At 26.7% G+C, this 72,089-nt stretch overlaps 2 protein-coding genes, 3 long non-coding RNA genes and 1 pseudogene across 7 annotated transcripts; 3 read left to right on the top strand and 3 right to left on the bottom strand.

The window, feature by feature from the left end:
* Positions 1-21,274: 21,274 nt before the first annotated feature.
* On the bottom strand, positions 21,275-21,830 carry LOC132924319 (uncharacterized). Its single transcript, XR_009661309.1, has 3 exons — positions 21,727-21,830; positions 21,496-21,577; positions 21,275-21,365 (listed from the first exon to the last, which is right to left on the bottom strand). It is a non-coding gene; the product is annotated as an uncharacterized LOC132924319 (long non-coding RNA).
* Positions 21,831-29,010: 7,180 nt separating this feature from the next.
* LOC132927565 (uncharacterized) lies at positions 29,011-45,852 on the bottom strand. 2 transcript variants are annotated; one of them, XR_009661762.1, is made up of 3 exons: positions 45,400-45,852; positions 35,955-36,102; positions 29,011-29,343 (listed from the first exon to the last, which is right to left on the bottom strand). It is a non-coding gene; the product is annotated as an uncharacterized LOC132927565 (long non-coding RNA). The 2 variants fall into 2 exon arrangements; XR_009661761.1 differs by having other exon boundaries at positions 35,984-36,102.
* Positions 39,606-42,367, top strand: LOC132924568 (uncharacterized). Of its 2 annotated transcripts, none has more exons than XR_009661346.1 (6): positions 39,606-39,863; positions 40,644-40,813; positions 41,103-41,331; positions 41,399-41,602; positions 41,672-41,745; positions 41,824-42,367. It is a non-coding gene; the product is annotated as an uncharacterized LOC132924568 (long non-coding RNA). The 2 variants fall into 2 exon arrangements; XR_009661347.1 differs by having other exon boundaries at positions 41,100-41,331.
* Positions 45,853-46,001: 149 nt separating the features above from the next.
* On the top strand, positions 46,002-50,567 carry LOC132927345 (uncharacterized; annotated as a pseudogene).
* A 1,989-nt stretch (positions 50,568-52,556) lies between these two features.
* On the top strand, positions 52,557-58,737 carry LOC132927052 (putative Dol-P-Glc:Glc(2)Man(9)GlcNAc(2)-PP-Dol alpha-1,2-glucosyltransferase). The gene is given in 8 exon segments (XM_060991502.1): positions 52,557-52,825; positions 52,827-52,907; positions 52,909-52,932; positions 52,934-53,002; positions 55,893-56,027; positions 56,029-56,124; positions 56,343-56,669; positions 56,743-58,737. Coding segments are annotated over 8 exon segments (1,626 nt in total). The 5' UTR covers positions 52,557-52,768; the 3' UTR covers positions 57,580-58,737.
* Positions 58,738-66,249: 7,512 nt separating this feature from the next.
* LOC132926515 (ATP synthase subunit gamma, mitochondrial) lies at positions 66,250-69,392 on the bottom strand. The gene is made up of 6 exons (XM_060990879.1): positions 69,197-69,392; positions 68,815-69,001; positions 68,491-68,702; positions 67,043-67,180; positions 66,570-66,790; positions 66,250-66,482 (listed from the first exon to the last, which is right to left on the bottom strand). The coding sequence occupies exons 1-6, from the start codon at positions 69,235-69,237 to the stop codon at positions 66,379-66,381; spliced, it is 903 nt and encodes a 300-aa protein (XP_060846862.1). The 5' UTR covers positions 69,238-69,392; the 3' UTR covers positions 66,250-66,378.
* Between the last annotated feature and the right edge of the window lie 2,697 nt (positions 69,393-72,089).

Genomic DNA, 72,089 nt, shown 5'->3' with positions numbered 1-72,089 from the left:
TGACTTTAGAATATTTGATTAAAGTTTATAATCATGAACATTTTTAATTTTTTTTCGGTAAAATTATGTCTTTTGTCACTTAATATATGTTTTAACTGTGAAAACACACGTTCTACGTCGACACTTGTTATCGGGCATTGTTTGTAGCAGCTTATAATAGCAGGATCTTCTTTTAAATCTACGTCATTTCCATTTATTGAATCGTTGTATAGTTTTAAAATATTGTATCCGGGATTTTTATCAAATACTGATTTGAATTTTTCATAGATTATTTGTCCCTTTTCATTCTTAATTGTCTTAAGTCCATCTCTTACTGTTTCAACTACATCTATTTGATAACTTAAAGTAGAATTTTGTTTTTCGAGTTTTGCAATTGAATTTGGCAACTGAGACAAATGTGATCGAATAAATGATAAATCAGATATAATAGATGTAGAATTTAAAATGGATTTTACTTTTTTAACAGATTGGGCGTCATAATCAAATATGAGTTGACTACGGCTGCTACGGATAGACTGTAGTACTGTATGTGTGTATGTAATCGATAATCTATTGACTATTGTAGTAGTTAAAATCTTAATTACATCGTATTATATCGATATTCGATATTAGATATAAAAGTCCAATACTTCATATCACAACATAATATAGCAAAAATAAAAATAATACATGTTTTACATGTATGAAATACTTTTTGATAAAGGTTAGTTTGTTGAATTTTATCTAACACCAATAAATTTGTTGCCTAATTTAAACCCTGGTGCAGTGGCGCTACATAGTCAGGGACGGCGCCAAGGGGAGGGCGAGGGTGGACGATCGCCCACCCAGGATAAGTTTTTGCCCCCTCCCCAGATATTTTAACTTCTATTAACTGGTGTGTGACTGTGGAGCACTAGAAAAAGCTAGTTCCCAAACGACCCCAACTATTGTAATATAAACGATTTTTGAACACAAGTAATATTCTGAGATTTCGAATAACCGGACCATGGACAGCTGGTTTCCTCATAAGTCATAATGTTAATCGACGATTATTCACCATCGCTGTAGCGCTGTACTTTATAGTTAGTACAGTTTACGAGTGTATTTATTTTTGATTTATTATTTCGTAATCGTAAATAATAAATAGGATGATTATGTTCATTGTTCCACTCTCCGTAATTGTGCCGTAATCGATAAAAGTGGCACGATTAAATGTTTAAAAATAGCGGCGTTCGCCTATTAGTCGGGTTTCCCACACGACTTGTCATTGCTCGACATATTTTGTTCATTGTATATGTATGTGTGTGTGTGTGTCAGTGTTGCTAGATTCAAGGATTTTTCCTTTTCCGGGGATTTTGGGAATGTGGCAGGAAAAGTGCAGGATTTTAATTTTTCAAGGAATTCTGAGGATTTCTGGTTTGTCGATACTCGATATAATATAATACGTAGAATTTATAAAAAAATTATTATTTTGAAAAAAGATATATTTACGAAAATATATTTTTAGATTTTTGTATTTATTTTTATAGATAAAAACTATTATGTAATATTAATTAAGTAGTAATAAAAAATAATATAGTAACAATGTGTCATATTTGTCTTACATTTTAATGTGAGAATGTGACCATTACAATTGATACAGTATTAATTTTATATTATTATTTTATCAGTAATACGTATACTGGATTTTCAAACTCTATGAACTTATATTTTTCTGATAGATAATTACACGCTGAATCGTTTGACATACAAAAAATAGGAATGTTCTCAATGCCCTTTGAAACATTTCATTATTTGCGTAAAACGATAGTAGTTACTCGTACTTGGAAAATCGTATAAAATCATGCTTTGGACTAAGAGCTTTTAAAGTAATATGAGAGCATTCCTCAGTGCATTTACTATCGTTCTGTAGTGTTTTTAAAGTACAAATAACGGCCGTCCGACAGGTAAGTATAGGAATAGTTCGCTAGGGGAACGCTGAGTGACTGTGGTTTCGCTAGATAGTGCGGATAATTGCATAATTTAATAAAAAAGAAGAAGGTCGTTATCTCAGTCAATATTGGTTTTTCGACCCCAGCCCAAAAGACCAAAAATACTCGTAGGGTGCCGTTCCATAGGATACGTTGGTAAAATCAATGGGTTGTAAGAGGCTAAAATTTTCACATTTCGCTAATTTACGTAATAGTTCCGATTATAGTAATAAATAGTTAAATTATTTAAAATAAATTATTAAAAATCAGAAATTTTGAGTTAGGTTTACAAAATATATTTTTATCAATATTAAAATACCATGGGAACACATAGAAAATATAACAAACAAGTACTTACAATCTTTAAGTTAAATATAATAAAAAATTATTTATAATTTAATAAAAAAATATTTTAAGATTTTTTGAAAATGACAAATCAACAAGCTAAAATGCTGTGTTGGATTGACGATTTATGCCTAACGGAGATTTTAGATCCTTCATTAGGTTTCAATACACATAGAACAGGTATTTTTTTGAAGTGAAAACTTCTTTAGGCACGTTGGGTTCCCCGTATAAGAAAGCATTTGCGAGCGAGGAAAAAAGTATGATCTCGCGACACCGCCACCGCCACCGCGAGTATATATAATATGTACTGTGGTATATACATTAGTCACTAATGATTAGTGTATCAAAGCTGCGCACGCAGCAGACGGCAGTTACGGGAAAACAACAACGCCCGCCTTATTGCACAAATTATATGGATGTGCATGCCAAATACGCCACGATGTTACACTTCTACTTCTGATATCGGCGATATGTGTATAAGTCGTTGCCACTGCGGCGATAATCAATTCATCATTATGGTTGCCGTTTACATTTCTCCTAATAATTCATTGCGTGCTATACGAGACTTCTTTTATGAAAATTTATTTATTTATTCTCATGGCGCATCTGCATTGCTTCACCAAAAAATTGGAAAAAGATTCGATAATTTGCCAATGATTTTGAGTGGGGATTTCAATATAAACTTTTTTTGGAACCATTATTACAATATAAACCATTATTGGAATTTTTCAAAAATGAATTTGGTTTGAACATGTCAAATGATCGCAATCTTAGCACAACAAGATACAAAACTACTATTGATGCGGTATTTACAATATATTTGAATAAATTCGAATCAAAATTGTTTGTATCATACTTTAGCTACCATAAACCGATTGTATCAGTTTTAGAAATTGGCGATGATGCTGGCAGTGATGATGGCGCAAGAGTTGGTGAAATGATGGATGGAAATTGATTTTTCTGAGTGTACTTTAACTCATTTTTGTAAAGCATTTGTAATAATTTTGACATGTAATTTTTTTTCCTTTTATGTAAAATAACTGAAATAATTATGTATAGTATTTTATATTGATAAATAAAACAATTCGTGGTACATTATTTCCTAAGCATTACAAAATTTTTAAAAACGAAGTGAAATTGTTCTAGTATATATACACATACACGCTCACACTTAAGTATAACAGTATATACCACAGTATATATATACATGTACTCTCGGTGGCGGTGTCGCGATTTCATACTTTTTTCCTCACCCGCAAATGCTTTCTTACGGGGTGCCCAACGTGCCTAAAGAAGTTTTCACTTCTACCGGCAGTCCCCCGACTGGTTAGGTTTTTTTTTATAATGTATTGTAACAGAGAGCGGAATTTACCGTTCACAAGGCCATTGAAGACCGAAATATAGATGCGTACATTGTCTGACAGATTTTTCGACGCCAACGAATTTGAAACGACATATTAAATCGATTCATCAAGAACCAAACAGTTCCTTGTCCAAAATGTGACAAATGGTTTTCTGACACATCACTACTAAAATACCACGACAATGCTGTGCACTCGTTCACAACACCACATATGTGTAAATTTTGCAAAAAAGGTTTTCCAAAACCTTATATGTTGTCAAGACATAGAAAAACGTGCCAAGATACAAACTCCGATTAATAATAAATCTTGTAAGTTTTTTCCAAGGGTTTATACAATGTGTTCAAGGGGATGTGACCCATGCGCTCTCTTACGTGTGGGTAGGGTTAGGTATATATAATTTGAATAATTTTTTTAAGTGTGTTGTGTGTACCGCATTTTATCGTGAAATGCATGTTTTATTTTTTAAATCTTTAGAACTAAGAAGTAATAATAAATTAGTGAACAGTGTAAAATGGTACATTTAAATCCACCTCAACCGGTCTATACTTGTGATACATAATTGACGCATTATAAGGTAAGATTTACATTTACTTATTATTTTTTATTTTTATTATATGATTAAGGTACCTTACGGCGTGATGCGTTGGGCTAGGCGTGGCGGTATGTATAATGTTTATGGCACTGGTAATAGCGTACTTTATTACGTATCACGGTTTCCGAATGAATGTGAAGAACCGGACGGGAATATATCTAGGCATATATTTGACGAAAAAAAATCTTACTTATCAAATATAAATACATATGAAAAAAAGTATCAAACAGAGTATTGTTACTTATCGGTACCTACATCAACGGCGTACATTTGGAACGAATTAATATTCTCCCAAATTTTTAATTTCGTATTGTCGTAGTTTTGGATTTAATTTTTGGACTCCAATTTTTAAACTAACGGAGATGAACGTGTTATATGCTGAGCGTAAACTTTGCTATGTTACGCACTTCTAAGACACAGACAACAAATGTCACTGTAACGACATATGTAAATATTAACCTGATAGCTGTTTTTTTTAAGTTTAATAATACTATATCAAATTTGATATCAGATTAACCGTAATTGACAAACTCGACGCACTCAGTTTTTCGTATTTATATACGTATACCACATCATAAACAATCTTCAACTATATTATACTAGGGGTCAGTGCAAGTCCAAAATCTAGTTTTAATATTATCTTCGACTTTTAACTCTTCATGTTTTTAAGTCAGCAGCTACTGTTGATGTTTTTAATTTTAGTCGGTTAGGTTAGTTATTATTATACATTACTATTTATATTATTCAATATTCTAATGCCTATATTAAATAGGCATTTGTTTAGCGTTTGGTTATCCCTTTATTGGGCGTCCTTTATATATAATATATAATTATTTATATCGGCAAGAGCCCCGACCAAACCATATTAGCGCTGCTTGCCGTTCGAATACTGAACAAATTTTATACGACCTGACCAACAGTGAATTGACTTGGTGAACCATGTAATTGAACTTAATAATAATATGTGCAAGGTGTTTAGTAATGAGTTAACACATTAAACTAAATGTTTAAAACTAAAAAACTTTAATACAAAGTGAAAGTGTGAACATTTCCGATTGACCATCAGAAATTGACTGAACGAAAATTCAAAATTGTATTGTGTTTATAATATTATTTTAACGATCGACAATGTTTATCGTTTTATAGTTACGCAATTTTGTGGCCAGATTAAAAAAAAGAAATATTAAGGTTTATAATAAATTGGTCAAGATTTCTTTTATTTTTATTTCAATAAATTAAATTATTGATATCGGCTCCTTACGCAACGGGCGTTGACGAAATTAAAATGTTTGATTAAATTGAATGTTTAAATGAAACACATCGATCAAAACTTTTTAATATTAATAGATAATTATTAAACAATCAAATAAATAAACATATATATATAATACCCCTAGGCGTAAGAGTACCGTTAATAAGTGAAATAACATTATCGATAAATTAATATTTAAAGAGAATAACAGAGTATTAAAATAAAAATAATACATCAAGTATTTAAATTCTAAATATAAAATAAGTACATATGTACAAGTTTTTAGCTTAGAACAGTAATAATAAAATAAAAATAAAAGTTTTGAATTTGATTGCACACTGGACTATTCGTAAATTATTATTTTTTTGAATTAGTTATGTTATAACGAAATATGTATGAAATCTAGCTAGCTGGAGTTGAATGAAGGTGCATTAAAGCCAATTTTTTGTAATACTCCAAGACAATAAATATCACCATTTAATATTTTATACACAAAAAAATATTTAGTCCAACACCAGCCAACCGACTGTTGTAAGTAAGTCACCAACATTTTCAAACGCACATGTAAAATCGGCACAATTCTGATCCATAAGTGTTTTGACTCTAGAAAATAAATATATCAGTGTTTAATATTTTATAGAGGGGAAATTACTTACTCGAATAGTGTTTTGGTTGATTATAATGAGGCTACTGATAGTGGCAAGTTTGAATAGATCAGCAAAGAAATTTGGATAGATCCTTGAGGCTGTTCGTGGAAAGATGCTACTCAATGACAGAATTCTTAGTATGTGCTACACCAAAAGTTGGTGTAATACTGCATCGACATGAAGCTATTCCTATACTTCCTACTGCTGTCTTTCCGCAAGATCCACTTCAAGAGGCACTAGGTTTATTACTACTTCCTGTTAATCAGCATCAGTAACTGAAACTTCAAGCTATTCCTGTGCTCTTGTGATTGTTTCACAACAGGAACCACCTCAAGAAACACCAACTTTAGTATACTGCTCGTTGATCAACATCAGGAACTGTCGCAAAGAAATAAAAATGAAGATCTCTTATTACTTTTAAAGTTATATCAATAATACAGGATTCTTACCTTTAAATAGAATAATAGGTAAATTTACTATAGGTAATTAATATTAAAGCTAACATCACAAGATGTGTTCTGCTGAACGAAAATTTGTTGAAAGACCTTGATAAAAAAAAGATATACAGCAAAAATAATTTTATAGAAAAAATGAATGATTTTTATAGTGTTTTCTTATCTTACGTAAAAAAATGGAGTTGTCATTTTGAACCGTTCAAAATTTTTCGATGGACTCAATTATTAGATATTCCTTCTTGGGTAGACGTTCAAGAAAGTATTCAATATTTATTTAAAAATAAAAAACTCAACCTGGATTCGAACATAGATGAGGATAAATTATTTGATGAATATAATCATGTAGCTCATGTGATACAAGTTAAAATTATAGAATGGAAACATTGTTCAAAAAAAGTCACAGAAAAATGGTGTGATGTATTTAAAATACTAGAAAAAAATCAAATTTCTTTCAACAACTTCTCAGCAATTATTGAATATTCGTTGGCTATTCCTGGAACAAATGCATCTGTAGAAAGAATATTTTCATTAACAAATGTATTGTGGACGGATGAAAAAAATCGTTTTAATGTCGAAACTATTAAATCAATAATTATTGCAAAACAGCACTTTAAAAACATAACTTGTTCACAATTTTATGAATTTCTTTTGAAGCACCCAAAATTGTTAAATTCAATAAGTTCTTCAGAAAAATACGAAAAAATAGTAGAAAGTGTGGAAGAAGGATTATCAAATTCCTGAATAATTAAAAAAGTTAATGTTGTAAATTTCTTAATTCTTGTTAAAAAAATATATTACAGTATTGGTATGTACAATGTATTGTTTAATTGCTTAATACTTTAATTTTAATATTTAAAAGTACATTTTTTAATTGTTTGAAGTATTATAATAGTTATGAAATTTAACATTGTGTTGTTAAATAAAAAAGAAAAAGAAAATATTCCTAAATATTTAAACACTTATTATTTAGGTTATTTACTCAAAAATGGTAAAGTAATAAGATAATAATTGTTTGTGATATGACTCAGATTTATATTTTTACTCTCTACAGTTGTGTGCATATGTGTGAATGTATATATATAGTTTTTATTAGGTTTTATTGGGGGAGGGGAGTTACAAATAATGTCCCGTTTTTTTATTTTCTTAATATGGTCACCCTATCATAGAAACACATCTACCTATATGAAAACGAGTAAAATCCATGTATTTTTGGATATCTGTTCGATATAAAAATTCAATAGATATAGGTACACTCATTAGTACACTACTACACTACAAGCTTTTATACAAAATACACATTTACATATTGTTTTTGTTGTTCATAATAATAATACAATATTATGCTATTTTTGTCAAAGCGTTTATTGAGTATTGACAAATTGTCACAGTAAACATAGCCACAGTTGAACGTCAAAAGTTTACCCACTTCTCATAATTCGTTATAATTTTTTCCAGTAGTGCAGTTCTAATATTTTATTTTTATTTTTGAACCTTTAACGACACTTGTATTCAATTGGCATAGACATCTGAATCATTGTTCAAAAATAAAAACAAAACAATCCGAAAAAATTCAATAAGCGAAAAAAATTAAACTCGACGACGATATTATATCTAGTGAATTTTGTTCAACTTCAAGTGGTAAGTGTGTGTTATAAGTAATTATTAAAATCTTAGAACCATTAGATATTTAAAAAAACATTACAATAATTATAATTTTATTCTGCAATTTATATATTACTAGGATGTTTTAATTAATTACTATGCTATAAATAACTTGGATAAAGTATTAAATAAAGAAATTGTACGTCACTTAATCGACATAACTTTATATCTTGGTAGGCATTGCTTGCCATTTCGTGGTCATAAAGAGGGGTGGAATGAACAACTTATGGGTAATTTTAAAGATTTAGCGGTATTATTAGCTAAGTACTCTCCTGCATTGTCTTCTTATGTCACTCAGATACAATTAAAAGGAAGGACGGTCCATATTTTTTTATTTTGGCAACGCCAACATCAATTGATTTAATTGATTTCAATGCACATCAAAAATACCATACAAAAAGAATTTATATTTTTTAGTGTGTCATTAGACACAACATTTGATGTTTCTAGAAAATAACAGTTATCTATCATATTAAGATGTATTAATAAAAATACTATTAACTGTATAGTAAACGAGTGAGTCGTGGCAGTTAAATAGACTGCGATTACAACAGGACAACATCTTTTTACTATGCTTGAAGAAATATTTAAAAAAATGAATATTGATTGGAAAAATTAAATTGTCAGCCAATCCTATGATGGAGCTGCTGCCATGAGAGATGTGTATAAGGATTTACAGACAATAGTAAAAGAGCACAATCCACAAACCCAAACAAACAATTAAGAAGGCTCAAAAGAGTAGAAACAACACGCTGGTCATCACACTCTGCTGCACTTTATAAACAGTATTTTGCAACATTTAATACGATTTTGGACACATTAGATACTTCAACAGATCGCATGAGTAGTATTAAAGCAAAATGTTTATTTGATTATCTACTATCAGAAAGTTTTTTTTAAACAGCATTGACCTTCAGACAAATTTTTGAAATAACAGGTTCATTAAATTTATATTTATATTTTATATTTATTGCTAGAGGACGAATACGAGCGATCCTTCCACGTTATCCACCAGAAATTTGGAATTAGCACCAAGCAGCTCTGACTGGTTCACATAAAACAAACAATGTAAGCGAGAGGTAGCAAAATCGCTTCCAGCTTGTTATTGGAAAACATCATCCCGTAAGTAGAGTCAAGAGTTACTTAGACTCGTAAGTGGTCCCTATCTCCTCCAACCATCGCGATCGTATTGGCACCGAAACCGTAACTTGCAACTTGCAACGCTGAACTACCGCAATATTTTTTTTGTTTATGGCTGTGGTAGCTGTGGTCGTTACGAAAACAAACGCTCTCATTTCTCGAAAAAGTGGATATATTTCCATCTTGCGCATTAGTTCATCACGCTTTTGTGTTATTACTAATAACACAAAAACTTAATTGTTGTAGTTGATCTTATGCATGAAGATAAATGTTCTAAGTAGTATTTAATGACTTGCAAGGAACTTTCAAAGTGCAATTATCAAATAGTAGGGAAATTATTTCACGATGCTTTAAATATACTTTGGCCCAACGACATTAAATATAATAAAGTTTTTTATTTTTAACTGACGCTGCACCATACATGGTGAAAACGGCTAATACACCAGTGGCGTCATTTGGGGGGGGGGACAAGGTGGGCATTTGCCCCTGTCTAATTTTAAAAGCGCTCGATGGGCTTCGAAAAGCCAATAACACCAAAACGTAAAGGACGTCCGTTATCAACCCCATCAAACGAATCAGTAAATGAACCATCTCAAACGTACAAAATACCAAAAGTAGACTCTCAAAGACCCACAGAAGCAGTTAGAACAGATACTATTGACCATCTACCAGAATTCGATGATAGGAAATATGCCACAAAAAAATGTAAAAACAAAAAGTGTGAAGGACGAAGAACCCACGTGTATTGTTTAAAGTGCAATGTCCATCTTTGTCTCGACAAAAAAAGTAATTGTTTTAAAGATTTTCATGTTAACAAATAAGATATGTTGTTACTTATTATTCTATACCTAAATATTATAATATATTTGAAAAAGGTTATTATTATTATTATTATTATTATACAAAAGAGACTGTAATTTTGTGATTTGGTAAACTATTTTTATTGTTATATTTGATAAAGGATATTATTATTATTTTACAAAAAAGATTGTAATTTTATGATTTGTTATACAATTTTTATTGTTAAAAAGCACAGGAGAATACTGTATTAATTTTATATTTTTCAGAGGTTTTAAAAATAAATTTGATTTGATTTGTTTTACTAAATTTGTTTGTTAACATCGAAAAAGATTAATTTAGATTAATAATTAGTTGACACAATGAAAAATTTATTTATAAATGAATATTGACTCCACGAAGACCCAAGGTACACTATAGTGTACCCACTTAAAACTTCGCAAAAAAAAATGATAAAATTACGAAACTCGGCAAAATTAATTTTAAGACTATAAATATAAATATGATGAAAAAAAAATTTTTTTTTTAATTTTCAAAAAGCTGGGTCTGAAAGGGTTAATCATTAGTTTTAGACTTCAGTAATCAGTTAGCTCGCGACAATCGTAACGCCGTACGGTAAACTATTTAACTATTCTGTAATTCTGTATTATACTATTATATACTATTCTGTATTGTTTTGTTATTGTGTTAATTCAAAAATTTAATTTTTTCGTGACGCGTGTATACATTATTTTTTTTAATATGGACAAAATACGTCTTAAAAAAAAAGAAATGGGTGGTGCGGCAAAAAGCCGTCGTGCTAAGAAAGTTAAATTACTGCAAAACGCTCAGGGATCGAAAACAATTTATGATATGTTCAATAAACAGACGAAATTTGAAACGGTAATTAATTAGAAAGCAATAAAAAATAATAATAATTTAAAATAATATTATTTTGTAAATTTATCGTAGGCTGTTTTTTAGATTGAATGAAATCATTCTTAGTTGTAACATTTTCTTATCCTCAAGTATTGATTATTTTAATTTAAACAGTCCCCATTTAGCTACCTTTATTAATCATTATAGACTTTTTAAATTAATTATGAAAATCTTCAAAGTGAATTTCCATCTGCAAAAAAATTAATAAATCATGCAAATAAAAACCGATATGATGGAATTCATGACCTTTATTCTATTTCCAAAATTTTAAATCAACTTCCAGATGCTTTTCAAGAAACTCTTAAAATTATAAATATTCTTATGACTTTGCCTGTTACTACTGCTGCTAATGAGCGCTTTTTTTCTTCTCTGAAGTTAGTTAAATCCCATCTACGGCGTACAATGGGAAATTAACGGCTGAGTGATTTACTGGTCATTACAGTGGAAAGTGATGTATCAGGTAAAATTGATTTAGATGATGCAGTTGATGTATTTTCAATAATGAAAAAAAGAAGATATCTTCTAATAAACTAATCATATTTTTGTTAATCAATCAAAAGTTTATAGTTTACATAGTTTTATTTGTACTTATTATTTGCAAATCGTGTTGTTTACCTAGGTAATAAAAAGGTTTGTAACAATAAGAATAAAAAATTAAAACATAAGCGAGTTGGAAATGGTAATTTGATAAAAATATAAATATAGATATTTCGTTGCGAGCAAAGCAAGCAGTTTTTTTTACCCATTTATAGGCCGGTCAAAACTTTTGCCCCCTTCTACCGAAAACTGAAATGACGCCACTGTAATACACTAACTGTATTATTTCCAAATATGATACATGTGACATGTGTAGCCTATGGTTTATACAGAGTATATGAAAAAAGTATTTTTAAAAGCTCCGAGTCGTGTGTTGAAATTCCGAGAATTATTTCCAGAATTACCTTTACCTCCACAGCCAATACCCGATGGGGAACTTGGCTAGAAGCCACATCATATTATGCTGATAATTTCAATTCCGTAAAATCGGTGCTTTTGTCTTTTGACAAAAATACTGCAAAATCCATAAAGAATGCTATAGCTTTATTTGAAAATAGAACTATACAAAATGATTTAGCTTATATAAAAAGTAACTTTGGCTTTATCACTCAATCTATTATGAAATTAGAAAATGCATCACTTTTACTCGATGAGAATTTGGAAATCGTTAAAAACACCAAATCTAAACTTGGCCAAAACAAAGGACCGATCGCTGAAAAAATCAACAAAAAATATAAAAATGTGTTAGAAAAAAATACCGGACTGAAATCTATGTCTATGATACGTAATATTTTAAATGGCAACAATGTAGATGAAAATTTTCCAAATCTAACTCCTGGGGAAGTTACAAAATTTAGATATGCAAAAATTACGTCATGTGATGTTGAATGGAGTTTTAGCAAATATAAAAAAATACTAAGGTCAAACAGAAGATCGTTCATTTTTGAAAATTTAAAACATCATGTAATTCATTCGAGTAGCTTTATCAATTTTATATCATTTAATATTTTAGAATTTTTTTAGTGTTTTTATATTTAAGTGTTTAACATAATTATTTTTATTAATTGGTATTTAAAAAAAATTTATAGAAAATGTGTTTTTTAAATAATATTTATTTGGTTTATTTAAGCATATTTTTAATAAACCAAATGCATATTTAATCATTTTTTATTGCATATAAATTCTAGCCCTAGTTATTACTAATCACTCTTTGGTTTTTCCGGTTTTGGACGTTTTGGTCATTGCCAAGATAAATAAGGTTCATCAGTCGTTTCTCGTTAGAACTTATTAGCTTAGCCCACCTAGCATCTATATTCTGTAGCTTAACGTTTAACTGCTTGGAGGTATACTCAATTTTAGTATGACGTTGAGTTTTTGATTGAACTTCCCATAATCGCAGCTGTATAATCAACCGATAACGCGTGAATGTGTGATTTTTGAATTTTTCTGTCCACTGACATTGTAGTATAATATCATGAGTTCTTTTATTGGTTATAGTTCGTTTACACCAAGACGAATATAAACCTTACCAGTAAACTCATCTTCTATTTGTCTAACCCTTCGACAAGAATCGAATCTTTGTCTCCCACACTTTCTTCCTTTCTGACCTATAATTGTTTTCTTCCTTTTATGGCTTTTGCGTAGTAAAACTTAAGTTGTATTCTACTACTGGAATTGAGTGAAGGCAAAGTATTAAATTAATTTTATTCATACTGTTTAAAAGTGTGAACATAAATGTTACAATGTGTCAGTGTGTGACAGTACCTACTCAGTGGCGTAAATTGGCCTCAATTTCTGATAGCACAGAGAAGTATCTTAATTTCTAACCCATCAATAGTTCAATAAATTTCCTTTGTAAACCCTCGCTTTATAAATAATTTATTTTCTTTTACCAATTTTTTTTTTTATATATAATTAATAAATAAATATTAAATCATTTTAATTTTTATTATTAAAACATGAAAAAAACTAACAATTTTTAATTTACGCTGAGTTTACTTCTGACTCCTCTTTCAAAACATATTACATTAAACTAATCATTTGCTCAGTCAAAATTAATGTTTTAACTTTTTTCAAGTAGCTAAACTATTGAATCAGTTTGCCCAATCATTGTTTTAAGATAAGGAAAATTATCATTCATATTTTTCCATGTTAGTTTTTATGGTTTAGAACATTTTTAATGGCTCATCATTAATATTTTTGAACATTATTTTTAAATATATATTCTATTTTGGCTTCTAATTTGACAGATACTGAAAATATTACTATATTTTCAATTAAAATTTCCTTACTGTCTTCAAGTCACAATAGTCACATTTGTCATAAAAAATTGTTTATTTAGTTGTATCTACAGTTGTACCTAATATAAAAAAGTCACTTGTACGACAATTACAATACTGTATCCAGTAAATACTTGTCTTAGTTGTTCAATAAACAAATATAGAATTTTTGAAAATAGAAATTATACATATTTTTATGATTTTCTCGTGGTGCAAGTGCTATAGTTACACCACTTAATTTATATTATTATTGTTACATTTCTTTTTAGTTAAATTAAGTCTCGGCGTCTAAAGCCATTGGCAACAAGGAATTTTACATATACAGTAGATTAGATATTACATAGATTACAGATTATAAAATATTAATTAGGTTGGTCTTAACTATAAAGGTGATCACGTGTGTTATATTGTCTTATAATAGGCCAATTGACTCTAATATCAAAACTAAAAGCATACTATTGAAACTGGTGAACGAAAATTTACTATGTTGTACGAGTGTAAGACGGAGACAACACATGCAGGTGCGACATCCTCTTAAATCTTAACTAATAATTCCGGTTCTTTTAACAAGTATTTAAAAACTATTCCTAATAATTAAAATTCATATTATAAAAAGTGATTTTTTAAGCAATGCTCCATTTGTATGTTTAAATAATACATACATTCAAATTCTGATTTTTGGAATTTTTAAATGTAATTAAAGATGGTGTTTTCGAGTACTTAAACCAAAGTTGGTATCGTCTCCTTAAATGTTGTGAAAAATTAAATTACTCGAAAATATCGTTTTTAATTGCATTTAAAAATTCCAAAAATCAGAATTTAAATATATGCATAATTTTAGCATCAAGATGGGGTGAGCACTGAGCATGCTTAAAAAAATCACCTTTTATATATATTTATAATTTGATTTTGATTTGATTTAATTTATTATTATTACAATTTAGTTACATTATTTGTTTAAAATCATCGATCGTTCTTAATGATATAATGAATAATATACATGATAATTCTATCGTTGAAAAACATTTTGGCTATGTACATGCTTAATATTTATCATATTTTATAGTTGATGCTGAACGTTGTAAGTCTACATTCAAAATAAGAAATGCTGAGCTATTATTGTTAGAAATAAAAATAAAATGAATCTACATTTGGATGAAAAAAATTTAAGTTCAGGAAATTCAGTTTGTAACATTTTAGAATCTGATTTTTATGGACAATAACTCAGCTGCATGGTAAGTGTTATAAGGACATTGGTTTTTATAGTATCATATTCGATGAAACTCTTGATGTAAACGTTCACAAATCAGTTTGGTTTTAAAATATATTTATAATGATTCAGTTAGAGAAGATTTTTTCATGTTTATCGATGCTTTTGATGAAGCTTCGGCTTTATTAGAGGAACCTGAAAATAACGAAGAAAGTGGAGAAAATGGCGAAGAAAAAAAAAGAAATTTCAATAACTGGAGAAGTACTTGGTAAAATTATTATCAAACAAATAAATAGTATTGGTCTTGATTTGGAGAAATGTGTGGGTATAGGAACTGATGGATGTAGCGGAATGGTATCAGAACTTTGCGGAGCTGCAAGTGAAATCATTAAAGTAGCACCAAATGCTCGCAGATGCCCTTGTATAATCACTCGCTAAATAATTCTCTAACACAATTCTCGCGCGTCAAAAGTATTAGAAATCTTATTGGAATAATTAAAGAAACTTAATAAACTGTATCGTTTTTTCCAGCATCAGCTTAAAGAATAGTTGTTTTAAAAAAATATGTTGGGCATCAATTGTTTGGCTTATGCGAAACGAGATGGGTCGAGAGACATGAAGGAGTTATAAGCTTTATGCAAGATATGCATAAAGATATTATTTGCAGAAATTATTGATGCATTGTTAGAAATTACATCATGGAGAGACTTGAATACTTCTGGAAAAACTAAATCCTTAGTAACAGTATTATGTGACAGTGAAATTATTGTTTCACTTTGCAGTCTTTCTCATATGCCTAGCTACACTCTTCCACTAAGTAAATGTTTTCAAAAAAAGTCTATTTATTTACACGAAGCAGCCAATATAATGAAAGATACACTAAATATTCTGTCAGAATGTTGAGAAAATGTTTCTACTCAGTTTACAGAAATTTATAAATCGTCTGAGAGCATGGCTAAAACTCAAAAAATTGATTTAAAAATTACTAAGAAGTGTTCAAAACAAACAAATCGTGCAAATTATTCAACCAACAATACAGAAGAATATAATAAATTGGCCATATTTATTCCATTATTAGATAATGTCATTAATGATTTAAAAGCACGTTTTTCACAAAAAACACTTGAATGCTTCAATCTTTCATATATACTTCCTGACAAGCTTATAAATGAAAATATAACTTCATATTAATTTAATAAATCAGACATTATCATCATTAGCATTATCAAGCATTAGCAGATGATTTTCAAGCACTACTTTCAAATGATAAAGACTCGGCAGATACTTCCTTTGTTACGTTGAGAGTTTAGATAATGGAAAAAAATGGAACCGTGAAAAACTTGAAAACATTTCGATAATTTCCATGGGTGTTATGGAAATACTTGCAAAAATGTGATAAAGAGTGTGATGTAATAATGGAAATATTCCTAATTTGAAATGTATTCAATTTTTTTTCTTAAAAGTTATGAAAATAAATTATTGTTTTGATAATATTCAATAATGGTTAAGTTTATTAAGTTATTATATTTTTGATAATTTAGTTTGATTTTTTTTTTAAATGTTTAAGTTCCTTATCTAGTAATTTAAATATATAATAACTTATTATTAATAAGAATACAATAATTATACTATATAATATTCTGTTAATAATTGTAAAATAAAATATTGTCTGGTAATAATTAAGTGTAATGTACATTATTCCATGTGATCCAGGCTTAATGAGAGGTCAAGGATCCAGTTAATATAGAAAAAAAAATTGGAGATAAAAGTTGAGAATTAAAGTGGTAATTTAATACTACCATACAAGAAATATAGTGCTGCTGTCAAAAAAAAAAATTGAAATTTGCTGTATAAGTATTATCATTTCAAACATATTTTTATTGGTAGTTCAAGATTTACATATTATACGATTGTATTTATTTCCTTATTATTCTTGTAAGTGAAAGAATATGAAAACCATTATTATTGCTGGTTGTAAAAAAATAATTAGTACAAAAAAAAAATGTATTTCAATACTTTTTATTTTCAATTATAAATAACAAGGTGAAGGTTAAAGAAATTATTTTGGAACTATTAATTTCTAATGAACTAGAAGATAAATTATTGGATATTTTTGAAACCAAAGCAATTCCTGATCAAAAAAGAAAGATACACATTCTTAGCTATGTTTAAAAAAAACACTAAAACATATAAATTACAATATGTGTTGACAATCATTGACTAGTCAGTTTGTATGCCATTAAATTATTGATATTTAGACAAAGTTCTGCTTAAAATTTTTGACCAACATAGCAAACTTCCATAAAAAAAGAAGAAAAATGTAGGAATATTCTAATTAATTTAATGTTTAACATTGTTTTCTTTTGTATTAACAATATTTAAAACAACATTTTAAATCTTTCAATGGAAAATATAATATTGTTTATTGTTTAAATTTAGTTTTCAACGAAAATAGACAACAATAGCCTACAAGCTGTAGGTAGCTAAGATATATACAGTAGCATAAATATTGTGAGTATTGGAATCGTGATCCCCTATAGCCCTATGTTTATTATTTTGTATACAACTACCTAGTGCATACATTTTTAGTTAGCATTTAGCACTGAAACTTTTATTATGCCAAATAAAATAACAAATACTAATGAATCGTTCAAACAACCTACACTCAGCACTCACACACTTCAAAAATGTTAATTATTAAACTTTTTAAAAACAGTTAATATTAAATCCTCTTAATCTAAAGGAGTGTTATACAAACTTATAGATATTAACAAATAAAAATCAATTAATTTGTGTCATTATTTCATAGGTATAGCAAACAAAACAATAAATAATTTTTTTCAGTAATTAAAAATACAATATACCTATTGTGTTCAATGTTCATAATATTAGGAGAAAGATAAACATAACTAGGTCAAAAAGTGTGTGCTTTATGGACTATTAGATAATTTTGTAATACATTGATTACAAAACAATAAAATTAATTAATAAATTAAAATTTTCAACTCTATAGGAGCAGTCTGCCAATCTTAATATATCTCAGTCGGTGATTCGTATTTATAATTTTATTTATGTTGTATACGTTTTTGTAATTCCAAGTACCAACTATAGCCAGTACAGGACCACTGTGATTTATAAATCTTTTAAATCAGTTCTTATTTATTATTTGTGCAGTTGTGAACTTGATAGTACAAAATAATATGAAATAATTGCCTCGAGAAAGTTTGACGCAAAGTTGGAATTGGAAAAATATAAAACGTATTTACGGCATGTGTGGTTGGCAGCCCGCGATGAATCGATACTTTTCCAAACGACTGTTGATTTTTGTCGATTATCAGTTATGATGATGGAAATTATCTATTATGACACTATTATATTAAATATTTTAATATCGATATAATCACAGAACAATATTAATACAATCAAATTCGAGCATTGCGTTTATAAATCGTTTGCAATTATTTTGATATTTTCTGGTTCAACTCCAAATGAGCAAGGCTTATAGATAATAGAGGTTGCTTCATAGTCATGTTAACATTAAAAAAAATGCAATCTTTTTAATGATAAATTATAATGAAATCTGGAATCACAGTGGTCGTCTTGCGTTGTCATGCCGATCGGCTCCCTCACACAATTGCGTGTACACTTTGTCCAGTTGCCCCCTCCCCCACCAAAAAAATTTGCAACTGGTTTAGATGTAATGATCTCAGTAGTAATAAAGAGAGATGGCCTCGTGGTGGCAAAGACGTTTATGTAATAATCCAAGAGGTAAAATTAAATAAAGTTTATTGAAGTAAAAAATCGGTAACATCACAACAACAAAACTTCGTCGTACACTGTGTAAAAAACAGTCAAGTAAAAAAAAAAAGATCTTTTAGCACTATAAAGATGTGATATAAATAAATTCTCAGTAAATTGAATTAAAGTACACTTATTTTGTTTCAAAAATTTATAAAAACAAGAAAAAATAAGTAATATGATAACAATTTAATTTTAAATGTGCATATTGGACAACAACAAAATTCGAAGTGAATAATACGATTGAAACGATATTATTATCTTATCATAATCATAATATTAACCATAGACATAATATAATATAATATATAATATTATAAGTCTATGATATTAACATCCAAATATCATAACTATGATGAGATAATATGGTTTGTGGCGACACCGATTGTCATCACTTTACTGGTCTACCCGTCCGACCGACCTTATCACTTTTGATACGTGAATTAACCTTTATATTCGTTCACAATTATTTTGAATTATATTCGTTTTTATATTTTTATCTGTATGCGACTATTGTGAATTTTATATATGTATCTATCGACGCGACGCAATAATCGTGTTCCCCACTCCGCGACGTACTCGCTAAATCGACCCGGGAAAGGCTACGACGCCGATCGCATTGAAAAGCTCGCTCTCTTTGCTCACGACGTTCGACCGAGCCACGACCGCAACAAGTCCGACGGAACTTTTAAACCGCACACCCAAACTCTGACGTTCCGCGCCATTTTACACGTGGGCAGGTGCCCACGACCACGCGCATCGACGAGCATTCAAGATGTAATGACCACCGACACGACATTTTCGACAAACGCTACGACGCGCACGGTCCCGTTACATCTCGAGATTCCGCGACGAACGAGCACTTTTAGTCGAACCAGGCTTCGAATCGCTCTCGTCCCATCGACGAACACGTCCACGACGTTCCCGAACTCGCGAGCATCGAGCACCCAAAGGCTAATAATTGTACGCCTAGTCACCCGCTCATTTTACTTGGTTAACGACTTATATTCATCGACAATAAACGACGTTCGACACACACGCGTCCGGCACAAAATGTGTGTTTAATTTATTCTACCTCCGTGCCTGTCTAGCCTCCAAAGCCTTTCACACACGAAATCAAATCAACAACGATATTTAGGCGGCAAGTGTATTGGTCCGGTTGGTAAAACTTACACCGTAACCACGGTACGCCAAACGCTTGTCTGCCAAAGGTTTAATGATTAAATTTTAATATTATATTTTTCATCAAATCAATAAATGTCAATTGAATAGCTGGCACTTTTGTTAGGCTCTAGTTTATACTATGTATAGTCAACAATCAACTAGTTATCTGCCATTGATATCTACAAATAAAATGCAATTAATATAAAAACAAATATTAAATATTTTGAATTTCATATATTTTTATCACTACAAATAAATAATAATGGATATAAGTTCCAAAATTAGAATTAATTTAATTTTCTTATTAATTTGTTTATTTAATTTTATGGGTAAACACCCTTTTGGTAAATATAATGAATATAATGGATAGATAAGTGATAATTAATAATTTTAAATATAAATAAGGATAAAAAAAAGGGTAAGAGGGTTTAGAAAGTACATTGTAGATTTTTACATAATTTACTCATATCACTCAAATAAGATTTAAACCAATTTAATAAATTGCTATGTAGACCTATAGATTCTAGTTTTTGAACGAGTTATTTTGACGGTTAACACGGTCGTATGCCTTACTTAAATCGGTGTAAATAACGTCATATTTTTTATTTTCAATATATACATTATTAATGGAATTGGTGAATTGAAAAGGTTGGTAACTGTTACCTATACTGTATGTTTTGAAAAATTTTAAAAACTTTCCAAAGTTCTCATTTGTTCTTATGGCATATTTATATATTTATAATAGCCAGTTACATTGCTTAAACATTACTTATAACTTATAATCACATAGATAAATTGTTAATGAGTAATGAAAATTAATGCAAAAGGACCTAGATTCAATATTTAAGTAAAATAATTAATACAAACTAATTATTTTGTAGTTAAAATTTATAAAATGTTTAATTTTTATTGATTTAGTTTAAAAATAATTAAAAATATATACACAAACATTTTTTCACTAAAATATACAAATAATTAATATATACATAATTATTTTAATAATACTTAATATAAATTGATAAATGGTTAAAATGCATCACTATTTTTTATCTTTTTTCGTTTTATTTTGTGGTGTGGTAATTTTTTTTGTTGAAATTTCATCCTTTTTAGATTTTGCAGCAAGACGTTTCTGCTTTTCCCATTCTGTAATACATTTATTCATCCGCCTCTGCATTAATTTATTTTCAGCCCATGGAAGCTTTGGGTCTTGATCATTCGCTGAGGTCGATGGTTGATTTTTATCAGCCATTGATACCTACAAATAATATGTAATCAATACAAAATAAATATTAAATTTCAAATTCCTACTACAAAAAAATTCTAAAAAAAATTTGTTTAAATTCGCTATTTTGAAATACAGAAACCTGTACTAGAAATTAACTTACTAAGAATACTAGGAATCGATCTGACAACGCGTTTCCTGGTTCACTGTGGTATTATACAGACTTAATCAATGCATGAATCCATCTAAAATAAAATATTACCATCATTAATAACTATATAAAACAAAAACATGTAAAACCAAAATTATATGTTTAACACAAAATTAACTATTTACGTTTTTTATGCCAATTTTTAATTAGATATTCTAAACCTATTATAATGAACCTACCTACCTGCCTATCTAAAGTATATTACGTAATATTATATACACTAATTGTGTAGGTGTCAAGCTGTAATAAACAAAACTCACGTCGCGTTTCAATATAACGTATATTTTATATCTTACAATATTATATTATAACAATTAATCACAGGAATACGTCCGGCGACCGTGGATCTTAGAAGACTAACTTGACTGGTCAAGACGGTCAAGTCGTGGGTCGCGCTCTCGCGAACTTAGATAAGCAGTCACGGTCGTTGCGATAACGACCGCGACAATTTAATAACACAATGATATTTATTATTTATCATTAACAATATGAATTAATCATTCAGTGTTGCACTGTTGCAGTCGTTGTAGATCAACTAAAATGTCAATTGAATAACGACCAACGAGTACAGGCCGCCGGTCTGTAATTCGATATACAGTTTGATATTATATTATAATTGACTATTCATCAGTTATGTTTTTTTTTTTATTAAGAAAGACAATTTACAATCTGTACACAATAATTACAATAAGAAAATTAGATTAAAAAAAAAAAAGAATAAAGTAACGTGAATATCGTGATTGAGGAAAAAACCCAATGGTAACACCTCCTTTACTAATTTAATAGGTCTCTACACCATTTACGCTTTAGTCTTCGTGGTGGGTTTTTTTGGAGGGTGAAGGTGGACATGTGTGATATTAAAGTATTGCTATGCGTGCTTAGATTTTGGTGGAAACGTTTGTACATTGTTTTGGCAAGTTCAGTAGTAGTTGTTATTTTTAAGTCATTGTGTAAGGTAAAATTAGAAACATACCAGGGGGCTTTGGTTATTGACCTTAGCGCAATTGATTGGAAAGCCTGAATTGGCCTGATGTTCGAGGGCTCCCCAGATTGCTATTTCATAAAACTAGACCGGTCTTATGATTGACTTATATATAATAAGTTTGTTTTGGAGTTGAGGAGTGGTCGGAGGAGATGAAGTCTATTGTTCGCTGATTTTCTTTTTTCTTTTAGGTGGGGGCCCCAGGTAAGTCTTTTATCAAGTGTTATGCCTAAGTACTTTATTTCGGTTTGGACAGGGATGGGGACGTTGTTCATGATTAATTGAGGGCACTCACGGGGGGTTGTTTTAATGTGAAAGTAACTTGCACCGATTTATCTGTATTTATTTGAATTTTCCATTTTTTGGCCCAATCGTCGATTTTATTAGCATGATCCTGAAGTGCAGCTGAAGCTAGGTTCAGGAAACTGGAGGAAAGAATAGCTGTCATCGGCGTATGTTGCGAGAAGGGTGTTACTAGATTGAGGGATATCTGCTGTGAATACATTATATAGATCAGGAGATAGATCACTACCCTGCGGGACTCCAGCATATATTGAGTGAGTAAATGAGATATCGTTACCCTGACGTACGACAAACGAACAATTTTGTAGATACGATTTCATAGTAAGATAGTAGGGAGCTGGCATGAAAAGTTTTAATTTGTATAGTAAGCCTTCGTTCCAGACTCCATCGAAAGCTTGGGCAATATCTAAAAAAATTCCAGAACAGTATTCTTTGTTTTCGAGAGCAGTTGAGATTTCGTCAGTAAGACGATAAACTTGATTTCATGTATAATTGATACTGTTCAGATTTGTGCATATTTAGTTTATATTTCCAAAGATTTGTTAAAAAATTTAAGTTTTTTTTATGACTAGGCAACCTTGTACTTTGTCATTTGGCTCGAGCATGACGTTTGTTATTTATTAGCTGTTTTATGTCGGCAGGTAGACTTTTGGAAGAGTTGAAGATGTGTGGGTTAATAGGTGATATAGCTTTAATGGCTTCTTGTTGGATTGTTCGAACGATACCTTCGGCAGCAATGTCTATGTCAGAATGAGTCTTAAGTGCTACTTTTAGATTAATATTTTGGTCTAGATTAAATTTGAATTTGTCCCAATCAATTTGTCCATTAGTTAAGGAAAGTCTAGAGTTTAATAATACCTTACCATTTATTGATAAAAGTATGGGAGAATGGTTACTTGATAGATCACAGATATTTTCAATGAAGATATTTATGTGATTGGGAATTTTGGATATAAGGAAATCGAGTGATTCGGGCAACTTATTCACATGAGTTGGTCAGTATGTAGGGTTCGGTAGGGAGATGAATAATAGATGATTTTTGATTAAGGATCTGTGTAGAGCAGAACCCCTTTGGTTAGAGGCTCTGCTTCCCCAAAGAGAGTGTTTGGAGTTAAAGTCACCACCAGCTATGAATGAATGACCTAGTTGGAAAAACATATTGAAGTCCTCGAAGTCAATTTTGTAACGGGGTGGGCAGTAGATAGAGGCAATTTTAATTGGTAAATTGTTTATTTGTATAGAAATAATTGTTGCCTGTATATGAGGTTCTTGAAAGTTTAGAAGTTCGTGGTGTTTTATATCAGAGGAAATAAGTATCGCGGTGCCTGCATGAGCAGAACTATCAGGATGGTCGGTTTTATATAATGAGTAGCCAGGTATGTTAAAGTTTGTTTTTTGGGTGAAATGAGTTTCGGTAATGAGGGCTATGTGAATTTTTTTTCGTAGAGTAAATTTTGCACTTCGTTTTTATGTTGAGACACGCCATTAGCATTCCATAATAGTATTGTTAGTTTAGAAGCGGTCTTTTGAATGTTAATCATTTTTTAGGAGAACTTTGTTTATTACTCTAGTAAGTAGTGTAATTAGTGGGTTAATAATAGATTTAAGCTCAATTATAAATGAGCTTAGTTGATTCGTTAAATTTAAAGGATCGTTATTGATATGTTGGGGCTGGTTATTAGTATGTAGATTTTGAGTGGCTTTGGAATAGATTTTTAGTGTACTGTTTGGTTTATTTTGGCTTTCATATTTAAAGGTATTACCAGTGGGTTCTTGTACATAAGTTTCTAAAATTTTATTATTTTGATTAGATTTCGCTTTTGTAGTAAGAGAGAATTTAAGTTTGAATTGGATGTCTTGATAAAATGGACATCCTCGGTAGCTGGCAGGATGCTGTCCTTCACAGAAAACACATTTGGGTGGTTGATCGATTGATTTTTTACAATTTTCAGTCAAATGCGATTCACTGCATTTAACACAGCGTGGTTGGTGATTACAATATGTTTTCGTATAACCGAAATTTTGGCAACGTTGGCATTGGATTAAATGTTAACGGGGACGAGGTTCTTCTACACTAATTTTTGTGAAACAGATAGAAGATAGCTTGAAGATTTCAGAGTTGTGTTGGTCAGGTTTCAGATCGAAAAAGAAAAGGAGGGAGTGGCTTTTTTGTTTGCCATTGGAGAACATTGACTACTTGAACTGCTGTGTAACCTTGTACTTCAAGTTCGTATTTTATGTAATTTATATCAGTAGTGTGATGTAGATTGCGGATAACTACACGGAATGGTTTTTCTTGTCGGAGTTGATATGTGTGGAAATTAACGTTTTTTCTTTTAATAAGTGTATTAAATTACTTTTGCATGTAAAATCATGAGAGCCAATTGTAGTTTTTATCGCATTACAAAAACCATTATAATTTAGACTTGATTTTATAAATATGGGAGGTGGAGTATGGGTTTCAGCTTCGGATAAATTAATATTTGGTTGGTCAATATCCATATTATTCGTATCATCATCAGGAGGATTTAACACGATGTACTTATTTAGTTGTTTATGATGAGTTGCGGCTGATTGATTTTGTTTGGGGGATAAGCTAGTAGAGGTTTTTTGTTTTTTATATACATTAGGTGTCATCATAATTTCCGTCGTTTGCGTTATCGCATTGGAGGAAATTTGTATTAGCTGTTTTTAGAACGGTGTTGTGATTAACTATTTTAATTGGTGTTATCGGTGTGTGCTTATCAGTTTTTATAAAACGGCGGCCGGTGAATGGTGATGCCGACGGCGACTTATTATTACGCGTCATGGTATTATGTGATTTGTATTGCTTGCAGTGAATAAGTAATTAATATTTGAGTGAATATTACCTGGGGGGGTTGTCTGACCCCCGAAGTTAGAACGTTCTTCGAAAAGTTTGAATCAATGATTTTTTCTGTTTTAAATGAAAACAATTTGAAAAAAATAGATGAATTTGCACAAAAGTATAAATGAAAAATAATGAGAGCGTAATTGATACATGCGTACACGATGACTGCCCACGAGCTAATGAATGATCAGTTATGTTAAATAATTATTTTGAACTTTTTATATTTTATCAAATTTTGATAATATTCAACATAATTTAAAACTAAACGTTTACTTTTAATTATAATAGAACATGCAAATCATAATTTATATCGTCTATTATCTACTTCTAAAATTTAAATACCAATTAAATGTATGTTCCGAAAGCAGAATTGATTTTAAGTGTAGTTATTACGAATTAATTTAAACCATGATTACCTCTAAACTTTGATAAATTATGAAAGTAATTTTTTAAGTTCTGATTTGTCTTTGTTCAGAATATCTAATACTTTTAAAGCTTTAACGAACCTACGTTTGAACATTAGAAAAATCTATATAACTGCATAATCGTTTTGATAATAAATAATTCTGAATGTAAATTCTGTAAAACCATTGTTTTATAACAGGTACCTACCTAATCAACCATTAAAACAAATATTGAATATTGGTTTTGAATGCTCGTAAAGAACGTTTGATTCAAAATAAATATCGAAACTGAAATCAAAATAGAAAATAAAAATGTTTTCGATTTCAAGCCATGGATTTACTTACATGATATATAATTGAAAGATTTAGTGCAACTACTGATGTTTATTTTTATATCTAAAGTCCTATACTATATTTCTAAAACCAACAAGGCCTGAGTACTATTAGAAGTATGAAAGCATGCTTTAAAGTTGATTTTTTTTACAGAGGAGGCTTCTTAATAAGACATATATTTAAAATAATAATTTATATAATACATTAATAGCTCCAATTTTAAACGTCACTTAACTCTCTAGTTACCTACTGCAGTTGTAATGAATAAAACAAATCAATCCAACGACATATACTAAAAGGTATAATGTAATAAAGTATTAAACTATAAAGACTTGTTGACTTTGATATAATACTTAGGTAAACAAAAAAAAAACCACTTAAGTAATATGATTACAATTTCAATGTTAAATGTGCGTATTGAACAACAACAAAATTCGAAGTGAATAATATGATTGAAACGATAGTTGTGATATTTGGATGTTAATATTATGATTACAATAAGCTAATAATATGGTTTAATGATTAAATTTTAATTATTTTGTTCATCAAATCAATTACCTAAATGTCAATTGAATAGCTGGCACTTTTGTCAGGCTCTAGTTTATACTATGTATAGTCAATAATCAACTAGTTATCTTAAAAGAGCAAACGTGGTATATGATTCACACTAATCTACTCGCATTATTCAATGAATTATGAGAAGTCGAGAAAAACCGCAAGTAATGATAGAGCTGGGTTTACCTACTGTAATTGATTATCGTTTTTAGTTTAATTTTGCGATGCCAAGGTATTTTCTTTTTTTGTAATCTTATCCGTTTTAGTGTTTGCAGCATCGACTTTCTGCTTTTCCCATTCTGCAACATATCTATTCATCCGCCTTTGCATTAATGATATTTCAGGGCATTGAAGCTTTAATTGTTGATAATTTTCCGAAGACGGCGGTTAATTTTTATCTGCCATTGATGTGTACAAATAAAATGCAATTAACATAAAAACAAATATTAAATTTTTTGAATTTTATATATTTTTATCGCTACAAATATATATTAATTCTGATTTTAAAATAACGGACAAATAATATATTTTATAGATAGATTTATTTTAATTACTTCTAAGATTAAAATAATAATGTATATGATTTCCAAAATTAGAATTAATTTAATTTTCTTATTAAATTGTTTATTTAATTTTATGTTTAAACACTAAACATAATCCATAAACATGGAGTTTAACAAATCCAAAGTTCTAGAGTTGACTGGAAATATTAGTGAAAATGTCAAACGTTTTAAGCATGAAATACAAATTTATTTTTTGGCGACAGAAACTAATAAGAAGTCAAAATAAATTCAAGTTGCACGCTTGTTAAATTGGTTGAAGAAATACTTGAAACGCTTGAAAAATACTGCATTCCTCGACGAAATGAAATTATCGAAAATTTTCAATTTTTTACGAGAAAGCAACGGGAGAGTGAAACATTTTATCAGTTCTGTGCAGATTTACGTAAGCTGGCTAAAATATACGATTTGGCCATTGCGAAGAAAATTTATTAAAATCACAAACTGTATTGGGCATCACTGACAAAGAATTACAATCATTTGTTGACTTACAGTAAAATGTATTCTAATATCCCATTAAATAAGTAATACCTATCTTAAATGAAATGAAATATTATTTATCAATTTTTGTTTTTAGTTGGTATTAGGGGAAATGATGTCATTAGCTTAGAGGATTGAGAATAGAGTATTTTAATTTCCTTTGAATGTTTTGATTTTGTTCCACATGGTAGTAGCTGAGTTTTGTTGGTTAATTGTGGAGACGAATGCTATCTAGGCTATGAATTTTCTATTTTTGGTGATAATTTATCACTGATAAATCTTGATTCCACCTTATCTTTTTTAAGTGGTCTGACAGAGAGTTTGTATAACAAACACTTGTTTTACTTGTAAGTCACAAAAAAAAAAATGTTATATATACATATTATACCTCACTAACCCCCTCTACTGTTAAACATAATATACCCCCATAGTTTTAAGACCAACGCTTAGTAATTATTACAGACTAATGACTTCAGAAGTTGAGGCATTATGAACTAAAAAAAAAAGTATTTTAATATTATTAAATTTAGTATTTTTAGCATTTGTTAAGAACAATTAACATGTGAATATTTAATTATAATAATTGTATCATTTATTTTGCAGTTCAGCTGAAATTATTAGTCTTTTACTAAGTATAGTTGTAGCCTATAAGTTTCTGGTAACAATATACTATATCATGACAATTTAATTTTTTATGTTAATAAAATTACAAATTCGGTCTGGTAGCACTTCAGATATAGTTGTCCAAAAAAAGTTACCTACCTTACTTTTAATAATATTATATCATAAATATAAAAGATAAGATAATATTGTACTGTGAGGCATGACTAAAGTGTGAACTTTAATGCACAAAACAACTTTAATACCTATTTTATAATTTTACCTATTTATGGTTATTAATGTTACCTGTAAAACATCATTATATTTTTGTGAAAATTCAAAATATACATTGAAATATTGAGCAATATAATATATTAACACTGTTAAAAACATAATATAAAAATAAAACATTTTTACATTAAAATATAAAAAATAATAATATACATATTAACAGTTCATAATAAATAGTACAATGTAGATTGGTTAAAAGGCATCCCTATTGTTTATCTTTTTTAGTTTTATTTTGCGGTGCCAAGGTATTTTCTTTTTTCTTAACTTCGTCCATTTTATTATTTGCAGCATCGACTTTTTGTCTTTCCCATTCAGCAACATATCTATTCATCCGCCTTTGCATTAATGAATTTTCAGGCCATGGAAGCTTTAAGTGCTGATAATTTTCGGAAGACGGCGGTTGATTTTTATCTGCCATTGTATCTACAAATAAAATGCAATTAATATAAAAACAAATATTAATTCTGATTTTAAAATAACAGGCAAATAATATATTTTTTAGATAGATTTATTTTAATTACTTCTAAGATTAAAATAATAATGGATATAGTTCCAAATTAGAATTTATTTAATTTTATGGGTAAACACCCTTTTGGTAAATATAATGAATATAATAGATAGATAAGTGATAATTAATAATTTCAAATATAAATAAGGATAAAAAGGGTTTTTTTTTATTATTATTATATTATAAAGTGTTTCTGACAGAGTCATCCAACTTATTGTTAATTATTAATTAACATTTTAGCTGTTTTACAATTGATAAAGCATAATTATTTACAAATTATTTACATTATGATTATATAATATTTATATAATAAAAAAAAAAAAATTGGATAGAGACATAACTATAAGAATAAAATAAATTATATAAGTAGAATTACTGTTGTTGAGATGTGGCGGGGGCGGGGTTTAGAAAGTACATTGTAGATTTTTACATAATTTACTCTGTCACTCAAATGAGGTTTGAATAGAGATGGGCACAACCGACAAAAAAATAATACACCGATATAGAATGATAATAATAAAATATAAATATGTTCATAGTTTTCTAATGTATAGTACCTATTTATAGTTTATACCCATTATCCATTTGACCATTTCCATTAGTCATAAACCACGAATTAAGATATATTATTTTTCAGTACCTAGATCAAAATGAACAACTAACATATTTAACATAGAATTCCATGTTAGATCTTGAATTTCAAGATGTTAACCATTGTACTGATTTGTCAGGATTTTTAACAGAAGAAGACATCTCTTCAAGAATTTGTTTAAGAGAGAACAAATGTTACATCTATAACTACTAATGCGCAAACAATTTGTTCACAGTATGTTAGTCTTCCCCTTGAAAAACGTTCAACTGTGCCCCTAGATTTTTGGCAAAAACATAAAATATTATTGGACCCATTATTTGAGATTTTAATGAAATATTCTATTATTCCAGCCCCCTCTATTCCTTCTGAAAGAGTATTTTAAAAGGCAGGGAAAATATTAAATGCAAAAAGAAATCGGCTGATTGCAAAACATTTATACATTCTTATCTTTTTAAATAAAAATTTAAAACCATTTTAAACATTTAATTTAACTTTCAATTTGTAAGTTGTATGTATTAAATATTTAATAGAAGTTGGATAGATATTGTCTTATTGTATTTGGTTGAAATATATGATATTTAATTACTGTAAAAAATATTTGGAATATTATTTTGTTCTTATAAAATATCATATTAAATATTTATAAATTATCTTAACGATACTTAAGAACAAATATTTATTTTTTGGTCACAAACTCATAACATCATAATTGGACTAATTTATTCATTAGTCGTCATTTTTCGATAGGCATTAGTCGTTAGTCGTTTTCGAGAGTTATTAGTTGTTAGTCAATTTTGCCAGTCATTAGTCGTTTGCCAATAAGTATTATTTGTTAGTTGTTTTCGATATCCATTAGTTGTTAGTTGCTTATCAATAGTCGATAGTAAATTTAGCCGTTTGCTGTTAGTTGGTCATGGAAATTGTAACCAACTATTAGTCGGTTTTATAGAGTAAAATATAACTATTAGTCGATTATCTCAATTATTCGGTTGTGCCCATCTCTAGATTTGAACCAATTTAATAAATTACTATGTATACCTATAGATTCTAGGTTTGAACGAGTGTTAGATGGTTAACACGGTTGTATGCCTTACTTAAATCGGTGTATATAATGTCAAATTGTTTATTTTCAATAAATGCATTATTAATGGAATTGGTGAATTGAAAAAGGTTGGTAACTATATTGATAACTAAATTGTTGTTTTTAGTGAAAAACTAAACCATTTCCTATTTATGTTATTTTTTTTCACTTTATTGTTGTTATTAATTATACTGTTAACGTACTTGGCTTTAAAATTAATATCAAAATTTATATTGGGCTTGTCCTGTTTCATAATAATAAATAAATAAATAAATTTGAAACTTTTATTTATTTAATTATTTATTATATCTTATTAACATAATTTCATTAACATTGACATTTTTAAAACGTTTAAATTAATTATGTTTTATTGCTTATTTATACCACGGAACTATAATTCATACCATTCTACAGCAAGACGGAATAATAGATTTAAAAGTTGATAACAATAATTTATGATATAAATATATATATAAGTAGTAACTATTAATAATATAATAAATGCATTCACTTTAGCAAAAATTAATTCAGCTTACTGTATCATTATTATAAAATATCAATGTTAGGTACATCAATGAAAAAACCAAATTTAGAACTTCCTCTTAAAATTTTTAAATTAAGCCAAGAATTAAAAGTTGATTTAGTTCTAAATTCATCAACACGAGGTTCTTTAATATTGGACTGGACTATTATAAACAGAATAATAAACTAAATTATGGTATTAGATCAACATTGATCGACATACTTATTGGGCAATTACTATCACAGCACATATCAATGTCCATAAGCTTGGCTGAATCTATAGCAGATTAAATAGTGGCAATATTTAATTCTGAAATGAAGATAACTCAATTTGTTATTTATTGCTATCTTAATAATAATAATTACTAAAATTAAAATCTACAGGATACATATTTCATTAAAATTGGATGCAATAAAAACCCAAAAGTCAAATTGTATGTAAGTTTTATAATTCAATGAGAAATCTGAAAAATACGGGGTTAGTTCATAGTTTATACTACAACTAAATTGGAAAAAAATAAAACAAGTAGTGGAAATAAGAGAAAGATGGTTGGACTGGCAGAAAATTCGGTGATATATTAAATTTATAAATGAAAATATACATATAAATATAATGTCTATATTATTTGCAGTATCAGATAATAAAATAGATTATATACTGAAGGAATTGAAATATGATGACAGTCCATTTCCAGATCTTGAAAAATACCGAAAAGCAAGTGTAAAATATCGATTAAATTACAAAAAAAATTCAGTGTCAACAGCGAATATATTATAAAGTTGGAAACAATATTCAATTTCTTATGGCCATAAGCTGGTAATTAATTGAAATAATTATTTTTTGTATTTTCTTATGTATAAAAGTACTATATTACTTTCAGATTGATATTTATTACCACGCATTATTTTCTAATGGATACACTATATACCAGAACTTTGAAGAAAAGTCTCCAAAAATATTTGATTTATTGATGGAAAAAGTAGTCAAAATATAAAGTAGTAATAAAAATATAAGTGAAAGTGAGATATTTTTATGCTTTTTTTCTTTATTTCTTATTTATCCATATAGTCAATAATATGTATATCGTATATTTTTTAAATACATAGATCCCTAATCCCTACTTTTTTAGTTTTATCACTAGTAAATCTTATATATATCAAAATATATTTTTAATTGAATTAATAAATTAAAAAATTAATTAATTTTAAGTTAATTTATGGGTAATAACTTTAAAAAAAAATATGTCACTTTCTTTATGATGATTTAGGTAATTAGTATATTATTATTATCCAATTTTTAATGCTGTATAGTACAGTATATACCTAGATCATACAATACATATTATGTCTTGGATAAATTATAATATTATATAATAATTAAAATGTTAATTATTAATAGTGGGTATTAATGTATTATATACTTATTTATTATTTTTTGTTTGGGTGTGAGTAGGACTTTTAAGACTAATAGACACTTCTATTTTTACCAAAAAATATTGCTTGGTTTGATATACTTGCTTGTCTAACAAGTACATGTGTAAATGTGTAATGATATACTTTTTTTTTTAAATATTTAACAGATTCAAAAAACGCAGCTTTAATATATTTATTACATGCACTGCATAGACGCAATTTGGAAAGGACTTGGGGAGTCTTAGCCCCCCCCCCATTTTTTAAATATATTCATTCTTAAATCCATGATAAAATGTACCTAATAATAAAAAATGGTCAATTTAAGAAAAAAAATGTAATTATGGGTTTTTTTAGCCATCTCAAGTCAGTGTACAAGTATGTTGTATAATAAGACAATAAGTAATTCAATATTACGATACATCGTACTTCGTCGAACTGCTTGATGCCCGTATAACAAGAGTGTAGATAATCTGTTATCATAGTAGTAATATGGGTATAAAATATGTTATAATCGCATATTAGCTATTTATTAGCAGCGCTAGGAAGTGCTGTTAATTTAATTAAAGGAATAATAAAGACGTTTGAGTCATTACAGGCGGAAACTGAATTTCAGATAATCTGGAATAATATCATTGACTATGCTGAATCTAATAATCTAGATCTTCTCACTACTAGTAAATATTCCATATAATAATAATATATTAAATATATACATGATTTCATTCAGAAATGTTGGTCGCAAAAAACTGCCTTACATGTACAAAGTTGAATTTTGATTTAGAGGAAGTAAAATCAGTTGTAGATTTAAAAGTATATCCAAATTTATATACTTTTTTATCTTTGTTACTCACTATACCGATTTCTTCAAGAACATGTGAAAGGTCTTTTTCAACCGTGAGGAAGATAAAAAATTGGTTATGCACATCTATGCATCAATCAAGATGGGTTTTCAAACGCTTCTATAATATATATAGAAAAGGACATTTATTATAGTAATGAAGATATATTAAAAAAAATGCCATGTCTAATTACCGTTTTAAATTATAAGATTTAACACTATGCTTATGTTATTTTTTTTAGATGGGGTGCGGGGGCGGAGTTCCTACGGGTCTCTATGTATTATATAAATTTAGCCCCCCCAGATCGGTTGTCCAAATTGCCCCTATGATGCACTGACTTAAAAAAAAATCACTAAAGATGAAAATGGAAAGAAAATTTTTATTAAATATTCAATCAAAGACTCCCAGGATAGTCTTAAAGTTTTTGGTGAAGCAGTAGAGGCCATGCAGCACCATTTTCAAAGTCTTCAAACCCAAGGCAACCCAATTCAGCCATTTATTTTTATTGTTGACTCTATGTTTTTCACAAAGAGAAATTTTAGTTTATTTTAATACAACAATATACAAGGTGCATTCAATCATAAGATCTGTAGAAGTATGTTAAAAAATTGTTCATGTGTTTAACTTAGAGTATCCAACACAATCCTACATTATGTGGCTATTTATCCAAAATCTATTTTTTGGTCTGAAACCAAAATTTTATAAGCCACACCCCAAGCTGGCACAAGTCTTTATTTATTTTTATTTTTCATAAATTTGATACTGTCACTATATTTAAAATGTATTGTGATTACCTATGTATATTATGATAATAAATTTAAAAAAAATAAAAGTTTTTATTTTAATTAACCAATATTTTTTCTTATTTATTTTAACTAGTTTTAATTTGTGTTTGTGAAGTGTGTGTTCTAAGCTGCAAGAAATGGTTATGAAATGAATACATACAGAAGAAAATATGTTTCATGAAAAATCAAAGAAATTATTATACTATTGTATTTTATTAATTAAATTCATATTTCAAAAATTAATTTTTTATAAATTAGCATCATAATCATTGGATTAACAAGACACATAATCAAATAAATATCATTATAATTGTTTTTTCTACAAGAATATTTAGTGTAATTTGACAATTCATATTTTAAAATTAATAACTAAGTTTTTAAATCAATCAAAAAAATTATCAATAAATATTTATCATTTTAACAATACATTTCTTAAAATAATATAAGATTATTTAATTACCATGATCCTATTAACTATTTATTATATATAGGTTTAACAAAAATGTTATCGGATGAATAGCAACAAGATAATTGTCAAACTAACATATTTTTTTATTGTTATGAATGATATGATCCTTGTTTTTTTTTCCGGTATAAAATAAATTACTATACTAGCAATATAAATATATCATTAAAAGGAGCTCATAGATAAAAATTTGGGAGAAGGGGGACAACTTTAATTTTTATTCAAAATTATAAACGGCATTGACTATTATTAATATTTAATATTTATTTAAGAAAAAAATATTATCATAATCCATTAGAAAAAATTTATAAATTTAATTAATATTACATTTTACAAAAATACGAATAAATAATTTATGTTAATTAAAATTTGTCTATCATTCTTTCAGAATGATCCACATGTTGTGTATCCACAACCCTAGGAGTACAAGGATTCAGGCTGATGAATGGGTTTGTTGCAAAATGTGAAAAGCAGAGATATTGTCTCTTTGCAAAAACTAAAATGGGCATAATACTACAATAAACGGAATTACAATAAATACCACAATACAGAACTAAGAAAGATTAACAATTATAATTTATAATGATACTTGTTTAATTTGCATTATTAATTCTTGTATGCACTTTTTATTACCTTATATTACTTTATATTTTTTTGGTGTTGTATAATAGATATCGTGATGTAGATTTAAATAATTATTTGTTAAAAATATTAATTTTTATTTTATCCCATTAATGTGACACAAACATTATAACAGATATTTAGACATACTTATTACTTATTAATATTACTGAAAATAATTTACGTTAATACTTATTTCTAATTTACTTAGTATATCTGAAGTATAGGTGGCGTACTCGTAGTTCAATTAGTCCGTGAATGTATTGTAGTGTTTTTCTTTTTTTCCAATTTGATAATTTTCTCAGTGGCCCGATAAAGATATATTTTTCAAACTTTTCTTCTTTTAATTAATTATCTATAATTAAATATGACTCATTAATTTAAATTATGGCAATTTAGTATGTTAATAATATAAATATGTTTACAAATTAAAATTAACACATTAAATAATATAATGAGTTACATATATATTAATAAAATAACACTTAATATAACAACCAATACTTATAGTAAAAATATATTAAACAATTTGTTTTTAAAATTACATTTGTATTATTTATTAAGTATTAATAATAATTTTGAATAAATATGTTCTTGTTTGACTTAGACCGGCTTGTATCTTTCCATTCAACTTAATTTCTCATTGTTTAATCAAGCCAAACGGGTTACGTTTAAACTTAGTGAATTTCAAAAACCTATTCTACATTTCTAAATATTATAATACTTTATTTATCTATATTATCTTTTATTTTCCTGAAATAAATGTTATAGTATAACAGACGGTATTATAGTGTTATACCTATTACCCGATTCTACCTGGGGAAAAATGAATATAAATGTAGGTACAATAGTCATTAATACACAACTCCACAAAACTAAGTAAGTGGTTCATTGATATGTATTTTTTTAAAAGCAAAAACCAAATACAGGTGTCATGTACTGATACGAGTATAATTTTATTTAACTTATTTTTTTTCTGAGGCAGGAATTGGATTAGTTATTCATTTGGAATAATAATAGTTATAATAATGAAAATTAAAGTAGCTTATCAATCAATTTAATACCATTTATTATAATAGGTACACATATATTAGACATTTTAAGCTATTTTTTAAAAATGTTCAAAATTATTTAACTTTCTTTTCAATTTTTCTAACATTTTTATTTCTAGATTAAAAAGCTTAAAAATATAATATTTACAATAATATTGTCACAACATTTTTCAAATTGCTTTTTATGTTTAAGAATACTATTATATCAAGCTCAACAAAAAAAAACTCTGATTAAAGAAAATAATGCATTATCTTATTTTGGTTAGTCGGACCTCACTCCGAGTTAAACATCAAAAACAAACATTAGTACATGTAGCAATTAAAATCCCATTTGGATTTAAAGTTTTCATCGTGAGGTTGTGATAGTAAGACTAACATCTATGTAACTATGTAAGACTATACTGTCAATAAATATCATCTATTTCGAAACAAATAATGCAATTCACTGTGATGTAATGCTGTTCACTATAGTAGACACGTTAAATTCTAAAATTCTAAAAATATTAATCTATTGGCCATCCAATTATTAGATGACTCTACAGATATAAGATATCTTAAGCGTCTGAAAGCATATAATTATTACTTTAAGCTTAGAATTTAGATTTCTAATAACTGTGAATTCATCAACGTGTAAATAATACATATTAATATATTATGTTATTAATACCTAATATGTAAAATACCTATATAAAATTGTTAAACCTATTTATAAGGACCTTTGGATCGTTTAAATATAAGCCCCACTTTCAAATTTTCAAGGTTTTTTCAAAGTTTAAAATTATATTAACACATAAGTAAAAATTTTTTACATCATTTAAAACTAGTACATTCTCTTATGTCATTACATATTCAATATATATTATCACCAAGTATCTAAATATTTTTGATTACATAACAAAATTTAAAATAATAATTCTTCGGCCTAATACATACACTTTTATCAAACTAATAAAGTTTCATTGTTTGCTCAGAATATTGCTATCAAGCCATCAATAAAATAAAATGTATTATACTCAAATTTTATTTCTCAATAATAAGTAGTTGAAAAAATGCTGAGATTTCCCACATTGAGGATGACTTTGATAGTCAATTTGATCTAGTTTGTACTTTGAACAGTTACAAATTAAAAACTCCAAGTATTTTTCAACCTTTATATCTACTGAAAAGTTAAACTAGTTTTTTATGAGCATTTTAAGTTAACATTTTTTGCCAGATTGCATATTCCCCATAAATATTTCTTCTTAACAGATTGTTGATACTTTGTCGTTATAAAAAAATAAATAACCATATCTAAGAGGTTTGTCATAAGTTATTCTCATAGATAATATGTAAAAATATTTAAAACACACGGCCAAAAATTTTTTTTTTATAGACGTTTAAAGTTTAAATGTTGATGAATTCGTCAATATCCCAAATGTTTATAAATTATTTTGTAGTTAAAATTTATGAAATATTCAATTTTTTATAGGTAAAGTTTGAAAAATTAATATAAAGTTGCTCATAAGTAGTTTAAAAAATCTAAAAAAAATATATTATAATCAAAACTTTTTGTAGACATTTTAAATTCAAATTTGGATGAAATAACATATTTAAACAATGAATAACAATATTCATTATCCATGATTCATTATTTTATTATAGCTTAATATCATTAATTTTAGGGACATAAGTCATAATTTTATATATACAATTATATTTACAAATGCAATGTTTTCGGATAAAATTTAATTCAATCTACTGCATTAATAATATTAAAATAAATTAATTTACCTAATAGAGTAATAGCAATATCAAAAACATAACATGAAATATACTTAGTTATGTAAGATGACCATTTACACTCAGAATTGTTTTTCATACACCATTATTGGATTATATCATTGAATTCAAATTTAGCACGCTATCAAAGTGACCTACTCAACACCTGCCGTACAGCAGTATGATACCCACTTGTACACCTTTTTATTGTCCAAATATATTTTCCTCTATTGGACTTATTGACTTATTAATTTGTTTCTATATTTTCGAATATAACCTATATTAAAGAACCATGAAATAATTATTGTGTTCGTATGTCGATTTTTAAAATTTTATATTTTTTAAGTGAGTTACGAGAATTACAAAAAATCAATATTATACACAATGATAAATCCTTTTGAAATACAAGTATCATAAAAACGTACGTATAAAATACTACAAACACAGATAATGTTTTTACCTTAGGGGACTTGAGCGTAGAATGTTTTAAGGAGTAATATTTAGGCAATTAATACGCACATACATTTGTGCTGTGTTAATGTGTAAATAGTAAATGAATATAAATTAGTGTATATAATGCGTTATTGCTTTTGGTAAAAGGCAACTATTGCGCGCGCACGTACATAATAATAATAACACATCGTTTTTATTATTATTCACAGAAATAAATTCCAAGTACCATACCGAAAATAAAATATTATATTTGTAATTTGTTTGCATAACTATGAAAACTTCTAAAAGCGGCATTAAATCAAACTTATTTCGAAAAAATAGTTGATTTCAAAAGTTTTTAAACAGAGCTATTTAGGAATCGCTTTTCTATTCAAATCCACCAATTTCACTTGGGGTACCTATTTATTCGCTTTTAATATCCAATAATAATTTTTATACGCGTTATCAGTTATCACTTTTAATATTTGAAGTAAACACAGATATATATATATTATATAACATTATGAGACAAATACTAGAACTAGATACTATTTACTAGATAGTAAATCTATTTATCTTAAATAATTTTTAAATCGCGAATGTATTTGTTCTGTAATAATGTAATATATTTTAGGTACATACATTTATTTAACTACAAATAAAAGTCTATGTTTGTGAATCATGTATATCGTATAATGTTGGTAATTTTTAAAATAATTTAATATTCCCTAACTATTATTCAATTTTACAAAGCATTTGGCATAATTTTTATGAACATCCAAAAACATAAACAAAAACGTATGTTTATACATTTACCATATACATAAATAGACTATTTTTTTGTCTGTCGTCAGATTACATAGTACGAATATTGGTAAGTACATAACTTATTTTTGAGGTACACTAAGATTATTAAATTTAATTGTAATAAAGCAATTCATAATTTTCTATTATTATTTTTAGCTAATTATACACAAACGACTATAGCTTATAGGTATAAAGAATTTAAAGAGTTGAGTGGAGACTAGTAGATATGACAGAGTTTGTACAAATAATAGTTAATACACACAGTTGATGAAAATAAATTTAATAATGTTGATTTGGAACATAATGGTTATTTAACTGTTATCTTTCAGATTAGTAATAGTAGATCTGGGAAATTGTTTTACATACATTTTACAGTTAAGTTTTTCAACTGGCTATTTTAAAATTTAGTCTGGTAAAATTTACACAAAGGTGTTAAAGCTGTTGTGCAAACCACTAAGATATAGTCAATTTATAAGAAAGTGAGAGGTCAGTAGGGATATATTATTTAGGTTTAGAATCTGGGTTATAATTAAAATTTAAATATACAGATAATTTATAGGAACATGTATTCATATGTTTTTTTTTTTTATTGAATACCGTTTAACAACAGCAGTTTAATTACAATAGGTAAAAACTGATCCTTTTATTATTGGTACATATTATTATGAATCTAAAGAATCTAAATTACTTGATATTTAGATATCTGAAAGATTTTATTTGTGAAGCATGTAATTTAACTGAAAAAGGTATACCTAGTAATATGTATTTGTGATGCTCCTGTTCATTAAAAGTAGCATTATACATGTCAAATATGTTACGTAATTTTTATTTTATTTTTATTTTACAGGTAAAATTATGAATATGTATTCAATTTACAAATTAACCTTTAATGCAATACCAATAGTTGTGATAGAACCATTATTCTGGTTAATATCAGCAACACACAGTAATATTAAATGGCCCTTTCCAACTTGATTCTTGGATTCAGGGAAATTGGGTATAACACATAAAAATGAGGTATTTCTTAAATATAGTATGTAATAATTATTTAAATTTATTATATTAAGAGGATGCTATACCTGCATACTTTGTCTTTTATACTCAAGTATAAATTAGTTAAATAGATTTATAAGAATGTACAATTTGTAATGTTATGTGATTGTAAGACGGAACCAATGCATGTGGCTTTAGTGTCCTTTTGATTATATTTTATTATTTTTGTTATTAACTATCAACATGATAAATATTTTATTATTATTCATCAATGTATCTATGCATAAAATTATAGCAAATTTTTAAAAAGTAGGTAAAAAATAAGTCTTCTATAATGAAACTGATCATTGCGGGGATAAAACAGCAGATAAACAAAAACTATTTCCTGATATACATTCCATATATGACAAAGAAGACAGCAATTTAATTTTTCCCACATACATCAATAAGAAGGAACTAGAATCATTACTACTGAACAGTCAAACCAAAAATAATCAAATATAATAATAAAAAGTTGATAATACAGTTAAATAATAATAAAGGTAATTTACATTTTCAAATAACTCATGACAAATAAGTATTTAAATTCAAACATGCATTTTTTTTCAGATAATTTGTCATGACTCATCTAGAATTTGTTATACAAATGAATTGAACTATTAAAAAACAGCAAATAAGTTACTTAAAAATATGATCAAAATGAAATCTGTCCAAGAAGATAGTCAACTAAATTATAATTGAATGGAGGATAATTATCTATATATTTTATGATATATAAACAAATGTATTGTTACCATCATTCAGCAAATAATAGTAATACTACTATTACTATATATTATAAAACTATTGATTTTTTTTAAAATTATTTTGATATATTTGTAGAAAACTTTGCTACAACAGTGGTTAATTACAATCCACATAGATTATTAATTCCACACTTAATTATATTATATTAGGTAACTATAATTATTTATAAACTAAATATTATATTTATATCTAATGAAATTTTAATTTGTAATTCATATATGTCATAGTTTCTAGACACGCACATGGCTCAAAAACTGAAGTGAAAAGACAAATTAAAAACAAATTGAGAGAAGCGAAATAACTCATAAAAAACTAAAATTATTGGTTAAGTAGATACAAGTATAGTAGAATAATGTATTTTTTTTTTACTTTTTTTTTCACTTAAATAATTTAATTACAATAAACATTTAAGGTTTTTTTTATGTGTTATTAGTTGACCATGTATTTATGTAGCTTTATTTAATTTTAATTGAAAATGTATTTTTAATAATTATTATTAGAGCTAGAAACTTAAGTCTTTGACAATAGATGAAAATTGATAAATAGCTTTTATATAATTTAAATTGAATACAGTGTGTTAATCAATGAACGAGTTATTAATCCTTTTTAAAAAATAAATATGCACTTAAAATTTTATTTCATATTTCATTAGAAAAAAATTGCATTTTTAACTATAAATACAAGTATATGTACTAAATTTTGAATCCCTAGTTACTTTTTTTAGTTTACTAACTTAGTTGTGGTTATAATATAAAACAATTTTACATAATATGTTAATTTTATTAATTAAAAAGTCTGTAATCAAATTCACTATGAAACGCAAAAAAAAAAATAATTATTGTATATAATATTTACTAAATAACGAATTAAACTGTTATATGTGAACATAATAATTAGAAAAAAATGTTTAACTGAATATTATGATTAAAAATTAAGAAAAAGTTCATTGCCAAGATAAGCCATCTAATTTACTAGAACAAATGCCAGAATGTATAGTAAAACTAATTACCTGTTTAGGTAATATAAGCTTCCAAAATGATATATTTCCAGATATATACAAACAAACAATTCATTAAAAAAAAACCAAGGAATTAACTATTTATACACAATTTTTTTTAATTTCAAGTGTTTAAGGTACTTGAAAAATACAATTATTTAAGTGTATCATAAGTAAATATGCTGTAAAATATGATATACAATTAGGTTTTGATGATTTTATTAGTATATTGATAGTGGAATAAAAAAATTATAGGACAACATTCTTTTTGAAATTGATTTAAATTCTATCATAATAATACATCTTAAATAGTAAAAATTAATAAATCAAAAAATATTTCAAATTTTGTTAAACGTGACATTTGGTATCCTACATAGAACATTTAGATCATATTAAAGTATTCTATGTAATTTTATGTCAACAATTTACTAAAATTAGATATAAATGTACGTTTATTTTATTTTAATTTAAATAACATAAAGACAAAAGCAAATTTAGGATTGTCAATAATTAACATATTGTATTCAAAAAGTTAGTCTGTCATTATATTATTAAAAATAATTTACCATGTTTTTTTTTATACCCAAAATTAGTTTATCTAACAAAATTAGGATAAAATAAAGAAAAGGAATACTGTTGGAAAATTGTTTGATAACTTGACAAAAATCTACTAAATATAAGTATTTGGGTAAAATAATTGATTAACACTTGTGTACATCACATTTAAGCAGTGATAACATATATTAGAAAAATTGTTTATACCTTTAAAGAACAAACTACGGAATATTCTTGAAATTAATAATATTAAAATCTTTAATTTTGCTATTATTTTAAATGAATAGTGGCATATTATGTTTTATAGTATAAATTTCTGCGTACTATAATATTCTAGAACCTTTGAATGTAATACATAGAATACTATTAAGAATAATATTGAAACAATTTAACAAATTAGCTGTTTAAAAAATACTTAAAATATTAAATATCAAACAATTAACTATGTATAAATTAATATTATACGTTTCAGTAAAATCTTGATTGATCAAAACTACCGTTATATAAACATTCTATTATCCAAACTGCAATTAACGTATCCTAACATAATACATATTATAGAGCTTATACACGTTAACATTATATACTAAATTAATGTATATAAAAAAGTTAATATTATTTTTTTTATTTTATACAATTATATGGGTATATATATAATAATTTTATATTAATAATAATAATTTTTATAAATATAGTATTACATTATACATGTTTTTGTGATATGTATATACATTTATAGCATTGAAAAAATTCCCAGAATCTAACTTTTAATATTTTTAAACTAACTGCGGTCCCAATTAGATAGAATAATATTTAGGTCTTACTGTATTATTATATTGTTACCTATATACTATAATTTACATATTATATATATTTCAATACATAATGAAAAATCAAATTGAATTACATAATAGAAAAACTACTAGGAATACTTTTATAGGTAGTTTAATGTTATTTAAATCCAACACTTTCATTATTCAAGTAACTATTTTATTTTTTATAATCTTTTTACTTTTATTAAAAATTTACTTGTAAACAATTTAATAATAATATAATATTCTTTAATAAACTAATTATGTTTTTTGAACTTTGGACGAGCACACACTCATACAGTGAAAAATAAATTCCATGTAGAGCATTGTATGCCACTCATTTCTCATTGCTTTAGTGTGTGTAAGCCTAAATAAATATTTATGCGCTTAAAAACATTGCTTATAGAAAGTAGGTATCAACATAGATATATATTTAGGTAATACACATATTTGTGATTGTTAAATTAAATGTTATGATATTAAATAAACAAAATAGACTATGTAATGTGGAAAAAAATTATTATTATTGTTCAGTCTATACATTTTTACTAAGCACCAATTTGTTTTTCTTAACAGTAAACTAAAACACATTTATCATCAGATTTCAAATGTCTTATTATATAAGTTTATATACTAATATGAATTTACATACAATTTTGAATATTTAAAATGTTGATATGTATAAATCTAAGTTTAAATTAAAAGAGTAAAAACTAGTTATTTTAGCATAGATACAAATTAATATATATTTCCCTTCCTTACTTTTTCGCCACAAATAAATTAATTTTTAATGTTGTAATGAAATTATTATTAATATAAATTTTTTTTAGAATGTATTTAGGTATTATTATTATTATTATTAGAGTAAGATCATAATATTTTAATACATTTTTTAATTTTTAATTAAACATGCTATGCATTTTTCAAATGTGTTGATAATACCTACCTAGGTACAATACATATCTCTTGGACGTTAGTTTTAGTCGATATGTAGATATCACCTATGTTTTACTTCCATCAAGTGTAAATTTTATTGTTATATACAGACTAATTCTAGACATTTATATCACATATTTTGATGTAAAATGTACACCAAAGATCTATAAAAAATGATGTATCTTAGAATATAGGTATTGATACCTATATAGATATAGATTGCCGAATACCTAACATTGATAACTCAAATTTTAATAATTTTTCCACAAAAATTACTCATAATTTCAACAATTTTAATATTTAACGTATATTTAATAAATTTTAAAAAACCATTCTGAAATTATTTGTCACGTAACTTACATGAATATATTATTCTATAAGTGAAAGTGTAGTTTTTTGTTACCGTCAAAATTTAAAATTTATGTAAACACATATGTACCTTTTCAATATAGTGTTAAATTTTGATTATAATAAAATGTTTGATAATAAATATAAATACCTACTTGATTTGGACTGGGAGGTATGCGGCTCAATATTCTACAATGAAAAACTAGCAGGTAGACATAATATATATCATATTGAACACTTTTACGTGTATTATTTAAGAGCAAAATTCGTGTTTCACGATGGTTCGTTTGAGAAAAAAATTAATCTTAAATGTTTCTTCAAAACCTAATAACGACTAATTAAGAGCGTATTATTCGTGAAATTAAAATTCGGTCGTTCACTAACGGCACATTTGCTAACCGACATTACCGACGCGAATAAGACGCGCGCAAAGAACACCATGCAGTGTCGACGTCTGGTGGCCCACTCGGGCGTCTGTATCGGGCCGATCGAGATCGTTTTATCGTGACTTATGTCAATGCAAACAGGTACGCAAATCGGTATTTCGGTTCGAATCGTCGTTTTTTCCGGCTATAAACACATTTGAACCGCGCGCCGCGCTGTTACCAACGACGCCGCAACGGTGGCGAATGTATAGATATAATAATATTGTTTAATATTATCTACAGCTGGTGAACGCAACAAACCGTCAAACGAATATGATAACAACCACGACTAAGAAGATAGATATTCATCGTCCGAGTTCATGATAATGGCTAACGGTGGTTGATAGAGACGAAACGAATAGGTTAGAGTCGACCAGTTTTGGCCGTAATAAAAAAAAAAACGCATCTAAACGAAAAATCCTAATGACGTGTATGCAACTCGCTTGTTAGTTAATGTTATTACCATTTACCACCTGCCTTCGTAGACTCGTACACAACCGTACAATCGATTTTTAACATGATAGTGTAATTATTACATCGAAATACATACCTATCAATAGTTGGATAATGTCTGTAATTTATGTACACAATACACATTGCGTTGGATAAACGTTTAGTGGCATAAGAGGTAAATATTATGACAAGCAATCCAAATTTAATAACTAGTATTCATTTTTATTTGAAATTAAATTACTCAGTCGATTGATATCGACACCTACGGTGCGAGATTAACTTAATATTTTTTTAGTTGTAACTCAAACTTTATCTTATAGCTAATGGCTAAGGTTTTGACTCCTCGGCTATGTTTTTTTATCACACCTAAAATCGTAATTAATAAACAATAACATCTTTTAACATCAGTATTATACACAGAATAAGTATATTAGTGTAGCCTTTGAATTAAAAGAACACTACAGCCGCATATGTTGTTTATCTTAGAAACGTAAAACATAGTAAATTTGTTTTTATTTAAACACATTTTGTGTTATTAGCTTTCATACTTAAAAGGTTTGAATATTATCTAGGGCAATGCAGGTTTTTAGTGATATCGTAATTTAAAAAGTAAATTATTAATAGCATCAAATATTACAATTTTAAAATGCTAATTAGTCGATTCAAAAATAAAATATAGACTGGTCTCATTGATCCGAACGCAGGCTAATTTGAAAGATTTTACCCAAATGGACTTGAGAATTATCGTATCACTTTATTTATATATTTAAGAATATTTACAATCCATATTAATAATTAAAGTATTAATAAAGTTAAAAATATTTTAAATGAAAATGTATGTAATTTAATTTATAACAATAATAATTTTAATTGTAATTGTATTTATTATATTTTTCAATTACAAATAACTATTAGTTTTCAAGTTTAAATTGCAAGAAAATTTATATTTTTAAAGTCATATGTAATCCGATCAGCTAAAGGGCCCCCAACCTGTTTAAATTAATGAGGCCCAGAGGCCCTACTAAATTATTAAAATCCTATGAAATTCCTTATATAGTAATCTTATCTTTAAATTTAATAATACCTAAGTCGATTCAAACTATTATTAAAACTAACAGCACTAAAATAATGAAACCAAGTTTGATATTTTGTACGTATATAAGATGGAGACAACACATGCAGGTGTAGGTATATTGCTGTATCGCATTACTCTTAAGAGGACGTATGTGTTATATTCTGTGACGTTATACCCGCATATGTTGTTCTCCATCTTACTCACACGAGACATAAAAAATGTTTGTTCACCAGTTTCAATATTGTACTGTTAGTTTTGATATTAGAGTGAACTGTCCTATTATAAAATTCAAAGGTAAGATTATTATCCAGGGCCCCACACAGCCTTTTATTGATATTATTATTATTAAGTAAGTGATCTTTTTGAGACTGTAAATTTTAAAATGATCATAACTTACTTAAAAATAACAATATTAATAAAAGGCTACGTGGGGCCCTGGATCTTACCTTTAAATTTATTATGTCACACGTGTGTAAGACGGAGATAAAATATGCGGGTTCTATGTCCTCTTAAGAAATTTTTATATGATATTTTAACTTGCCATATGTTTAAAAAAAATTGTATTCTGATCCATTACAACATTTTTATTTCTGTGAGGTCTGCTTAGATCACATTGGAGCAGATAATTTTAATTCTATAAACTTATAATAATTTAGATATATATTTTTAATTAACCTTTATTATTATATATACAAATCCAATAAAAAAAACTCGTAATAAATTTCATTAAAAATACAATTTACAATCATGATTATTGATTAGAAATTATTAATAGTTTATTATACTTAATGTCTCATTTATTTTTCACATTAGTATAAAATAACATAATAGAGTAAGTTATTTTAAAATAATCAGCTCTAGTTTTGACTATTTAAAGTTACATGACTTAATTATCTAGGAGCTTATTGTAATAAAAGGTTAATTTAATATTACAAATATTGAAATATATTTTATTTATTTATTCACATAGTTTAATAGTATACAGACATAATAATATCTAGTCTTATAAGCTAGAGTTTATTTTTTAATATTGAGTTATATTATAAGAAAAGTATTTGAAAAATATATTATGTATACATATAATACAAATTGACTGAAATTAAAAATAGAAATATAAGAAGAATTACATTTAGGTAATTTTCAAATGATACAAGGTGAAAACACATAGAATAATGAATTCTTATTAATATATTATAGTATAATATTTATAATTCTTTTTAATTGATAGTGGCTTGCGCTTAAAGTGGCCTGCTCTATACGCCATGCGTATTAAAAAAAAAATTAAAATGACTCCACTGATTTCTATATTACTTTTATGAAAAATAATAATATTTTTAAAGCTAAATAAAGTAATAACAATATAATTTATGGTTATAAAAATAGTTTTGATAAAAACCTACTTTCTATTTTCTAAGACGAAAATGAAAAAATAATTCATAAATTATGTAGAAAAAAATTTAAAATGTTGACAAATAAAAACTACTAAAAATATTGAAAAAAAATAATGTAAATTAAAAGATGAGCTAAAAAGAACTAATGGATCAAAAATGTCAACAATTTAAAGTTTTATATTCTATTTAGAATAAACATATGTTAATTATTTAAATTTATTGCAGGTTTTCAAATTTAATTTTATTAAATAACAACAATTGCCATTTCTATGTAGTCCAAGCAAAGATTGACACATTGCTCGATAGTCAACATTGCCCATAACAAAAATTTAAGTTCAATCACAATTAAATGTAAATAAAAATAAATCAAATATATTCAATTTGTAATGTTATACATTATTGAGATTGAGAAAAATATTTTTAAATTGATAATCTTATATTTATATAATTGTCTTGAATGTTTATAAAAATAAATGTTATTCTGTTTTTATTAATATGCATTTTTTATTTATTTTCAGATAATACATTTATTCTAAACAATTGATTTCATTAAGTTAATTGTATCCATGACATTAAGGTAAACTTAAATCATATTCTAGTTTATAACATACATATTTTTCAATATTTATTTGTTAATTTTAATTTAGGTAAACTCAGAAACTTAAAAGTATTTCAAAAAGAGGAAATTAGCAGCGTTTGACCTTTTATTGTATAAACAAAATTCATCATGTTTGATCTAATCAAACTGGCCTTTATGGCTTGTAATGATGATGCAAAAGAATGGTATGACACTATCCCAAGAAATGTTGTCAAAGTTGATGTGCAAAATTGTTGTTTGGAACTAAAAAAAGCTGTAATGGAAAACAGTAGAGATCTGTCAAATACTGAATTGTGTACAGCAGCTGCATTCAATGGCCATTACGATTGTTTAACATTTGCTCATAGAATAGGATATTCATGGAATGAGTCTACATGCTCATCGGCTGCATGTCGTGGAAATCTTGATTGTTTAGAATATTTGAAAGAAAATGGATGTCCATGGGATGTAGAAACATGCATACGTGCTGCAGGCAATGACCAATTGTCTTGTTTAAAAATATGCGGTTGAAAATGGATGCCCAGTTACTAGAGATGCTATGAACTCTTCTGCAAAAGCTGGTTATTTAAACTGTATAAAATACATGCATTCCATGGAAGTGGTATGGGACGAATTCACATGTTCATATGCTGCAGAAAACGGTCATATAGACTGTTTAAGATATCTTCATGAAAATGGATGTCCCTGGAATGAACAAGTAAGCTACTGGGTTGCTTTTAATGGTCATCTTGAATGCATGATATACTCCCATGAAAATGGGTGTCCCGTGGAATGACCTAGTAAGTTGCTTCGCTGCAATAAAGGGACATTTAAACTGCCATGATATATGCTCATGAAAAATGGTTGTCCATGGCATGAAGAAACCACCTTCTATGCTGGAATGGGAAAACATACAGATTGTTTAACATATGCCCTTGAAAATGGTTGTGAGTTCAATGACAAAATAAAAGAAATGTTAGCTACTTTTGGATACAAAGTAGAAATTGAAATATCAATTGAAGAATAATATATTAATTTCAAACAGATCAAGTCAGGAACAATTACATTATTTGTCTTCTCAAGATTAATTCATTTTTGCTGTGTATGTATACAATGATCACTTAAAAAATAAAAATGTTGAGCGAAGTAATGCTAACCTATTTCACTTCATGCAACAGCTTAAATCGGAAAAAAAGGAAAATAAAAGTGTATACATTTTTAATTATGATAAACTAATTTCTTATTTGTTCCTATTGTTTATATTCATAATTTTCAACATACTATTTAATCTTTTTTTTTTATTATTTTGTATTTTAAGATCTATAATTAAGAACAAACATAAAATATTTCTACTTCTACTTTTTGTTGATTTTTTTTTAATTAAATAGTGAAGTAATTGATATTTATGTATATTTTTTTTATGCATCAACATCTTTAAATTATAATTTAGTTATGAATAACAGAGGTACAAAAACTCTTAGAAGTGCTTTACACCTCACACTTTTTTTAATAAGGTTTTATTTTATTGGAACTAATATTTGATCTCATGTATTTATACGTAATTTTCACATAATATACTATGTTGATGATAATTTTTATTAATCTTATACTGTCAATATTCTCTATTAAGTTATTTTTATTTGTACCAAAAACATTGTATTAAATCATAATAAAAATAATTATTATTTGTGCTTCCATTAGCTTTTTAAACTTGATAAATAATCATTAATTGTATTATATTATTATTTAAGATATATTTAATTAAATAAATACTTATTTAAATTATAAGTCAGATGCTCTTTTTAATATAAATATTCAATTGCAATATCAAATTTATAACTTGTTTTTTTTTTTTTTTTTTTGTAAGATTGAAGAAAATACAATTATATATCTTGAAATATTGCATATTTTCACTAATCATTATTCAAAAATTATAAATACATCATAGATTTTACAATTATTATTATTATTATTTATATATGGTATATTTTTTCTTACTTGTCATTGGTACAAATTAATATTTATCGAAAGAAATTTGTTCCTTTGACATTTTCTTAATAAATTGTAATATAATTATCAAATTGCTTGCTTATTAATTAAAAATATTATCGTATAAAATGATTTAAGTTTAAATATTAGGTAATGAATAAAAATGTATATGAGCTTATATTAACTTATAAATTAATTAAATTATTAGTGTTAAATAAGAATTCAATAATAAATCATTACTTTTAAGAATAGTTACTATATTTTTAAGCATGTTTTATCATAAAATGATATTGCTATTAAAGTAATATTTATATAATATTATTTTACTAATGCGGTTTAGTCTAGGTTAATCTAATTAATCTGAACATTTTTAAATGTTATTGTACATAGTAAAAATATAATAAGTAATTTACTTAAAACTTTCAAGTCCTCTTTTTTTGAATTGCCACTTAATACTAAATTATTATTCTATGCTGAATTATCTAATTTTGTTAACATTTTACTCCGAAGTTCAAATGCTTATAAAATTCATGCCATATGGTTATTCCATTTTTAATATTTATAAATTAAATAACAACAATAACAACTTTTTGCACAATCTTGTATTCAATTTTCAAACTTTTTGACTGAGTCTAACGATCGAAAAAGAAGAATTTATACAATTTTAATGTATCTAAATAGCTCAAAAAAAAATCAAAATATTTTGAAATTTATAACAAGTATATAAAATGCTAATTTAAAACATTTGGTAAAAAATGTAATATAACAAAAGTAATTTTTTTGATTTTGAGTAAATATTCCAGTGTTTCCATAATGTATTATTGTTCTGCCCAATTCTTCAGAAAAATACTTGAAATTTTTTACCTAGGCAATCTTCAGATCACATAAACAATTACATTCTAAAACCAATAGGCAACAATTAAAAAGATACATTACTTAACTGGATACCAACCCTTTTTTTTGCAATTCTTTTTTCGTAGCAAGTTTAATAGACAGCTAATAGAGGAGTCTGAGGAGACTAAATACTAATTTTTGAATTCATAATCATAATTATTGTGTTAATTTCGAATATCAGAATGCATGAGTAGTATAATATCGTACTATCGTAGTATAAAATGATTCAACCGTGGAAGCAAACAATGGCGTAGTTCAACGTAGCATCGTTGTAGTTAATATTCGTACACGTGCATTTCGTAGCAATTGGTATTCCAAGTAAATTACTTGAAGTAGTTGAAGTAATTGTAATTATTTAGTATGTGATGAATGATGATAATAAAATATCGGAATAATATTATGTCGAGACAGTTGATATTCGTAGTAGTGGTACAATCCCGTTCGAAGTTGCAAGCAATCTAAATAGTAAATAATATTATCAGCGCGTTATCAACTTCGTTATGTTGTTTATCATTTGTATCAAGACACGTTCGATAATATTCAAAAATCCGTGTTTACATCTTCGTAATAAAATAATTCGTAATATTTATATTATTCAGTGTCTACCAGTGGTCACTCATAACAGCGCAATTAACTCTACTTAAGTGAACTGTCGATTATGTCGTCGGCATCACGATCGACAATTTTTTATACGGTTTTTAAGATCCGCGTATAAATCTGATGGCCGCACCGAAGGCGTCTCGACGTGGACAAAAATCATTGGCGCAGTACTCTGAAAACGATCGGTGGATGCAATGTCTCGATCCTGCCCGCCGTGGTTCTGTCTACCGTCACCTGGTATTTGTTACAGTACGTTGTCCCAACCATTGTTCGGTTCACCTGATTGAGTATTATATAGATGAAGAATTTCACGTGCCCCAAGCGCAACACTATTGCCGAGCAGAGTTTCATAAAGTTAGTATTATTTTTTTCAATATATGCTCAGGGTAAAATATGCTAAAATTTGTATTTTAGTAATAATACTGTATTTGATAAGGTTGGACTATTTAAAATACTACTAATTTAGACACCATCTTAGTATGTTATTATTAACTCTAATACAATTTTATGTTTTATGCAAAAATAAATAAATAAGAGTATATTTAGTAGTATAGATAGTTATACAATACATACTCAATGGTAGTTGGTAAGAATGTTGACATAATACAATTAAAATTTAATTTGTATGAATATAATATTAGGTGCTTCATACAATCATATTTAATAGCATATATAAATAATAAAAACAATACATTTCTCACAGAATATCAGGCAAAGTACACTTTGTATATAGTATAAAAAAATAGGTAATGTAGAAAATAATGGAGTTGTAAAATGATAATTTTTACATTGTCAAAATGTTTGGGTATTGTAAACAATGTCAAGATTTCTTACTTTGCTTATAAATTATAGGTTTTATTTAGACTTAAGAGAGTATAATATTTTATTACATTATCTTCTATCTTTATTTTATCATAAAATATTTTATTTATATCACTTTTATTCAAAATAAAAATACTAAAACTACAGTAAAAATCAAAATTATTCAGTTGAAACAGTTAAAATAGAAATATCCTGAAAATATATATAAAAAAAAAAATTATTATGACAATATTTCAATTATCTCAGATGTGCATTATTTAGTTTGATTAAATATTCTGTATGATATTGTATGAATATTCTGTATAATGTATATATATATGAAATAAATAACAATAATCATGACCTATAAATTTGGTGGTTAAAAACAGTGTTTTTAGTGGAATAAATATTAAGAAGACGCCATACCCGCATGTGTTGTCTCTGTCTTACTAACGTACATCATAACAAATTTTCGTTCAATAGAATGCATTTTTTGACGTTAGCTTTAATATTAGAATAAATTTACCTATAATAAAATTTAAAGGTAAGAATATTATCTAGACCAGTGGTCGGCAACCCTTTTTAGACTCCCGGGCCACATTCATAAATTAAAAAGAGTTCGCGGGGCCAGACAAAAATTAAAATTTTATATTCCAAATTATTTACTAAGAAAAAAAAAATAACTGTTTAAAACTTTAAAATATTAGATTAATAGAACATAAAAATTACAGTTTTTTAATAATATTATTATAATATAAAAGTATGGAAATTACAACTGCTTAATAGGCTTAATGTGATTTTTGTTGTTGGATATTGTTTATTATGTTTTCAATTTTCCACATTAAAATTACTTGTGCTGGCTCTAAGTACATGGTGGAGATGATCATCAGTTAAGCGTGAACGGTATGGGTTTTTAATTTTTCTCATATGAGAAAATGCCTGTTCACATACCTAATTGGATCCAAACATACTGAAGTATTTCGCAGCTATATTTTTTAATTTTTGAAAATGATGCAGGAAGTTCAGCGAAAAAAAGTAAAGGCGATGCTTTGAATGAGTCTTTTAAGATATCTTGTGGCTGCAAATCTATTATTTCCATTTGAAGCTCAACAGGTATATCTTCAACATCAATATTAAACGGATTGGCGAGTAGTTGAAAATATTGAGAATGTCGTTTGAAATCTTGAAAATCGATTATTAAATTCTTGTTGAAGTATCGAAATAGCTTCAACAAATTTAACTCTTGATAATGAAAATTCTGACGATTCAAAAGTTTTTTACAATTCGGAAAATGAAAAACGCAATGTTACTGAGCACAATCGAAAATTAAGATTATAACCCAAATACACTCGTCGTATCTACTCTATCTTATCGGTAACTGTCAAAGTGTCAAGGTATATCCACTATTATAAAATATGACTGATAGAAACGTTCAACTATATTTATACAACATGATTTTTTTTTATATGATATTCAATTAAATTTCGTTGTTATAGAATTTAAAAGCGGGCCGTATTTAATAGACTCACGGGCCGGATGCGGCCCGCGGGCCGCCGGTTGCCGACCAACTGATCTAGACAATGACATATGATTTTATTGATATTATCATTTTAAAGTGAGTTATGAACATTTTAAAGTCGTAATATTTTACATAGCTATAACTCACTTTAAAAATGATAATATCATTTAAAAGCATATGTCATTGTCTAGATAATATTCTTACCTTTAAAGTTTTTAATAGGTAAATTTACTCTAATATTAAAGCTAACGTCACAAAATGTATTCTACCGAACGAAAATTTGTTATGATGTACGTTAGTAAGACAGAGACAACACATGCGGGTATGGTGTACTCTTAAATACTCTTGTATTTTTTAAGAAGTTTTTTTTTAGAATTTTAGACACTTAAAAAATCTGTATCAGATTCTTTGGTTTTATATTACCTACTATAAAGTTATAAAAACAATTATGTTGACTGTATGTACTAAATATTTTATAGTATTATAATAATATATATTATGTTAAAAAAAATTGTTAGTATCATATTAAATTTCAACTGATAAAAAAAAAAGTATAATGCATACCCTTGCCAATTTACTTAATTTTTAGAATAAAACTTACTTAGAATTATTTGTAAGAAATGACAACTAATAATAATAATCACTGTAAATAAATAATGTTCATTATTATAACAAAGCATTAAAACAGTTCTCAAAGTACAGCTAGGAACAAACATATTATATAATTTTGACAATAAGAGTGTGAACATATAAATTAAGACAATATAAATAACGGTAACATTTTAAGAATAGGCTTATTAATAAATTCAAAAACGATTTATTGAGTATTATTATACTATTATGTGTATTATTTCATTGGTTTAATGATTTATAGAATCATAGATATTTAAATAATATTACTATAAACTCGTATTTTTGTTTCAGTGGGATCCCAAAATAACTACTCTACCTGGACTTTATTTGTTGTCAAGCACTGTGTTAGTACCTTTTATGAAGATATATGACACAGTATTATCACTACTTGGTGTATTAGATAGTGATGACCTTCGAATCAATGATCCCCTGTTCTTTGGTTGCATTGCGGGCTGTAAATGCAGTAGGAGCTCCAGCATGCTTATATTACGCATACTATCGTTGTCAACAAATTCTTTTTCAGGTTAGTTCATTAATTTTAATCACCATAAATATTGCTAAAAACTTGGATATATTTTTTAAAGTTATTGTTTAGCCAATTTTAATTAATAATTTCCAAAATGTACAAGGTGTCAGAAATTGTATTATTCTTTTCATAAATTATTTTAATATATGCACTATTATCTAAAACATAAGAATTAATAACATATTACTTATACAGATTCTAATTTTTGATTACAGAATGAAAATAAGAAAACAAAAATTGCAAAATGGACTTGTATGTTCTTGGCGCTGAATGTAGCAACATTCCCAGTTATTTATGCGCCATATTCAATGCTTTATTATACAGATGCATGGGCTACAGCGTCTGTTTTCTTATGGTACTCTAGTCATTTGAGTAATGAGACTCATTTTTTGGTTAAAGTTATATTTGGTGGATTTTCTGTTCTGTGTCGTCAGACAAACATTGCATGGTTAGTGTTTGCATCCATTATAGATGTATGTCACTGCGCCGAACAATGTTTTCCTACAGTAAAAAATAGTGTTTCGCTATTTTCTTATATCCAAGTAAGTATTATAATAGTGCAATTTATAATGAAATATAATTTTTAAATGTAATCTATATTATTATTATTTGCAGGCTTCTATTACTGAACTCTACTATTGCTGTTCAATTAAAAAAAAGAATAAGTCCAAGAAGTTAATAGACTTTTTTCAGAAATGTTTACATGTCACCAGCTCAAGTGTCATAGTTATTGTATCTTTTGTTTCATTTGTGGTTTTTTTTAACAATGGTGACATAGTTGTCGGAGATCGACATGCACATATTCCTCGTTTTCATCCAATGCAATTATGTTACTTTGTAATATTTGTATTAGCGTTTTCATTGCCATGGTTTTTATCTCAGACTTATTTTAAAAGACAAACTTCTAATTCTGTTAAAAAACATTTCAATTTAGCTAAAGCCTTTAATGAAATCCACAGCAATATATCCAAAGTATTTGTTGTAATACTATTGATAATAATATCTGGATTGGTGTATTTTAACACTATAGCCCACCCATACTTGTTAGCTGACAATAGACATTATACATTTTATGTTTGGCGATTGTTGTTTAGTCCTGGTAAACCAATCTTTTTGAGATATTTACCAGTGCCATTGTATGCTTACAGTCTATGGTTAGTGGATAGAACATTGATGCAATCGTCAATTGCTTATAGATTGGCATATTGGATAGTGACACCCCTTATTCTTTGTGCCCAATTTTTATTGGAGCCTCGTTATTTTGTTGTACCATACCTTATGTATAGGTTACACAGTAATAAACATTCTACAAATAATTATACTTTTAAAGCAGCATTCATTGAATTTATAGCATACCAAGTTTTTAATTTTATTATTATGAGGATATTTTTATATAATCCTTTCGTTTCAACCATGGACAACACGGGTCGATTGGATCGCTTTACTTGGTGATCTCTATTGTTAATTATTTTTAAATTGTTCATATTTAATTGAAAATTCTACATTTTTATTATTGATTTTGTTATTTGCTATAGAAATCAGACCAGCATTATTATAATACATAAAATTATAATTTTTGTAGCAATATCAAAATCCAATTTTGTATTTCATCAATAGTGACTTATAAAATATTACATTTTTTATTCTGATAATAATGCCTACATTTTATATTTACATCAATTATGCTGAATTTAAAATCTGTATAAAAGAAATTACTACACATTATGCTGTTTTACATAAATAATTAATATATTGTGAATTAATAGTCAATTAATCAATGTTTTATGTATCTTGGTATAACAGAAATAAATTTCTAACCTTTTTTAGATAAAATAAATTGTTCTACTGAGTAGAATTAATTTAAAAAAAATGTTAGATCACAAAAATAGGTTTTTGGACAAATTTCATATTAATATCAAAATTAAAATATGGGACAAATTATGTTGATACTATAATTACAATTGCCACACATCCGATTACTTAACTAATAAACAAAGAATGTATGAATATTTTTGTGGACACATATTTAAATAATTCTTGTTGATAAAATAAGAATTTCTATTGAATTGATTGTATGTGTAATATTGATTTGTTAATATTATTTTTATTGGTTAATTAAATTAAATTATATTGAACTCTGTAATTAAAACAAAGATATAAAGCCCATATAAATTGTATTATATTAAATATAGGTATTTTCTTACCATTATATAATTTTAATACAAGTATTATAATATACTACTTGTAGAAGAATAATAACATTAATATTTTTGTATTGATAATGCAATAATACAAAATATTTATTTTTGTTTTAATTAAATAAGTTGGGATTCTATTTAAAAATAATAAATTTCATATTTTACAATTGTTTCTGAAAAAAATTGTATAGATTTAAATCATATTTATATTCTGTATTTTCAAACATAAAATATACTAAAAATATATTAAAATATTAGATTATTATAAGACTGACAAAGTTTTTTAATATAAATATATTTAATTTAATAATGTAACAGACTGACACATTTTTTATTTATGTATCAAAAAAATTGATTAGATTGTCAATATTTTAATTTTAAATACATTTAATATTAAATTTATTTGAAATGACTATTTGTTAATTTTATTGTTATTTTTCCATTTTATGTTAACATAGTAATAACTATTAAGTAGGTATTTTTTCCAAAAAACTTAAGATTTTTTGTATAATTAAAACTTTTTAGAAAGACAAGTCCAGAAAGAGATAACATAATATATTATAAAATGGACATTAATAATTCAACTTTTGAGGGATAAAAAAAAATATTAATACATTTTTAAAATTGTACAACTATAAAATACTATTAATTTTAACTCTGTTACCATAATTTTCATTGTATCTATAATTTCTAATTTTCTAAAATTATAGTAAATATAATTAATACTGCTTAAAAATGATTTTTAAAAATTATGAAAGAGGAATAATCCAATTGTTTAGTTATACTATTGTTGGCGCTTACTTACTTTGGGTTAAAAAAAACCACAGGACGTCAATAAATACCCGTCACTATTTATAACTGAACTAAAGACTTGATTAAATATGGTATCTTTATAGAAAATTCTTCTATAATAATAGCGGGAAAAGAATTATTGTTGATGCAATAGCTAATAGGAATTATTAAGTTTATTTAATCAAAAACCAATAATCGTTAATAAATCTTACTGACAAATTATATCAAAATACTTTATTTATAACAGCAAATTTTATTGATTGCTCTAATTTAAAAATTCTATTATAACATCTGATGAGCTAAATGCTCTTGGAGCAAAGACTGTGTAAACAAGAATCATAGTACATTAAATTATAGGTTACCTGATGGACTATTATTGTTTTTTATTTACATATTATATCGTTTAGGCACTTATTTTACAAAAAAATTATCAGGTTATAAAAAAAGTTTTGGGCAATTGTATGGCAGAAGATACTAGATAAGTATACACTTATAACTAGGTAAATTAACTACCAGAGACGCCCGAAAAGTGGGCGAGCCATTGCCCCCCCTGACATTTTTTGTATCACTTACAAAATTGGAAGTTGTTTATATAAAGCTGATCTTGGGTATTCAGCGACTATTCGACAATCCTTGTATCTAACAAGTCATATAGGAGGTATTTATTATTTAATCATAAAAAATGACATTACAATTATTTTTAATCGCTGAGTCACTTTTGGCTGGTTCCTACAGATTGTCTGTTAGCGCGGACGAGTCAAAGTAATTAATTAAAATAATTTATTTGCTTCAAACAAAAGTAGATTTCCATTACTTTTTGAATAAAATAATAAAATATGATGTTAATTCAATCAAATAAAGTTTGTTTTTTCTTACAAATATTAGAACTATATAATAGTGTAATTTTATATTAAATTGGTTTTGATTTTTAAAAAATTATTATTGATAGTATTACAAAATATGAGTAAATGAAATATGTAGCAGTAAATCTTCCTATAAGTATTTAGGTACTTCCAATTTTTTTTGCCCCTCCCCCACCCCTGAGCTACATTTTTACGGACTTCCCTGATAATTACATAATATATATAATACACTAATACAGGTAACTAGGTAAAATACATAAAAAACATAAGCCTACATCATACATATACATATATACCAGGGATAGCCATAACGAGACTCATGAGCCGTATGTGACTTTTGACATCAGACTTAGAGTAAAATTAATAACTATTTTATAAACATCTTTTAACAATTTGGCTCACTTAGAATTAGCGTCAAAAATGTATGGCTCCCAAAATTAAGGTGAGTGGCCATCCCTGATATTTATATATATATATAAATATAATTATATGTATTTATACAATATATATTTATGAATGTAAAAAAATAATATTCTTTAAATTTATTTTAAAAATTTGAATAAAATCATATTTTATACTACAAACTTGTAAAAGATAATTTATATGTACTACCTAATTTAAATAAAAGATCATTTTTTTCTATTCTATAATTAAACTTTAAGCTAGACAGCATTTAAATTCATTACCTACTATAATATAGCATGAAATAATATAAAAGTCGAAAATATATTTATTAAGTGTATACTCATTACTTATTATGAAAATATAGTACATTTTAAACTAAGTATATTTATATATTGTACATATATAGCAGTTGGTATGTCCATTGAATTAAATTAAATTAAAATATTAACATAATATAATATTTGTAAATAAAATATAGATATAAGATTATTGAAAACCCAAAAGGTACCAACTGAGTAATTGTTGTTCAATTAAACAAAAATGTGTAAAAAAAAAAAAAAGAATAACAAGTAATAATAACAATAATACATTAATTTAATAGGTACATTATGTTTTTCATGTTTAGGTATTGCATTTGTTTTGATAGAACTTACCACTGTTATCTTTAAAAATCAAAGGTATCAGACTGTTGAGTGAATGGATAACTTTTGAGTTTTAATCGTTTTGAAGCACCAGATAAACTTGATAATATTATAATCGTAAATCGTAATCGATTATACATTCATACGATGTTACTTATTTATAATTTTAACATTATTTTTCTTTCCCCTTGACAATCTTTAATCTGGTTGTTCTGCTTTTAAGTTAGTCCTTCTTTGTATGGCGTTCCACAATACGTAGGGTAGGTATAATTTATAACTAGTTAATTAGTAGTTATACCACTTATACCCTATTGACCTAGCCGTTCTAGATCTCTATCAGATAGACACATGTATCGACACCGTGTTCATCGCTGATCACCCAATAACAATTATTATTTATTATACTATCGTGGCTATACGAATACGATCACTGTCTGACTGTTCTGTATACATTTTGTATATAATAACTAATACATTTTACCCATAATGTATTGACAAAAAAGACACCAATGCTTGCCGATCATTATAATATCATTGTGTTATACTTGTCTATGTCGCCGATTGGCAAGTGACAACTGCGATAACAATTTAAAAATAGCTTTTGTAATAAATCCAACTTGATTATTTATTCGAATTACCGTACATAACAACTGCATTGACGGCTCGCATCACAAAACAGTAACATTTTTTATTTTAATTTTTCAAATTTTTTTTTTTTTAGTTGTGCCGATTATTTATTTTAGTCTAGGGCTGATGTATCCTGCACTTAACTACGGCCCTGAAATATATAAGTATATTCTTCATTTCTCTTTCAAATTTTACATTTAACATTTTTTATAGATATATCTACAATAATTATCTACCTACTATTATGATTATGACGATTGTGTCTAAAAAATGTTTCCACGAGCCAGTAGTTTCTACTAAAAACCACAATAGGTACCACATATCTGATCAACTAAAGCAACCCAAAGAAAAAATATTACCTACTTATTTATTATTTTATTAGTATACCTTCATGAATTATTACATTTTTTTTAGCTGTTTAATTTTAGTCCCAACTCCCAAGATGGAATAAAAAATATTTGATTATTTTTTTGAATATTATTAATATATAATAATATATAGTACATTCTATATTAATTATAATATTAATATCATGATTTTTTTTTATGATCCTGTATTTGCAATTATATCATATAGATATATAAATACTAAATGATATTTTCACATATTATACTATTATATACCTTATAATTTTTATGTTTACATAGATTGAACGGAATTTCAATTGAAAATAAAGAAGTACAAATACAATTATACATGTTTTACACGATAAATAAACATTATAAATTACAAAAAGTGAAATAATCATTAAATATCCAACTTTTGATTTAAAATTATCCTTGAATTAGACTATAATAATCAACTAAATATCAATGTATATTATATGAAATATTTTTGTACCTACCTATATATTATACTTTAGTATAGGAACCTATGTATTTTTGTTTACTAGGTAGTAGCTAATATTTTTATTTTCACATAATACTCTTTATAATACATATTTAGTCTTAGAATTTATAGATAAATATGAATTATTAAAACAAAACATAAAAAAAACTATTGGTTTTTACATATTTTTGCATAATATGTTAGATGTAAATGGCTAAGTGTACTGTGGCATATCACAAAATAATTTTCTTTAAAAATGATTAATCATTTGGCAATTGCTTGAAATTAATGGATCTCATAAAACAAACTTATACGTAAGAATGGGCTCACTAAAGAGCAGTATAATGATTTAAAAAAATCTAATACCTAATTTAAAATTATATATTATCCTATGCAGAAATCCAAAATGTTTAAGTGCCTTACAACAAATTTCTTGAATGTCCAATCTAAGACTTAATGTACATGTATGTTATAAGTAGAAACCAATAGAACAAACTGATTCACCAAAAAATTAGTTTGATGAACTATTTATTGAGTGTATTAATTTAGTAACACTTTTAGTACAGGCTAATAAACAAATTATAAATAAAGTTTATTGATATTTATTATAATTCTATCAAAAAATATTTTTGTATGAAACTTCTTTATTTATTTTTCACAATTTATTCATACATTTTTCGAATGCATGATTAATACTTTATGTCTTTACCATTATGTATATTTTTTTATTGTTACTTTTACTTTAAGGTAACTCAATGGTATACCTACTTTGTTTTAATAAATAAATTATATATATCTTATGAATGTTTAGTGAATTAAATTTACAATTTATGACCAAGTTGTACTATAAATTTAATTTTTTAAATATTATGAAGTAGTAGTAAATATTGTAAATGAAATATTCACATGTTCAAATACTTATGTAGTACCTAACTAGTAAATTGTAAGTCGACAAAAATGTATTGATATTTACCAAGCAAAATATAATCACATTCTAAAATAATTTCCATAATCCATAAAAACTTTTATGACTAGTTTAATTTTTAAGGTATTGTTTGATTTATTTTATTTTCAATTTATAATACACTAATACTTATGAGTTATGACATTAGTGCATTTTTATATTAATTGTTTATACACATTATTCACAAATATAGAGTATTAACAAAGAATGTTTTACTAATAGCTTATCTGCATTATTATTGTGTATCACAAAAGACATAAAGATGAAAACAAAAATACTAAAAAATAAATTATATTAAGTACCAACTAGGCTACCACTCAAGACTTAAAAAATTTAAATAAATTTAAGACACCTATTGTATTATTTTTACAATAATCAATTTTTTTTTTTCAAAATTATTTATATTATAGTTTTTATCAATTATCCAAAAGTTTTAAATAATTGACTCGTAACATTTCTGCAATTATGGATTCAAATGTTAAATAAATGTCAACTCAATAATAATAAATTGTATAAGTTACATTCTTTAACATACATTTTTATGAAATTATTTGTTTATATTATTGAATAGCAATCTAATAATCGATTAATTTTTTTATAAATTAAATTATATTTTAATTTTATTTACTGATATAATTGTACTAACATACTATATTTCTTACAATACTAAAGTCTATTCCAAATAAGAACAAGCCTCGGCAGCCAACTTGTGCGCATGGGCGTGGCTTTACAACACAGCAGGCATACAGGTAGGTGGAAGGTAGGTTAGGATAAATGGGTATTGCCTGACCACCGCCCGATGTTAACTGGTTGCCGCCAAAGCCTGTTCTTATTTGGAATAGTTTATACAATAATATTAATATTTTAATATCAATGTGTATATAATATTGTTGCAAAAATAAATAATATTAATGAAAATGAAAATAATAAATTGATAATATTCATAAGTAGGGTTCAGAAGTTGTAGAATTTGCTTTTTGTTCTGATTACTCTTGATTTATAGTAGACCAATTAACAAATCTAAATCTTTTTAATTTAAAAATCAAAACTTTTAAAAGGACGTTATACCCGCATGTGTTGTCTGTGGTTTACTAATATAGATCATATCAAATATGCGTTCAGCAGAACACATTTTGTGATGTTAGCTTTAATATTAGATTAAATTTAAAGGTAAGCATATTATCTAGGGCATCTCATAGGCTTTTATTGATATCTTAATTTTTAAGTGAGTTATAGTTATGTAAGACTAAGATGCTTGTAACTCACTTAAAAATTAAAGTACCAATAAAAGTCTATGAGATGCCCTAGATAACATTATTACCTTTAAGTTTGATAATAGGTAAATTGACTCTAATATTAAAGCTAAAATCACAAAATGTGTTCTGCTGAACTAAAATTCGCTATAATCTACAAAAGTAAGACAGAGACAACACATGCGGGTATAACGTCCTCTTAATGTATATCTTGTCAATTTCATATTTAACAACTCTTTTATGCATATTTTGCCTATTTTAATTCGTAACGTACAAGTCCTATTCATATGTTATAACATAACAATATAAATCTAATGTAAATCATCAAAAAGTTTTCAAAAATATTGACAACTGGACGATTACCTTCAGCAAATATTATGAAAATTGAATAAGACAGTAATGTATGCATAATCTGAGCTTCAGTTCAGAATCTAAACTTAACATTTCATTATCTGGATAGTTAAATAAATTTTATTTGTATTAACAACTAGTCATCACTTAAAATGTATTAATATATACAATAAATAATTTTTAAATATATGTTAGAAAATTTTTATTAAGTTTTAAATTTTTTATGAATTGTTCATGAAACAACTAAAAAAATGTCATTAAATTTCAGACTAACCAATATTGGATACAAATTATGTGAATTTCAAAATAACATTTATGAATTAAAATAACTTATTATTTTTTATAGGTTTTGTGTACACAGTATATTATTAATATATATATATATTATATCTAACAAAAATTATTTTTATTAATCAAATTTTCATGTGAAAATGTATGAAAGAGTATTATGTCATTTAAAATAAAATAAATTATTGGCAATATTTACAACATAATTATTATGTTCAAATATAATACATTGAAACAGAATAAATGGATAAGTATATCCATTAGATTCATTAAATTATTTAAAATTAAAACTTCTTACAGTTATGAATTGTAATTCAAAATAGGTACCTATTTATAACACTGATAACAATTTAACTAAACTTTTTGAATGATTTATGATGTATTTTAGTATGTTTTTTAAAACACTTATTTTCTACTTTACTACTAATAATAATATAAATAAATATAATAAAGTTATATAAATATGGTCATTTAGATGTTTAACCTATTATAAATTATTCAAGTTTATTAATAATATGTGTTTTGGCCAAAACATTATAAGTTATTATAGTTTAATTAGTTTATATAAAACAAACTTTTGACAAACATTGATACTATTTTTTTTTTTTTTTTATCAAATTGTGGTTTTTTAATTTTCAGCAGATAACAATTTGTCATTTAGACATATTAATTTAAATGTGCAGACTGCTGAGTATTTATCTGTGTGGAAAATATATAGTTTTTAATGTTGAGCATCTTCTTACAATATTATATAATTAAATGTTTAAACAAACACTTGCCACTATTATTTTGTTTTTTACTATACCTACTTAGAAATAATAGGTTATTAGAATTTAAAACCTTCAATACTGACATATGTTTTGCATAACTAATACTACCAGATAATGGTTATTAAAATAATTTACACGAATATTTCTAATCGATAAATACCACTGATTTTATTGTTTAAATTATTTTTTTTATTTTTCAAACGTATGGAATTCCATTTCTTTTATTGTTGTCCTTCAACTCTATAGTATAATGATATTTATAAAAAAACAATTATTCTAACGCTGCTGCTCCAGAAATGATTTCAATCAACTCTCTGGTGATCACAGCCTGTCTAGTACGATTGAATGTCAAAGTCAGCTTGCCAATCATTTCAGCTAAATAAAATACATAAATTATGAATATTTTTTAAACTTGAAAAAAAATCATGAAAAATGATATTATAATAATAGAAATTAAATTACCTGCGTTCTTGCTAGCATTGTCCATAGCTGTCATCCTTGATGATTGTTCACTGCAAGCAGACTCTTTCATTGTGTAGTATAATAAAGCAGCAACAGTAAATTCTTGGTATGATTCCATAACACCTTGATCAATACTGTCGTACAACTGTAACTTTGGTGCAGCTAACATAGTTTTAGCGCTCAACAATGGTACTTCTTCAGTTTGATAAGACACAACAGTTCTTTAAACAAATGATTAACAATTAAAAATATAATATTCTATCAACAACAGTAATATATACTTTGTTTAAAATGAAATCATGACTCAGCAGCCAACTTGTGTACATGAGCATGGCTTTACTACACAGAAGGCGTACAGATAGTTGACTCGATGGGATTGACAAACGGGTGTTACCTGATCCCTGCTCGACACCGAGTCATGATCTAATTTAGAACAGAGTAGGTATAGGTAAATAATTCAAAGATATAAATACTTGAATCGGTTGTAAACAATTTTTCCACTGTTGAAATCCAACTGTATCAATTCGTTAGCAACTTTAGATGCATCCAAAAATGTGGGTGGTTTGCGACCAACTTCATTAGCCACTATAGCAATATTTTGAGCATACAGTCTGCAAGATTAATCGTGTATTAAATATTTTTCTAAATTTTAAAATAACAATTAAAAAAAGGCAAAATTTTTATTAGAATAAACATGAAATTATCTATACAGTTCTAACTTTACTTTGACTTATAATTTAAAAAACTCATGTATTCTGAGTATCATATTAAAGCTTTAAACTTTATGATACAATCAGAATTTATCAATTAAGTTAAAATAAACCATTTATTAATTATTATTATTGTATTTGAATTTATAAAGTGTAATAACGTAATTAAAACAATGTATTTATACAACATTCTACATTTATAATGATTTTTTATGATAAATTTATCAGCTTTCATTTTAACAAATTAAAAATGTTACTAAAAATAGGAGGCCATTTAAAAATACATAAAATGATGTGCAATGAGTTAAAAGAAATACAATTAAATTATTCGAGTAATTGATTGCTCAATAATTATCACATGTTTCATAAACTGAATTCAATAACAAATATTATTATTTAAAATGTTTTGAGTTATATCATTAACTGTTACTGTAGAAAAATAAAAATTTATTATCTAATATAATTTAAGAAATAAAATATAATTAATTTAGCTACATTACCTACATATTATTATTATTAGATATATTTTTTTCAGCCTTGTCTAAGTTTAATAAATTTCATATTTTTTTTCAAATTGAATATAAATATAAAAAATTAAACTGCTAAAATGTATGACTAATCATAGGTGTATTTTAAAGAAATAAAATAATACATTTTCAATTTATCTAATGTATGTTATGATCTATACCTATATTTTTTGTTATTTCTAGTTAAGATGAAGATGTTAATGTACTCATATTTTATTTTACAAATATTATGTGTTTATAATGTTTAGATCAAAATACAATTACTAAATATCGAAAAATTATAACTCATGATATAAATATATGTTATTCATCTGTAAGACATACACCCAAATAACATATATATATATAAATCAATACTAATACAAATGGTTAAGAAACTAAGATAATTTTGTACATGTAATGTTAGTTTTTTTTATAGTAAAAAAAATATTACTTTTAAGGTTATAAATATATTTAATCAAATACTATTTAATAAACATATAAAAATTATATAGAATTTCAGTTAGTCCTATCAACATAATTTGTTCCTATACCAAATTCTAAAAAATCGTAATTTATTAATATCATTTAACATTGAGATAAGTAAAAAATTGTATGGCTAAAACCAATAATGTGTATAAATAGTAATATACAAATTAGGCTGATTAATATTAGATTTTAATTAGGTATTTGATTCTATATTACCTCTGCAGAAGTGCACGAGACTTGTCACCCACACAAAACACTTTTGATTGAGGAGAATCTACAGACTCTGCACCTAATTCGTTACGAATGGTTTTAGCAACGTTAGTGTGGACTGCTCCACAAAGACCACGATCAGAAGTAATAGCGACAATTAATTTGTTGTTGTCACCACCTTCAACTGCTTCGGTAGCACCAGACTTTTCAAAAAATGCCTAGGAAAAGATAATACTTACACATTAAATAGATATACGACTTTTCGACTCTTAGCATACGTAGTAATTTGAAACTGTAATTATATTTTATATTATTATTATTACGATGTACCTTAACGCCTTCGCCGTACGGACGGGCTTGACGTAGTTCACGTTCAGCTCTCGCGTATTTAGCGGCGGACACCATTTTCATGGACTGCGTGATTTTCTGGATATTTGTGACAGATTTTAAGCGCATCGAAATTTGTTTCAGAGTGGCCATGTTACGGTTTTGCTGTTGACCGGCGGCGGCGCCCTTCCTGCAGACGCATAAGAAACAATAATCACAATATTAATAACGTGCACCAGAAACGCGGGCGCGTTTGTTCGGTCGTCGGCATCGCAAATGGAGAAACGAGAAAAGCCCAAAAACATTAATTCGGACAACCACGTTTCGACCGATAGCGCGCGTGCGGGCGGCGTTATTAGAACGCCATCGCCATTTTAATACTCACAGGCAGACCACCATTGTTGTCGGTTTCGAGATCATCATCATGGTGACAGAGTTTGGTCGACAGCAAAAAATGAAATATATTTCGTGCTAGTTGCGACGGAGCGATAGCAAGGCTGATGTCGGTTTGGATAGTGTCCGTGTAGATGATCCAAAAACTGTACGGCGGGGTCAAATAAAGGGTACGCGGACTACAGTGGTGTTATCGTGTTACGCGCACCTTATCAGCGTCAGGCGTAGTCCTATGACAGCTGTTTGTTCTGGCGTGGAGGCGTAACTTACCGTTGCGTACCGTTCGCCTCTTACGATGCGCGTCGTCTCCGCGGAGGCGATTCGTGGAGGTATCCGTGCGCACACGCCGCGCCGGTCAAAAGAAGAATGAGAAAACAATTTGTTTTTGTGCATAGTTGGCATTTAAATGTTTAATATTAAATATCGCCATTAGGATGGTAAGTACTTATTGTTATTATATCATCTATCGACTCGATATTATTCTAATGCCCCGAAAAACTATTTATATACTTATTTAGAAGAAATTATTTTGTCCTACTATATAAAATTAGTACCTAATCAACTTTTATAATACTACCTTAACCGAAATAAACTATTGTTTTAAACCTTTATTAGAGGCTAACAAGAAATTAAATCCATTACATTTATTTTAACATTTTTATTCCATATTATAAAATTATTTCGAATACTTAAGAATAAAATTATTTTAATTTTCGTATACTAAATATGTTTGAAAATACTGATTTTTTTTTCAATTTTACGTTAAGACACCAAATTTTTTGTACCAAACAATTAATTTGTTATAGTTATCAAATAAAAAAAATTGCCGCGAAAAAAGTCTTGTACATACGAAATGTAACAAAGAAAATAATTTCAAATTAAGTTAAATTGTATTTTATTAAAAATATAAATAGATAGTTTTTTTTTATTTCGAAAATTGATGAAAATAATTAAACAAATTTTTTTGAAATAGTAATGGTTTTATAAACAATGAAATATGACATTGTAAATATAAATTTTATGATTTTAGAATATTTAGTTAATTTTAGTAACATATGTTTAAAATTAATTTTATATAGCTTAAAAGTTAAAATTATCCCTGTATAGGGTATATACATAAATTATATATAATTAGATTCGAGAAAGCAAAGTTTCAAAGACACAATTTAATGTTAGTTTGCCTCTAATATTATTGCATCTATTTGAATATAATTTGGAAACTAATATTATTATGTTAATAAATAGTTGGTTTAGGTAGGTATATAACAACAAATGTGCGAATAATGAAGATAATTGTATTAAAAGTTTCTACAGTTCTAAAAATGTATCTTGGTGAAAAAATCATTATTAAAAAAGCAATCAAAATTTTCATATTTTTGTTAGGGACTTTAAATTACTTAATAAAAACTGTGGTCAAGATATTATATAAGAATAGGAACTTACCATCTCTATTTAATGAATTTAGTAAGATTAAGTATTATCTAATTTTCCGCTAAGTCCTAAGTGTAATCTCGAGTAATGATCATTGATGTATATTTTTGTTAAGTATAAAATTAAAACTTTGACATGATGTAATATGATTGAAGAACGATTATAAGGATTAGTGTTCGTTTGTTGTCATTTGGATAAATCCATGTAGATCAACACGAAACAATGTAATGGACATGTTTTCAAATGATAACTATAAAATGATTAATTTTTCATTTAGAAGTCCGTAATAATGCGGAACAGTTAAAGATGTTATCAGTCTAAAAATTAAAATGTTTACGTAAGTCTTCAATTGAAGTTTCCATTTTGTCAAACTATTCACATTTCTCATTGTACAATGATTAAGACCGTGATCTTCGATCTTTGTTAGTGTTATGGTCTGTTATGTGATTAAGTATGACACTATGACAGTTACGGTTGCGTTCTTAGTTAACCCTATTTGAATAATATTCTTGATATTGAAAATATTAATGAAGATATATGTATGATTTTACATTTGTACATCAACTCTCCACATATTACCTAACCATTCTAGTTTGTTAATTATAGTATATATGTTTGGATTTTCATAGTTTATATAAACCAGCAATATGACTTCTTTCAGATCAATCCGTTTCTCAAGATTAAATTAAAGACTACAAATGTTTCATAACATTCAGTGGCGTAGACATGATTTCTGAAGTGGTGAGGAGGGGGGGGGGGTAAAAAAAATAAAGTCAAAAGTGAGGGGAAAATTGAAAAATCCCCCGCTCTCCCAAAACTTTTTACTCCGGTAGTAAAATATAGGAACAAATGAGGAACAATGAATATAATTTGAACTGATTCAAAATTCATATTAAACACAATATGGAAGATTATCCACTCCAATTCTCCATAAAGTCAAAACTTCTGTATTATAAAATGCTACATCATCAAGTGTATAAATAAAATAAATAATAATTAAATTAACAAATCTAGTTTTCTCCTTTTTTTGCTAGTTAGTCTAAAACTTCTGCTGTAATTAAATATTTCTATAAACTAGCATAAGTATTAGGCTATTTGGCCGTTCCTGTAACAAATACATTTTCACACATTTTCAACAATCTCGTGAGTGTCTTTTTTTAGATTTCAGATAAATGAATGGTAGGTACGTACTATGTACTATGTATACGTGGTGAACTAAACCTAAATTATCTCATTAGTCATTTCTCATAACAACAGCGATAATATCTGATAACATTTTAAACACATTCACAGTGGGAGCATAGCCCTTTTAGTCTACATACATATTAAATAATATGAAGTATTATCTCTATAAATAATATAAATATAAGAAGTGTGTGTTTACTATAATAAAGTATTTTTGAACATTGAACATTTCGACTAAATAAACAGTACTTTGCTACAAATAAAATAAA

The sequence above is a fragment of the Rhopalosiphum padi genome, chromosome 3, assembly GCF_020882245.1.
Source record: "Rhopalosiphum padi isolate XX-2018 chromosome 3, ASM2088224v1, whole genome shotgun sequence".
In the NCBI taxonomy this organism is placed as follows: domain Eukaryota; kingdom Metazoa; phylum Arthropoda; class Insecta; order Hemiptera; family Aphididae; genus Rhopalosiphum; species Rhopalosiphum padi.
The sequence above is the reverse complement of the archived record's forward strand: the minus strand, read 5'-3'. Positions and strand labels throughout refer to the sequence as shown.

What these genes read in the sequence shown, in the direction of transcription:
- LOC132926515 (XM_060990879.1), bottom strand. Translation starts at nt 69,237, where the DNA reads ATGATGATGATCTCGAAACCGACAACAATGGTGGTCTGCCT. An exon ending in TCTCGTGCACTTCTGCAGAG is followed by an intron (nt 67,181 to 68,490) that starts GTAATATAGAAT and finishes TTAATCTTGCAG; the next exon opens with ACTGTATGCTCAAAATATTG. An exon ending in CAATGCTAGCAAGAACGCAG is followed by an intron (nt 66,483 to 66,569) that starts GTAATTTAATTT and finishes TATTTTATTTAG; the next exon opens with CTGAAATGATTGGCAAGCTG.